Source organism: Pinus tabuliformis, chromosome 2_2, assembly GCF_031772625.1.
Source record: "Pinus tabuliformis cultivar Carrire ecotype Pingquan chromosome 2_2, CPIR1, whole genome shotgun sequence".
NCBI classification, from domain to species: Eukaryota; Viridiplantae; Streptophyta; class Pinopsida; order Pinales; family Pinaceae; genus Pinus; species Pinus tabuliformis.
In genome coordinates this window covers 820332734-820404822 of record NC_142300.1, presented here as the reverse complement: position 1 = coordinate 820404822, position 72089 = coordinate 820332734, and the positions used below count along the sequence as shown (strand labels likewise).

General features: G+C 36.7%; 3 protein-coding genes across 5 annotated transcripts; all 3 read right to left on the bottom strand.

Moving 5' to 3' along the window:
* Positions 1–43872: 43872 nt before the first annotated feature.
* On the bottom strand, positions 43873–50279 carry LOC149195499 (cytochrome P450 704C1-like). The gene is made up of 7 exons (XM_089405343.1): positions 50173–50279; positions 49778–50064; positions 49403–49618; positions 45677–45964; positions 45191–45535; positions 44541–44741; positions 43873–44453 (listed from the first exon to the last, which is right to left on the bottom strand). The coding sequence occupies exons 1-7, from the start codon at positions 50225–50227 to the stop codon at positions 44265–44267; spliced, it is 1581 nt and encodes a 526-aa protein (XP_089261469.1). The 5' UTR covers positions 50228–50279; the 3' UTR covers positions 43873–44264.
* Positions 50280–53980: 3701 nt separating this feature from the next.
* LOC149195498 (uncharacterized) lies at positions 53981–54908 on the bottom strand. Its single transcript, XM_089408422.1, has 3 exons — positions 54806–54908; positions 54343–54428; positions 53981–54238 (listed from the first exon to the last, which is right to left on the bottom strand). Exons 1-3 carry the CDS (start codon positions 54890–54892, stop codon positions 54100–54102), a joined length of 312 nt encoding a protein of 103 aa, XP_089264548.1. The 5' UTR covers positions 54893–54908; the 3' UTR covers positions 53981–54099.
* Positions 54909–57492: 2584 nt separating this feature from the next.
* LOC149195497 (polyadenylate-binding protein-interacting protein 10-like) lies at positions 57493–63575 on the bottom strand. Of its 3 annotated transcripts, none has more exons than XM_089405341.1 (4): positions 63088–63574; positions 61920–62030; positions 61132–61176; positions 57493–57528 (listed from the first exon to the last, which is right to left on the bottom strand). In XM_089405341.1, the coding sequence occupies exons 1-4, from the start codon at positions 63313–63315 to the stop codon at positions 57508–57510; spliced, it is 405 nt and encodes a 134-aa protein (XP_089261467.1). In that variant the 5' UTR covers positions 63316–63574; the 3' UTR covers positions 57493–57507. The 3 variants fall into 3 exon arrangements, with proteins under 3 accessions (XP_089261467.1, XP_089261466.1, XP_089261468.1); XM_089405340.1 differs by lacking the exon at positions 57493–57528 and adding an exon at positions 57882–57938 and having other exon boundaries at positions 63088–63575; XM_089405342.1 differs by lacking the exon at positions 57493–57528 and adding an exon at positions 60931–60951.
* Between the last annotated feature and the right edge of the window lie 8514 nt (positions 63576–72089).

The window sequence follows — 72089 nt, the reverse complement described above, 5'->3', positions numbered from 1 at the left end:
TACAATTTATACATACTATCAACTATGTATAATTATTTTAGTTTTTCCTTATTCAAAATTGTAAAAATCAATATATTAAAATATAAATTTATTTTATAAATTTTGCAAAAACTTATTTCCTCGGATCAAAATTTATAACACTCTCATCTACACCAATAATATTTACAATGCAATTCTATTCCACTTTTAAAAACATGTAGTAACTATTGCATTTTATAATATATTACTATATATTTAAAAAAAATAACTCTGCTTTTTAAATAATACAAATATTAAGTTAAAAATGTTTCAAACTTAAATATAAGCAATTTAATGGTTAATGAAAGAGGAAAGGTCGAGAAAATCCGAAAGTATATTTCAGTTAAAAAATTAACTCTGCTTTTTAAATAATACAAATATTAAGTTAAAAATGTTTAAAACTTCAAATATAAGCAATTTAACTTAGAGTGTGGAGTCTTGCACACTCTATTTAATCAAGCTAAGTCAGATTAGTTCTTCAATTTGTCCTGACGATGAATCACACTGGACACTGGTTGGTTCGAAACGCGTCGACATAAGATTGATTATGTGATTTTGCCGAAGATTACTAAACAATGTTATGGATCACAGAAGTCTAAATTCCTTAAGCAATTTAACTGTTAAGGAAAAAAGAAAGGTCGAAAAAATCCGGAAGTATATTTCAGTAATCAATAGGGGAGTCTATATTTTTAGAGGATTATTAATTCAAATATTTAGGATCATAGGATCATGTGAAATATTTTTTAATATATAAGATTTTCCCCTCAATTTTGTTGCAATTTGCATTAATGAGTAAAGTATATTTCAGGTAATCAATGGGGGAGTCTTTTTGTTGCAATTTGCATTAATGAGTAAAGTATATTTCCATTAATCAATGGGGAGTCTATATTTTTAGAGGATTATTAATTCAAATATTTAGGATAATAAGACTATGTGAAATATTTTTTAATATATAAGATTTTCTTATAGTAAGTTTTCCTCAATTCTGTTGTAATTTGCATTAATTAGTATGTCTCGAGAGTCACTATTTTAAGATCAAATTTTTTTTTTTTTTTGTAAGCTTGGTAGGACTTTCTCATTTTCAAGTTTACATGTCCATTATTCACCCCTACCAGGGGAGGGTAGCACAAGATTCGAACCCAAAATCTCTGGTTCGGTGAAACTTCATTCCACGGCCATCGCCACTTGAGCTACCCCAAAGAGACAAGATCAAATTCATTTTGAGTTTGAATTTTGAGTTTAATTTGTTTCTAGTATTCAATTTTAATTAATAAATATATATATTTTATTATTTTATTATTTTTCTAGATTTTAGTTTTATAATGAATAAATAATTTAAATTAGCCCACGGGGTTGTGGATTGATGGTGAATGGGTGTACTAAGGCACATGGTGAATGGGTGTACTGTTAAGGCACTTCTTACAATAGGTTTCCCGTAGGTGCTTACCTACCAAAAAAAATTTAAATTAATTTTGTTTTTTATGAAATTATTAAATAAAAATAATTTTAAATAAACTTAATCACTATCTCCTAATTATATATCAGTCTTCGGATTTCAAATTTACTTAATCTGACAATTGAAATTTTAGTGCCGGCGGTTTGTTTTTTAAAGTGTCATTTTCTATATTAAATTAATCGCAGAGTTGGTATATAGAAAAATTTTATTAAATTAATCATAGAGTTGGTATATAGAATGACGTGACACTTTTATTAAATTAATAGTAAAATTGGTATATAGAATGAAGTGAGTCGGTTATACTTTAATTATTGTTTTTTATTAATCACATTTGTACATAAATAATGATGACAAAATAAGAGATTTAAGAATTCAACACATTTTAAATAAATAGATTTAAATATTATGAAAAATAAATAAAATTTAACTATTAATGCTAAACTAAAAAAAAAACTTTGTAAATTTTTTTTTGATCAAACGCAATTAATAAATAATTTTACAGACATGGGTAAGTGATCTCTTGACATCAAACCAAAAAAAGGTATATGTCAACGTCAAACCCAGGCTGCGTGCGGTAGGTATAATAATTTTTCTAATTAGGAAAGGACATGGTTCGGTGATATATTAACAATGGAGTTGTCTATAATGCGACTTTTTGGAGATTCCGGTGACGGAATCCGGCAGAAGAAATTGAGGTTAAATCTTGATTTGTTGCAGTTAAAATGGTTTTTTAACTGCATATTTGGATTCAGCACCCTCGAAAACCCCTGGGACGCTTTCATTGTGCAGAAACTAGCTATCTAACTTGGGATTCCAATAAATTCCTGCCGGATTTTGACCGGAAAAACCGGCCGAAAAAACTTTCAAAAAATCGCGTTATAGACTATTTCTATTAACAACCAACAAAAAAAAATAGGTATATGTCAACGTCAAACCCAAACAGAATATTTTTTAAGAAGGGAATAAGTTTATTTCAACACCGCTTTATATAAATTAATTTTCCGTACGGGAAAAGGACATAAGTTAAAATTTGATGCTTTTCTTAATCAACCTAAAGTTGTGGGAAAGTATAGGAAGAGAAACCTAGTGAAAACTGAAAGCTACCATGTGGTTTAGTTACCAGAAATATGAAATCTAAAAAATAGATGTATATATATATGACCCAAAAAAATTTGGGTATTCACTTCACATTTAATTATAGTAAATTTTTGGAAGTCTATTTAAAGGGTTTGAACTTGGGTTACCAATTGAACTATCTCAAAATTTCACTAATATTATTATTTTAAATTTCACTAATATTATTATTTTTAATGTTTTAATGGATGATTTAATGTGAAAATTATTAATATTTCTAGAATTAAATTATTTAAAAAGTTAGTTTAATATAATAAAAATTTGTATTTAGAGATATTTTAATTTTTTATTTAGTATATTTAAAATTAAAATAAATATATATTATTTTTTAATAATAATATTTATATTATATATTAATTTTACATTTTTAATTATAATATTTTTTATTGATTTTAATTTTATTAATATCTTTGATAATATATATAATTATATACATATTTGTTTAGCAATTTTTTTAGATGTTTTATAATTTTTTAAATTTATTTTTTTAATGTGATAATATGGTATTGATTGATTTTATTTATATATATATATATATAGCAAATCATCTTTTCATCTATTGCCTTTTCACTATTTTGGTATGGAAGGAATTTAATCCCATGGTGTGTGTATATATGTATGTATGGAGTTAGTAGAGCATTTGCTTATCTATTTCCTTTTCACTGTTGCACTATGGAAGGAATTTAGTTGCATGGAAGAAGGTCCACCAATAAGTAATGTATTGGAAATATGGCTTTAGAACAGACATAAGAAACAATTACAAACCTTTCAATTTATTATTGTCTGGGGAATTTGGTTAGAAAGAAATCAATCTATTTTTGAGAGGAAAGTCCAGTCATATTTAAAAGTTGTAGAAATCAAGCTATTTTTTAGGGGAAAGTCGGCTCATATTTAAAAGTTGTAGAGATCAAGCTATTTTTTAGGGGAAAGTCCACTCATATTTAAAATTTGTCATTCAAAGCCTTGCTATAACAAGATTAGTAAAAAGGGCTACATCTTAGAGACTTCATCCTACTCTTTCTGAAATTGTCATACAAATAGATTCACCATGTGCTTTCTTTGATAGAGCAACACAAGGTGGGTGGGGCAGGTGGCATCATACATTTTTCTCCCACTTTCACTTTAGTTTTCTGAGGAAACATAAGGCTTGCAACCAATAAAAATGGTGGACTTTTCTCTCTCAAAATAATTCTTCAAATTGCACAAGCTCATGGTATCTCAAATTTACATGTCTTTGAGGACTCACAAGTGGCTATTAAATGGATGAAAAAAGCATCTCATATTAGAAAATATACTATACTATCTATTTTCCAAAAGACAAAACAAATGTTCTCTCATTTCTCTAAGATCACCTTTGATCATGTATATAAGAACAAGAATGCAAAATCTCATGCACTCTCCAAATTTTGATTCCAAAAGAAAAAACAAATGTTCTCTCATTTCTCTAAGATCACTTTTGATCATGTATATAAGAACACGAATGCAAAATCTCATTCACTCTCCAAATTTTGATTGGACATAGACAACCAACATACAAGGTCACTCAAAATAAAGAAAACTAGTTACAAGAATATCTTCTTGACCCTCGGATCTAATTAGCTCTTTCAAATATATACCACAGTCTCTTTGTGAAATTTTTAATATATGTCAGTTATTATCTTACAAGCTACAATAATACTACAACTCTTGTTGTTTTGGACCTTATAGAGCCTAAATAAGGTTGTAAGCTAAATGTAATTTGTTGAACTAAAAAAAGAAAAGTTGTATTTTAATGCTAATGGCTCCAATTCAGAGCACATGTCCTTGAAAACTAAGTTTTCTCTTTTTTATGCGGCTATCTTTTGCAAAAGAAATACCATCAAGCATATACAATGTGTAATTTTGATTATACCTTATAAATAAAATTGCATATATATATATATATATATATATATATATATATATATATATATATATATATATATATATAAAAGAGACATTATGATGCAGAGGCATTTGTAATTCTCATTTACTGAGAGGTCAAAATTCATTTAGTGGTTTGTTAGGTTAAGATTTATTCTAGATTGTCATGTAATTCTTTAAATCAGACTGTTGCAGTGGTTGAAAATTTGTTTAATTCCCTAAAATGGTCCTTAGATCCTATACTCATGGATTTGGATCGAATTCTCTTATTATCTTTATATTTCCTTTGATTTAATAAAACAAAGAGTAAGCGAGTGTGTGTATGAGAGCTCTTAATTTTATTCCTAGAACCAATCCTTTTGTAATCTCTTCTTTTTATACATATATTATGCATGCAGTCCTATCATTATCACCACACACGAGAGCAACCCACAATATATTTATATATTTTGTTGAGTTCCAGGAGGGTCGTGGAGAATGTAACTGAGAGGAGTGAGAAGAATCAAAGTACATATCCTCCTACCGATATAGTATAGTCGAATTCTCACAATACTTATTCGATTTCATTTTCCAACGAAATATGTCAAGTCACAAGACCCGGGACTAGCATGTTGACAAAATTCCATAACTAAATTTTTCTCGGAGGTTTCCACCCAGTGGTTCTTAGCAACCTCCCTTCCCATCGAGTCAGACTACTCTTACCAGGCTCACGTGGCGAAGTGGGCCAACCTAGAGGATAAAAGTGAAGGAATTCATTATAGTTGGATGTGGACAATGGGTCCTGCCTGGAGGGCTTACCCCAACGGTCTTTACTAGTGCCTTTTCACATTGCATCGGGATATCTAATAAGAGACCTGAAACTATTAATCGTGGGTCTTTCTCGGAGGGCTTACCCCGACGGTATTTGAAAGAACCCTTTTCTATTGAAATTGGATATATAAAGCGGGTTGGAGATATTAAGTGGAGGCTTGAGCGAGCCTTTGTTTATTGTAGTATTTACAAACGTTGCTAGGTAGGCCCGATCCTAAGCCATAAAAAGGGTCATGGAGATCTTGCTACTTAAGAAGGGAATCAAGAAATCTTTAGCTATACTCGCTTAGAGTTGGCCACCCTTTCGACTTCTCCCACTTTTAATAAGTCTGCCCACTATGATTATTTTTAACAGGATTTGAATCCTGAAGGGTTTGAAGGAAGCACCTATTTGGAGGAACTAACTCACGAGGGTCGATTTAGAGCATATCTAAGTTAGATTTACATCAAGTGGTATCATAGAAAACCTTGCGTCTGCTTTAGGAACAAAAGTAATCATGCCACCCAGGGTTGATCAAGGCATTGGATGAGGTGCAAGAGGAGGAGATATATAAAGGTCGGTTGCTAATAGGGAATTATTGTGGGTGATACAGTGATTGGAAGCAATAATGGCTGTGATGGAGATTGGTTTGCATAGAGAACCAAAAACAAGAGATGTAAGTCTAAAAGAGGAAGAATCTTCAGAAGAAGAAGTAGTGGAAGAACCAACATAAGCTAAGGTAGTGAAATCAGTTTTGGGATCTGTTATGAAACCCAAACCAGGTCTGTATTTTTATAACCAACATGAATCTAAAGGAGCTTATTGACTGGATCAAAAATATGTATAAATTCTTTGAGTATGAAGAGATGGATGAAGAGAGAAAAGTAAGTTTGTTGTAACTAAGCTAAAGGGTCTTAAAACTCTCTAGTGGGATAGTGTACAAGGAGAGAAGGAGAAAGAACAAGTAGAAGATTAAAAGTTGGGACAGGATGGTGGCGAAACTCATAAGTAAGTTTCTTCCAAAATATTACCCACTTACTTTGTTCAGGAGTATGTAGAACCTTAAGTAGAGAGCTATGACAATTAGAGAGTACACATAAGAGTTCTACACAGTGTATATCAAGGTAGGATATGTAGAGGAGTCTACAGAAAAGACAACAAGATATATAAATGAGCTTAGATTGGACATACATGATGAGATTAATGTACTGACACCTAAGACAGTAGAGGAGGCATATTAGTTGCCTTTGAAGGCTGAAGAAAAACTTGCAAGGAAGAAAGTTGGTAGAGGTAAGATTGTTGCCAAAGGAAGAGGGCAACAAAGTAACTGTTGTAGTGGCTGCAACACCCTCCAAAATTTTGGCCTGCATCCAAATTTCAGAGCCTTCCTTGGTTTTCCACTGATGCTTGGAAACACTCGAGCTCATTCATGAGCTCTTGTAGAGTCTTTACATCCTTTTGTTGGTTCGACCAACGGTCATCTTTTGGCATGTTGATTTCTTTATCATTCTTGCGATCTTGTTCTGGCGATTTTGAAGGTCGGTCTTTGTGTGCATGAGTTGTCTTCGCTCTGTGAACATCGGCCGTACTCACACACAAAGTTGTAAGCATTGTCGCGCAAGTGTCATCACAGTCACTCGAAGGTCTATCTCAAGTCTCACACTTATCGCTCTTAACCTTAAGATAGTCTCACTGAGGACATGTTTGTCTTGTTAGTTTTTGGTGTCTTATCGTCAAGTCATGCTAACTGTCTGATCAGAATGTCAGGTCTATACAAGTTCACTTTCTCTTGCACTTAGCCATTTTTCCTTAAAATCTGTTGACTGGACAAACCCCTTCAACCGGACCCTAACTGAGATGCACTGTGTAGTCTCAGCTCTCAGTGATCCTGCTCCGCTGCTTAGAACTGCGCAATGCTTGAGGCTTTCCTCTGAGGTAGCTGCACTACGTAATTCTGGAAGTGAGCAGGCTGTCTGTCTCCTAGAATTGTGCAAAAATTGTCTCCAAGCCTGATCTAATATGCGCTTCTCATAAGATCAATTATCAAGCCTCCCTCTAGTCTATCGAAAAGTTGCATTGCACTATGACCTGAGGCTACATTGCTCTCTAAAATTGCATAGACATGCCCAAGTGCCTGCCCTGCACTGCCTGCAGAAACTGCGCAGTCATGCTGAGTCAGGCCTCTTGCTGGCTTGCTTTGCTCTGCTCCTGAAAATTGCGTAGTTTTGACCGGTACACCTTCGGTTGCCCCGCTCTGCACTGTTTCCAGAAACTGCACAGTGCTTCTTGTCTCGCATTGTCTCTTAGAAATGTGCAGTTATGACCAGCAACTCCCTACAACCTGATCATGCCTTGCTCTGGAAAATTGTGCATAATTTCCTGCCAATGTCCTCTGCTACCCCCCTCTGTCTCCCTACGAGAAATTGCACAGATTCCCAGCTAGACCTCTGATGGCCCACTTAGTCCTCATCCTGAAAATTGCAAAGAACTGTCCAGAAGCTCCCCCTGACACTCTACCTTGTATTCCTCCCAGGAATTGTGCAGTTCTGCCCAGCTGGGTTCCACCTTGTAGCTTTCACTGATGTTCCTAATTGCGCAATTTTCCCCCCCAATGACCTTTGCATAGTTTTTCCTGACAGTACTCTTGAGCCCCTCATCCCGACCTGAGTTGTTCTCTGCATAGTTTTAGTGTCTTGTCCTCCCTCTCGATCACTTGGACCCGAAACCAAAAACAATGCATCATGCTAGACTATGATATTTTTGATTTGATGTCGTCTCGTCATGAGTGAATTGCAGGAACATGTACATTAATGGAACATGGCGCGACAACGAATGGGATGAAGAAGGAGTGCATGCTAGGAGACTTGCTTGCAGCTGAATGGGAATTCAAAGCACATCGAGTAATAAGCGAAAGGGATACATGCACTAAACCATCAAGCAAATACCAACACCATCGAAGACCCCGCAAAACTTTTCCATGCAGAGGTGAAGACACAACACATCGAGAGCAAATCCATAACTCAATAGCATAACAGCTTGACATGGACACCATAGTCATCTAGTACATGTCATCAATGCCATTTCGAGTTTTGTCATGAGTTGTGTTGGCACAAAAGAGTCATCAGGGAAAAAGACATTGAGTTCAAGCACAGAGAGCCAACAATGGTCTGTTGTAGTCTAGGACAATGCAAACATTTTCACCTTACCCAAGGGGTAAGGAGTCTCAACCAAGGCGTGTCGTGACTAGAACTAAGAAGGGTCCATCATGGAGTCAAGGAAGCACCAACCAACATGAGAGATACAACATTCCACACATAATCAAGATAATAGCATACCATCCAATACACAGAAACTACTACATGCATGAATATTATAGGACATTTTAATTTTTAGGTCACCACATCATATACACTCATACACATTATGCTACCCAACCAGTCTGAGCTTTCCTTCATATTAATTCAACAGTAAAACATTACAAGACATCTCAGCATTCGCCGCAGGTGATTACAAGGAGTACCCATTTACAAACTCACGAGCTCATTCTTTAGTTCAAAGGTCCTACCCAGCTAAGTCTCTGCATTCTGGTACCAGCCTGCCACAACCAACTATCTTCTCCGCAATGCCAACCTCAGCATCCTAACCAACCAACCTCTCTTCCTTACGTGCCTTCTCCCTTTATATTTCTCCCTGCCGCTTGGACTACTAGTTCTCACTCGGTTGTTCTTCACCTCGGCTGCCCCTCCTCCTTCTTATCCGCTTAGATGCCTTTGTATTCCGCTGCCACCTTGCCACAACCCTTCCGCAGCTGCCTGTTCCTGCTTTACTATCCAGCTATCCTCCCCGCAAGCTAATCGTTGATGTTGCCCGTTTCCTCCTCGTTCTTTGGCTAGCCAAAATCATCGAAACCTTTGCAAAATCAAAACGAAGGCCCCAACAAGCCCCGATCACAATTCTTTGACTCGTCCTCGAGTCAATATATTTCGATCTCGGTCGGCCCTACTGGTATCTCCATGGGTTCTTCAGTTGGTGGCTACACTGTCAGTTGTGTTGGTTCTACTGACTGTTGGGTTGGTGCTTCTTTTGCTTCGACGAACGCTTGCAGGGTGGTATCTGCTCCTATTGCACTTTCATCCTTCTTAGGCTCCCTCGTTTCAAACTAAGGATCCAACTCTGGAACAACTATCGTGGTTTGCTGCCTGAATTCTGTTTACCTTTGGATGGCACCTTCCCATCCGGGGAGGATTGCGTTAGCACGTTGAGTGAAGTCCTCGACCGTATTAGACGGTAACTCCATTGGCCGTTGGCTTTGCAGGATGTCCCATTGTTTTCCTCTTGTTCCGCAAACCTCATTTAGAGTTAGAACCTACGTACGGACTGGTGGGCACAGGTCTCTAATCACCTTCTTCATTTTTGCTGACTCTTCCTCAATTTGATCAACTTGGGCCTGGATTGCGTCGATCTGGTCATTGATTTGCTATAGGTGGTAAAATTCTATGCAGTCCTTTGTGCTGGCGAATAATGCCTGTATCTGCTCTCTCATGGGGTATACTAGGTGATTTTTCAATGCTAGTCTTCTTGGCCAATCATGGACTCTGTTCATTAGGGCATAGCTGTCCGCGAGGGCATCAGTTAGTGCTTTCCTCTTTTCTTCCACTTCCATGATTTTTCTCTCAATAGTCTTCACGTATATCTCAACTGGGTCCAACAGTTTTGATATTACCATCTCCAGTTTATTTTTCAAGTTGGCATTAGTGTCTACTAGATTCGAGCATGCCACTTGGATATGGTCACAACAACTTACTAGTGTGCAGGTTTTGATGTCAGCTGATGCCTTCGTGTTTGCATCCACGATCGTTGGCCATACTGATCGGAATCTCTGCGTGACCTGGTCAACCTAGGCTTGTAAATCTGTGTTTGCCCGTCTTAGGTGATCTCGCTCTTCTGTCACCTCCTGCACTTGCTTTGTCTGCTGCTCATGCTCCTTGGCCAGATCCTCATGGATCTTTTCGGCTTGTGTACTGCTTGTTGTATGAATGTAGGTAGTTGTGCTGACGATCACTGATGTAGTGTGTCAGCTTGTATTGTGTTGGGCTCTGGGAAATGTTGTTGTATGGGTAGGCCACTGGCTATGGATTTTTCAGAGTGGGAGGCGGGCGAATGAACTTGTTGTTACTGTGGAGTGGGTGGAACAATGCTAGGGTTAGGGACCATTGTGAGATTTATAAGGAAAAGTGGCTGGTACAATTCAACCCTTTTTCCCTGCAGAACAGTGTTTGTGCTTCCCCCTTATGGTGGGTCTGACCCAAGAAGTAGTGATGCTGGCTATGTACCGCTGGCAAAAGTGGTGCCCTTATCCTGCCCTGCTGACTCAACTTCTGTTTCCGCAGTTGTTCATCGTCGGTCGGACAGGAGGGTTTCAGACAGGTTCGTGGAGGTGGAGGCTGTGTGCAGGGAGGATTCCCGTGACTGACATAAGGCGGTGGAGGTGGTGGGAGGAATTTCTTCGACTATAGGGGATGCAGAAATTGAGAGCTCTACCTCATCAGTAAGGTCGATAATTGGAGGTGGTGGAGCAGTTTTCAGCTTTTTAACGGCCGGACTATGAACAACTGTTTTCTTCTTTGCCTTGGGAACTGTTTGCTGAGATGGAGTGTGGGCTACTTCAGTGGGGAGTTTCATGGCCAATATGTTGTGATGATGGGTGAAAACATAGTGGAACCTTGAAATTGCAAGGGTTGGTTACTCTCACCTAATTGGCCTTCGAAACTTGCAATTGTTTGCCTTAGTGTGAACGTTTTCTCCTCCATCTGAAGCACCATTGGGCAGAGGACATCTTTGGCCGGTCTCTTTCTGCTACTTTCTGTTGCATCTCCCCCTTGCGCTTGTTACTTTAAGGCCCAAACAAATAGTTGTATTTCCCATCAATAATTTCACAGGCCACCCCCGACCATGATCCCACCTCGGTGTGTAGTGTCGTTGCAGTGAGAACGAATCTATGTGGCCTCATCTTAAATGTCTCCAGGTGGATGCACCTTGGTTTAAGATAGGGGTGCGCGTGTGAGGCTTCGAACCATATTTCTTTTGAAAATTCATCCAGCAAAGTCTTAGGTATCCTCTGCGTCAACCTTATTGTCATTAGCATCAGTTCATACCAATCTCAGAAAGTCATTTCATTTATATCTTTCGTGCTGGGATCCCCCGATGCTCTCCATGGTTTATAATGGAGTGTTATCGGTTGGCCTTCGCCAAAGTGCATCATTTCCCTCTCTCGTGTCGGCCTCCATTTCCACATTGCCAAAGACATTAGAATGTACCCAAACAAAAAATTGGTACTCTGCCTATACACATCTTCACATGCTTCAAAAAGTTCATTAAGAACGAAAGTAGACTAGTTAAGTATCTCCCCTTGGCAGCAATGTTCCGCAACCGAAATTGCGTCCATTGTGCATTCATTCCTTGAGAAGTGTCTCATGGTTTTGCCTGGTATGATGTAGCAGGAAAATCTGATGTTGACTTTGTTCATCATATCAAGCTTTGCTCCTCTTCCACCCCGTTCAGTCCCATATCTTGCATAGTAGTTATCTGCGCTTTGCTTCTTGGCTCTTTTAGCACCTACCTAGAATGTTGTGTTGATTGCGTTCCCTCCTGCTAACAACCTTGTTAGACGTTGAATATCATCTACATGAATGGCATACTCTTTATCAAGCCACATTGATCCCCCGTGCATTCTTCTTGCCAGGAGTCTAGTACATTGCTTTGCGGCGAATTGAGTGCCGAAAACAAGTAGGCTTCTCAAATTGATTAAGGTTGACCTTTGTAATCCTTTGAAGGCCTCCTTAACTCTGGAAGTCTTGGTGTCATCATCCTTCTGGATTTCCTCTGCGTAAACCTCCCTCTTCAGAGTTGGGAACTGGAACCAATCTGTAAGATCGTTGTCAACTACAATCGCCTTATCGTATTTCCCATACAAATTATCAACCGGCTCAATTCGTTCATCTAACAAATCTTGTGGAATTGAGACAATTCCCTTCGCCATCTCCCTTCGTCTCTGGTACACAATTGTTACCTGAGGGTTCTCGCTTCTGCGTTTCTGCAGCTGTTCTTAAGGGCAGGCCTGGAATTCTTCTGCTATCTACAATTGAAACTCTGTGATTTCCTTCGTTATCATGTGAGTTAAGTAGCCGAGCTTGACATGGCGTTTCCTGACTGGACATTAGCAACTAATTACTCTGACAACTTTCCCCATGTGTTCTAGCCATACTTTACCACCGTCGACTGACCTGGACCTGACAACTGTGACGTGGACTTGGAAAGGATAGAGTGGGCTGCATGGTGTATTAATTTTGCCATGATGGGGTTATTTATTAACGAAACTTGTGCTTAACGGGAAAATATTTTGCGGCTCCTACTTTGGTAGTTGCATTATTGGTTACTTATTATGGAAATCACTACTGGTACGATGGAAAGGATGGGTACAACGTGTGATCATAAAGACTGGAAAAAGCGCCCGCCTACGTGTAACTTGCAGACTATGACCTGTGACTCCAGGTGTGACTACTAATTCTACTCCCCCCTAGACCACAAATGGGTTGCGGCTTTGTGATATTGTTGCCGCAACCTTAATGAAATTTTTCTTATTTCTATGATAAAAAACACGACTCTAACTAGCTACTTTAAATGACTGACTAACTCTTAGTACCTACTACCTACTTGCGGGCTCATTTCAGAGACCCTCTTTATCTTGAATTTGTGGTTGATGAATTGTGGAAGGGATTTAGGCGTGCGCCATTTACCCATCCGTGCAGCATGATTCCATCCAGTTGCGCCAATCTTACTACCCCAGAATCTCTAATTTCTGTAACTATAAATGGGCCCAGCCAGTGCATCTGTAGTTTCCCTGGGAATTTCTAGAACTTATTGTCGTATAGTAGTACCTGATCCCCAACTCTGAATGTCTTATTGCGGATATGTGTATCATGCCAAGCTTTCTGCCTTCTCTGCTCCACTGACTGATGAAGCTCAGCCAAGAATCAGGATTCATCAAGTTCCATTAGCTAACTCAATATTTCTCTCAATGCCATATTGTCCGTCATTCTCGTTGCTTCAGATATGAACATGCTTGGTATTATGAACTCTGTTGGCACCACTGCTTCCCTTCCGTTTACTAGCTAAAACATAGTTTGTTTATGAAGTCTCTTCACTGTTTTTCTATACGCCCATAGAGTTGTTGTTATTCTCTCATCACAGTCATCTCTGTTGGTTGATATAATATTTGTTAGACCTTTCTCCAAGATTTTGTTGAATGCCTCAACAGTGTCGTTGGCCTGTGGATGATATGGACTACTTTTATTATGTTGAATCATAAAATTCTTTAGAAGAGCCTCATTATTTTCATTTATAAAATGCGTTCCTTGGTCGCTTGTGAGACTCTTCGGGCATCCAAACCTCGAGCTTATGTTCTCAAAAATAAACCTTGTGGCTATGTCTGTTGTACAGTCCTTAACGGGTGCTGCTTCTGCCCACCTGGTGAGGTATTCCGTTTCGGTTATTATGTATATTGCTCATGAATTCCTTGCTAGTGGTGTGATGGGTCCAATGAAATCTATTTACCATTTCTCAAATATTTGCACTGTGTGAATAGGATTTATAGGCATCTCATCCCGTCAGGAAGGCTTTCCAACCCTTTGACAGACATCGCAGCTCTTAGCATATTCTTTAGAATCTTTATGAATGGTTTGCCACCATAGTCCTGCTTGTAGTATCTTCCTTGCGGTGGATTTACCTCCCGGCCTCCTACGACTCCCACACGACATTCCCATAATACATCGTCTCTTTCATGTTGAAGGATGCACTGCCTCAATATTTTATCTAAGCCCATTTTATAGAGGCATTTCGCGATCAATTGGTAGTATGATTCCCTTGCCATTAAGTGTCGCTTTTGTGCTGCTGTATATCCTTCTGGGCAATGTTTTGTTGTTAATAATGCGGCGATCCCTTCTAGGTGATCCGGGACTACGTCTACTCTGAATAATTCGGCATCGGGCAGCCGATCATCCAATGCTCCCTCATTCTCTCTTGTCTCCAGTTGTGATAAGTGGTCTGGCCCCACATTCAGTTTGTTGGGTTTTATGACCACGTCAAAAGTAAATTCTTGGAACAACAATAACCATCGGCATATTCTACCTTCTAGTATTGGTTTGTTTACTAAGTATTTTAGTGCGGAATGGTCTGTGAATAATTTGAATGGCACCCCCAATAAGTAATGCCTGAACTTTTGGAGAGAATAAACCATGGCCAAGGCCTCCCTCTCAGTTGTCGTATAATTCCTTTCCACATTTTGACAGCTTTCTTCTGGCGTAGTACACCGGGTGGTCCATATTTCTCTCCCCTGGTTGCGCTAAGACCACTCCTAGTGCTATCCCTGATGCATCAATGTGTACATGAAACATTTTGTTCCAATCTAGATAGACAAGGATTGAGGCTCTTACCAGTTTTTCTTTCAATATATTCAATGTTGCTTGACAGTCCTCAATACAAATGAACTCTTCTGTCCTCTTCAATAATTTTCCCATCGAGGCTGTGATTTAGGCATAATTCTTGATGAAGTGCCGGTAATAACCCGTATGGCCTAGGGTTGACCTTAGTTGCTTCACATTGTGTGGTGGCTCCATGTTGATGATTTCTGCAACCTTCGTTGGTTCTAGGCATAGTCCATCCTTGCAGACGATATGGCATAACAATGTTCCAAATGGGACCGCAAAGATACATTTCTTGAGGTTTAAGGAAATTTTCAATTGTTGACACCTTTCAAACATAACCCTTAGTAAGCTGGTGTGTTCCTTCAACATGCTATATATTGTTCAGTCATCCATGTACACCTCCAAAAACCTATGAATGTAGTCTTGTAATGCAGCAATGACAATTCTTGAGAAGATCGTTGGTGCATTCTTCAATCCAAAGGGCATTACGTTGTATGCATATTACCCCCATTTGGTAGTGAATGTTGTTTCCCTTTTATCCTCCTCTGCTATTTGAACTTGATGGTAGCCCAAGAATCTATCTGTAAACGAATATGCTTCATTACCCGCTACATTATCCAGGACCTCATCACTAAAGGGTGTCGGGAATGGGTCATGCACACATGCATTGTTGAGACTTCTGTAATCAACACATACTCTGATTTCGTTCTCATACTTCTTGTTTTTTATGACTATTGGACTTATCCACTCTGCTTCATCTACCAGAAATATAATCCCCTACAATGAGTTATGAGGGACTATTTATAGAAAAGGGTGGGGTGAGCCTTGACATTCCCCTTTGTGACCGTTCATCTACCCTCATGACTCTTTAACTACTCTATGACTGTTACATTCAACTATTGACACTTGAACTTCCACTTGACAAGACCTTACATAAAATTTGCACATGTACCCATGTGAGACAAAATGGCTTGAACAAGCAATGCAAGACATCACTAACACTCAGAATGTTGTGGTAAGACCAACTCTTCAACATGCTAGTGATAGTCGATGGTGATGAATAGATGCCAAGCTTGGTCGTATTTGATGGTGTCCATGCACTCAATGGTGACATCATGTTGAAAGAGAACTCTTGCCTCCTTTGCATCCGCGTACACTGATATGGATCTTTTATCCAACTTGTCTAATAACATGTGCATGGTCTTCCTGGGTGCGGTCAGACTGACAACATATTGATGCATAGTGTCCGCGCTGATCTCCAAGCATGTGTTGGCGGTCGTGCGCATGAACTTGTCGGAATAAACGTTCAGCTCCAGTCGGACTTGCCTCTTGTCTTCGCCTTGGTGAGTGTGCCAAAAGGGTAGGATCACATACGTGCGCACAATGACATGCATGATGTTGAATTCCCTTGCATGCGATCAACAACACTGCTCACCTTGTCTGCTCTGTGCGAGCTGCTTGGATGGATCTATAACTTGTACCGTCATAGTTTCATTTGTTTGTGCATGTTGCGCCCCTACTGTACTTGTTCCTATTGTAACTCATTCTCTCATCTGTGTAGCTCTTGTTCTTCCTTGAGTTGTTGCTTTAGCACATTCAACTCCTTTTCTATTTTTCTCTCTACCTTTGCACGATCTTCGTGTCGTGCCATCACCTCATAGCCTCAATCTCCAAGGCTACTTTCGTCATGATTGGATCTGCTTTGAACTTGCAGCTTTGCTCTGCGTCTATGTTGTCAACAACCTTCCTCTTGCATTTGTCACATGCAGGTGCGCTACCTTTTGCTACTACTGATGGTGTTGCTCGTTGTGATGTCATTGCTATTTCATCTTGATATCCTTGTCCATGAACAACTTGATGTCTTCATAGATACGCAAGTTCACAGACACTTGATCAATTGCATCTCCAGTTGTGCTCTGAACGGTGTCTTCGACTCTACTCTCCTTAAAGCCATTGTACCTGTGTTGTAGAGAGGAAAATGAACACCTGTGATACCTGGAGACATAGAAACACTCATGGCAAGCAATTTGTCAGTTGAAAACCAAAAAAAACTGTAAGACTGACATGCAACATACCCGTGTGACTGTCCGTGAAGATTGCGCAATTTTCACTGAGAGGCTGGGAAACTAAATTCCAAGATTGCAGATGAAACAGTTTAGGTTGTCGAGAGGTTACTGATTGTTGGAACTGTGCAATGGATAGTCCAGCCTGGCCTGCTAATGACTGAAATTGCGCAATAAACAATTTCAGTTAGCAGTGACATGCAACCAACAAACTGCACTGCGCAATTTCTGGGGCCAGCAGGACACTGCCTCCAAGAATTGCGCAATGCAAGCCTGGAGGTCAATGCTAGGCCAAACTTGTGAAATTTCTAGAGGGAAGGCAGAGCCTTCACTTTCGCAAATGCATATTGCTAGCGAGACGAGGCACGGTCTGGGCCAAGGCAACCCAGACCGGCTGACGGGTCATTTAAAAACATGAAAAGTCTGAATGCATGATGAGATGAGTGCAAACAAGAGTGAATGATTATGCATGCAAACAGTAAGTGCAGGATTCAGAAAATGGGACGCATGCATGTGTGTGAAGCGGATCATCGTGATGACAACCATCGATGAAAAAGCAGTATCATGCATGCGACAACAGTGAGATGCGAACGAAAACTGAAACGATGCTTCTACAAGCTAACATGCATGCAATGGACAACGAGCATTCATAGAAATCAAACGACAACATTCACACAAGCCAAAACACAAAAAGCCACAGAAACACAGTGTAAGACATGCGAAGCGGGCTTACCCAGAAAGAACCGACCTAAATGCACTGAAGAATCCTAGATTTGATATGGGATATCAGAGCTGCAAGATGGATGCAAGGAATGAGCTCTGTAGCATCTGGTTCATAAGTTTTGATTTAATCAAGGTTATGATGCGCATGCCACAAATCTAGGAAAAGCGACACTTGGCGGGAGGTTTATGAAATGATCCTTTGACGTAACCTCCAGCTACTAAAAATAGATCCCTAAATCTAGGGATGCCTTTGCATGCTGCCTTGGGAAAAGTAGTCCATGCATGCAAATCAGTTTTGCTCGGTCCCGGAGGGAACCAGTCAACATGAAGGCACATGCATCGGTTTGTGAGCCTGGGATGAAAATCTGCATTGTTTCTGGGTTAGGCAGAGGTGGTTGTCCCAAAGGGATTGCACAATTTCTAAGAGAAACATGTGACTGCTGCCCAGAATTTTGCAATTTCTAGGCTTAGTAGTTGTCCTCGGAGGAATTCGCAATTTTTGAGAGGAATACTATCAAGAAGAATTACGCAATTATGAAGCCCAACTAGGTGTCCAATTGGGTTTGTGCAATTTCTGGAGGGAAGGATGGTTCCCCTCCAGAATTGTGCATTTCCTAGAGGGATTTGCGCAACCAGAAACTGACACTAAGTCTAGAAAGTCGCCTATGAAGGAGGTGGAACAAACTTGCATGCATAGGTTGACAAGACTCTATGAAACAGCTGAAGCCTATGTGCTTGACGATGCAAGACATTTTGCTGAGAATGGTTGGTAGGGAGGCTTCAAAACGAAGAGAAGGCAAAATTTTGGAGGGTGCTTGTAAACGCTACAACAGAGGGTTAAATTCCAACACATTTAATCAAGTCGAAGGTTCAAAGATATAGTTTTTCTTGGGCTGGGGTTGGTTCCTGTTGCACCTATTTTTTCAACATTTCAAGGAAGCAAGATCCAGAAACTCGAAGGAATTTTTTCAAAATTCAAAACATCAACCATCAACTTTCTTATGTCATTATAAACCCATTCGGTAAGTTTGTAATGTAAATGATGCTAGTAAGACTGTGTATTCATGTAACAACCTAGGTAAGCCTATTATTTTGGTGACAAATTTCATCATAGGATCGTTTTCATCTCACTGATTTGTTTGTGTTTCTAAACACGAATGATCAACATATTTTTTCCCTACAAGCTCACCCCAAATCTAGGGTGGAATTTATCATCAAAGTCTTAGGTGAGTCCAAGTGTTCTAGTCGAGTCTTTTGTAAAAGTGATTTGAGAATAATTTAAGCTATTTGGCTAAATTATTTTATTACAAATCACTTGGTCTACTAGATCATATTGTGTCGCAGAATTTGGTGTGTATTTTGACATCTATAACGAATTGGTATTCCCCCTTTGAGGGTTGAATTTGTAAAATCTTATGTAAAAAATATTTTATTTCATGGTCCCTCATACTTAGACACCATGACTAAAATATTTTAGGGTGGAAAAATGATTAAACCCCTCAAGTGTCAATTAATTAATTTTTCAGGCAAAATTAAAATAAAATCCAAAACGAAAAAAAATAATTAATTTGATTTAAAATTTAAAATGTTAGAGAAATTAAATTATCCAAGTGGAAAATTTTGCGGGTCTTAAGAAATTAATTTTTGGAGGTCCCCCACCACGAAAATATTGGATATTTCAAGAAAATTTGGACCCTTGGACCTTGGTGGTTAAGTCAAAGTCAAAATTGTGATGAAATTAGCTCAAAATAATTATTTTTTAAATAATAGAAAATGGTTTTGATGAGAAATTAAAGCATTCCTCAAAAATAAATATTTTTAACGGTAGAGATTAAAAGATCATTAAATAATTATCGACAGTCGAGATTATTTTGGCGGGTATCAAGCCAACTAGCTGTTATTTTCCACTTGGAGGAATTTCTCTATAAATAGAAGGCATTTTGCTTCTATTTTCATCTGGATCTTGAGCTCTACTTAGATGTAACTATGTAAAAGCTGGTGTAAAGCCACTATCCCATTGAGAACATTTTGATCATCATAATAAAAGACTTTGGAGTGTAATTCATGGTGTCATTGTCTCGTTGATTTGTGGTATGTGCATTCCTATGTTGTGCTTAAAATATTAATTAAATCGTTATTTCATTGTAGATAATAGAAACATTCTATTGGTAAGTTTTGGGCTTATCTTAGGTGATCTAATTCATTGTGTGTTCTAACGGTTTCTTCTTGAGAAAATATAAAGAGTTTATAGGTTCCCCAACACTTGGGCTCCAAGTTCACAAATTGTCGGCGAAAAATAACAATGTTTGGATTCTAAATATTTGATGTGATTTTCTAATTTCGCTAGGGCTATGGTTTAAAATTTATTTTTCGAAATACATCTAGCTGTTGTCAAGATATACAAAAAATTTACTCTTCAAAATATTTCTAAGCATTGTACATTTGTATATTTTGTATAGTAATTCTTGTAAATTAATTTATTTTATAATCCTTGTTTTGTAATTGGGTTTCTTTTGGGGTTTTGGGAATTTTTTATTTTTTTATACACTGGGGTTTTGGGCATGTTGTCCTCTGAGATGATTCTAGGTTAATTAATCATGCCAGAGCATCTAAAATGTTTTGTTTGTTTTTAAATTTTTTGGATGACCGATGTTATGAACAGTTTCAAAACAGGTGCTTAAACCTTAACAGTTGCTAAATAAGATAAAAGGGTTGTCTATTTGTCTAAAATAGTTAATTGATTTAAAGTGGGTGAATAGAAGAGTCTTAATGAAATATAACTTGCTAAATATTCAGACAGAATATTTGATTGGTTGTAAGAAAAGAATACAGGCAACAACGTTTTCCTGTACAACAAAATATATTTAATCTAATGCAGATGGGTGTGACAATTAATTGATATAGAGGAGTTTATACTAACATATAGTTTTATAAACTATTCCATAATTATTATTTATAACTTCACAAGGGATTTAAGACTGACTGAAACTTAGTATGATCTTACCCAGATTTCTGCATAAAGGCTTAAATACATAACAAAAACATAATGAAATAAGCACATAAGAAAAACTCACTGGAATAAAAACTATAGGAGGCAAATTCAAAATCCTTTGATTAACTTGAAGCAAATCTCCAACTTAATTACAATTTTGCTTTGAAAGCTCATCCAAGGGTTCAACCATTAATAACTCGAAGGAGGAGTTATTTATACAAAAATAAAAGTTCTTCTAGATACTTTTAAACAAAAATACAAAAATAGTACAAAACTATAGGAACCTTAAAACTGCTAAGTGCTTGCACTATCTTTCAGGAATTTATTGATGATCTGGTCCCTAAAAAGTGTTGCTCAGCTGTCTGTCAATTGATGATGAAAGTTACTTGATAGTTTCACATAAGTGATCCCATATATCTTCAGCTGGTATAGAAAGATTTGCCAATTTCCTGTAAACTTCATCAACCTCGGTGTACTTTTCAAAAATGGGCTTATTTACAAAAATGTGTTTAATCTCATGCTTAATTTTCAAATCAAAATCTAAGGCCTCTAACATTTGTTTCCTTGTGAGATGACCCTTTATACCTGCAATATTACCCTTATCAGTTGTAATTGAATAAATCTTTTGACAATATTCCTCCAAACCGATCAACCTGTCATCTGGTGCCACTAATCCAGGTAGTCCTCTCTGATTAAGTTAAATTTAAAATGAAACCTTTCAAAAACAGTCTTCAAGGCTTGGCACTTGGTCTCCAACTGAGTCATGAGGTTCTTTTCCATCCATAATGGTTTATTTGTGTGAATCTGCTCCAACTCAGCCTTGGTTTTTAAATTAAGAAATTTGATCATGTCAGTGGCTTCACTTGGTTTGTCTTTAAGAAGTTCTTTAACTTCTTCAATAGTTATCTAAAATTTGTTTATAATTTCTTCCTGCTCAAAAATGATTTGTATGGAGGGCCATACACCAGTTATGGCTTGACTAATATCTTCCCAAATGTTTTCCTTAGCTTGGGCCAAGGTCTAAGCCATTAATGACTCACTTTCCAATTCTTCTATTCTTCAGGTCAATCTGTGGGTCTTCTGCATCTCTTCAACATAAAGAGTGTCATTTTTAATCTTTCGAGTCTCCAGATTCTTAAATTTCTTATGAAGCCTTTCATTCTCTTGTTTCTGGTGAGTCAGCTCCTGTAAGACTTTGTTTAAATCTCATGTTGTTGATGTAGATTCTATCGTTGTTGATGTAGATTATGTTGTTGTTGATGTCGATTCCCCTGCCATTCTTGACACTGTAATAGGTATAGTTGTAATGGGAGTTATAGTTAGTTGAGTAGATTGCTATTTTTCTTTAAGCAATTTCTCAATTTTCTCTTCCATGGTCTTTATCTGTACATTCTTCTCAATGACCAACTTGAGCATTTCTTCCTTGTGTTGTTCACTTTCTGTTATCTCCTTGGTTTGAGGATCCTCTGTAGAAGGTAGTTTGAGCTGATTCCTTAATGATGTTATGTATACATTCTTATTTTTGATAATTTCCTCTGCAACTTTAACATCAAACAGGTCATACCAAATTTTAATCACGAAATCTTCTAATGATTTGACCCTGTTATCCTTTTCCAAAGAGGATATCTTTTCTATCTTTAATTGTGAGTGAACATTTGAAAGAGTTGTTTTGAGTTTTAATAATGCCATAGCAATGTTTGTCATGGTAGAGAAAAGCATCTCACCAGACTACTTATGCATATCCATCTGATCAATTGGATGTATCTGGTTGGCATCAAAACAAAATACAATCTTCTTCTAATCTGAAGAAGCCTTTGGAAAAGGCACTTGGGATTGAAGGAATGCCATTTGGATCCTGCCTTTCTCACTATCAAAAGCTGTCAATAACTTGTGCTGCGCAGTTGATGTCTGTTTCCAAAACTGAGCATATACATTTGCCTTTAAAGATTCATTCTTCTGTTTAATTTCAAGGAAATTAGTGAAGATGTTTGGTTCCTCTTGCTGACTTGCTCCTGCAGACTGGGTGATCTCCAAAAAAATTTGTGAAACTGAAGAGGAAGATGGAGGAGTGATTACAGTTTCTTTTATCCCTCTAGAAACCCATGAATCATCCAAATTGATGATTATAGGCTCCTTCTGTCCTTGAGTAGTAGTAGTGCCTTTGGAGTCAGCCCTTGATTTCTTCTGATAATGAATGAATTCTTTTTCACCTTTTGTTGATGATGAATATTCTTATTTGGGTCTCTTGCCCTGCTTGTTTTGAGAAGTGGGAGTCTAGAGAGTAAAATGAGGAAAAATATGTTCTTCTGCTTCTTGAAGTGTATTCTCCTCCCACCGTTCTTGATTTTTGTACTTCTCAATCTTTTGTCTTGGAGTATGATCGTAAGGTGTGGTTTTGAGTTCCACCCTTAAGTTGGAAATAACACTCAATGGGTCACAAGATCAGGTGAAACTTGGCTGGAATCCCATTTGTTTAAAGATTGAATCTGCTTCAATACTGACTGATATGGTATTACAAATGAATGATTCTACCTGTGACTTGATTGAATTGAGACTTCCTCTTCCCTGAGAAATGAAATTCATCCATATTAATCATCTGCCTAATATATTCCACAGAGAACATTTTCATTCGAACATATTTGGGCAATTTATATGGAGCTAATTCACAGCCATATACTCTAACTTATGTATAATTCTGGTAGAGATACCAGTTTCCTATTCTAGCTTGATCACTGAGGTGCAGGATCCTTTTAATTTCTGGATTGATCCTGGGCTCATTTTGGCTGTTGAGAAGTTGTGCAACTGAATGAATGAAACAGTCAATGAAGTCAGAAAAATTGAACATAGTTGAGTTCCTTCAAATCAATGAAGTCCATTGTGTGACTGCTTGATTCACTTGTTGATTATCCTACTTGTGTAGAACTATAGGTAACCTATCTCCCTATTGAAAAATAATCATATGTACTAGAATATAGGAGTATTTAAACACTCCTTCAGTAGTATTTTTCATCAATTTCTCATGCATAGTTTCAGCCAAGAATTCACTGTAATTGTACATGAAGGCATGTTTGTTTTATTTAGAGAAAATGGATAGATAACCTAAGATAGATTTATCTACCCATTAATCTTATTGGTAGCCTAATAATAAAAAAACTAGGGAAATGATGTGTTTATCTCTCTTAGGAAACATGGATGCTGGATAGGGAGGATTCTTTTTAGGAAGGTCAACATCTTCTAGGAGAAAGATCTCAAATATCTGAGCTATTTGAGGGAAAGTAAGCTTATGATGTAGGTCCAGTCCAAAAATGGAGAAAAATCTAAGTGAATTATTTTCAGGGACCAGAAGCATCTTGTTCATAACTTCTGGAGTGATAGATTTCAGAATGTATCCATTCTGAGCTACCACAGTTCTCTGCAAAGGGTTATATATATCTTGGCACCATATGACTAGATCAGGAAAAGAATGGGTTGGAGAAAACATATACAGGGGAAATAAGGATTCCCATAGGTTGATTTCATCTTCAGAGTCAATATAGGTCTGCTTTAGCCAATGGTGCAATTCAAACATGTCAAATTCACACTTTGTATCTATGATTTTGAAGAATTGATCAACCAATGGAATGTGATTAAGTTCTAAGGCATCAAAGGCTTTTGGGTTTTCCTGCGATGAAGATGAACTAACAGATGGCTGATATTTTCTCTTGGGATCCATGATTACATAATTGCAATGAAGGGATAACAAAAAATAGGAAGACAAATACCTCAAGGTGATGCATTCTGGTAGTAAGTTCAGTAGTGGCATAGAATAAAAATAGGCGCAGTGAACTTAAGAAACAGTAATCGAAATTAAAGAGCAGTTTAAGGAAAATGGCGTAACGGGGCGAGGGAATCACTTATAATCAGGATAAGTTAACGTTACGGGAAAGTCGTTACTGATCGAGAAGATTGGCATTAATACAGAGAAAATAACAGTAACGGGAGGAAACAGATAGCGGATAAGCGACAACAAATAGGGACACGTGGCACACAATGGTTGGAAATGGAGGGCGCAGGAAGGATATTACCATTGGCGCGGTATCGGAAGATGTGGGAAAAAGATAAGAAGATTTCGGAAGGGGGGGTGGTGGTAAGTGGTAATGAGCAAGGGGGTGCGAAGTGTGGAGGAGGTGACACGTAGCAAGGGGAATGAAACACTTTTTTGGACCCCCATTATCGTTATCGCATAACGTAGCGAGGATGTGTGAAATGGCTTCCCGTCGTTGATCTAGGTGAGGAAGCGGATATTCGTTTGATTGTGTTTGACCTTTAATGCTTCGCGACAAAACAATTTTGTCCTTTTCTGACTTTGACTAAAAATCTTTGCAATGTTTATTTACATAAAAATTAATCACCGATTAAAGGTAATTAAATCCTAATCAGATCTTAATCTTACTTTTTGGTGCATTTAGACTAGCAACCATTATTTTGTCTAATTTACTTGTAATCCTATTCTAATACATCTTTGGCCAAATTTTGAGCATATTAGACCAAATTTACTCTATTCTACCCTATCTAATAATGTTATACCAAGATTAAATAGTTTGGTGAACTTATTCTCTAATATAAAACATAAATTTAAATGATGTGATCATGATTAAATTGTATGATTCAAATCAGAAGAAAAGGTTGTGGCATTTAAACAAATTGCACAAAAAACCTTGATTTATTACAATGAAATTTATTTCTATGAAGTGGCATTTAAACAGGCAAACTTATACAAATTTCCATTTTCTTTCGATGGGGTTTTATTTCATCTCTTTTTTTATTTTCTATTTTTCATATTTTCATTTTTATTCTTTATTTTTTCATACCCTCTTTTATAAATAAAAACTAACTTATCAAAAATAAAGCATGTTACAATAGGGCACTTGTAAATCTATTTTTGCAAGTGACATCTAAGGAAGTTAGACAGATTAGAGTTAGATCTAGGCCCTTGAGGGTAAGATCTAGTCTCTAGAATTTTTGCAGGGCTAGTTATTGAAAAATTTGCAATGAAATCAAAGATCTGAAGTAGGATATTATTTTTGGTGACGGTTTTGAAAAATTTAGGGCATTGAGGCCCAACATCCTCCCTTTCCCTAGTCGTCTATCCTTCTAAGAATCAACATAAGCCTTTTCTTACTTCATAGGGCTAGCCGCAAGCCTCTAAGGGCCTCAGCCTACCCTGCAGCCTTTATCGTGGGTGTTTTAGGCCTGGTCGTAAGGCCTAGGGGCCTCGGCCTCCTCTCCAAGGCCTGTCGCAGGCCTCTCCTTCCCTCCTCTTCCCTCGACCAACCCTGTCCTCCATTTTTCGTGGGATTTCAGCTCCTCTTCTTCCCTTTATCCCCTAGGCCACAACCCCTCTAGGGCTTACATCAACCCCTTGGGCCTCCTCTCCCCTAATCTTGAGGCCTACTTGAATTCTTGGCCTTAGCCGCAGGCCTATTAGGTCGTTTGTTTCCTCTTTTAGCCTCCTTATAGCCCTCACTTGGCCCTCATTCATCTTTGGTTGTTCTCTTAACTTCTGAAGCTAATTCATTGGTGGGCTTTGCAAAGAAATTGACAAAAAAACTTGTGTTTTCAGGCGGCATACCCATTGGGAAAATTTGGGAGAATTTGCGAAAATTTTGTCTAGGCCTAGAGGCCAAGGTTTTTATCTCTAAATCCTATTTGTCTCAATGTTTGCTACAACTCTCCGAATATATTCATAATAATGGTAAAAATTGAATTTCAATGCCCTCAATTCATTTAAAAGCTACCTAGAATTCACTAGTTAATTTTTGAATAAATTGGGTAGCTTTTAATTGATTAATGAATCATTTAAGCAACGATTTTCCATCCAGTTACTTGACATTAAATTGGTAGTAAGCATGAAGTTGACTCCATAAGGCATTGGTCTTACAATTAAATTCAATATAACCTTTAAGTCTTGCTAAAATTAACTAAGTAGCTAGGCCACTCAATCGTGTCTCTCGTACTTGTTGGTTTCCAACTTGTCTTTCATCTTCACATTTCCATAAGGATTACCCCCCATATCCTATTGTTGGGAGACAACTAGAACGGAGTGGGTGGGGATCACAGTGACAACCCCTGGCTTGAGTCGTTGTCACAGTCCCTGTACAATATGAGCGACAACATTTTTTGGTGCCATTGTTGGGGACACGTTTTCTTTTGTTTTCAACGCTTCAACATCTTATCAATCTTTCATCTTTCATCATTTAGTTAGCCTATCAATCAGAACATTTTTTGGCGTCATTGATATCTCGTCATCTTTTCATCACTTTATATTTTTTCATCTCATTAATCCTTTCATATTGTTTATCCACACCTTTAGCACCTGAACATTTAGGTTGGTTTCCTATTTGATTGGCGACTCTCATCCATTCACAAGAGTTTACTGTAGAAGGAATCCTAGTAGCTTGGTTAACCCGACTGTCGATCCTGAAAAGGTTCTACGAGTTCGGTTAAACAAATTACATTCTAGAAAGCTTTTATTCTTGCTCGGATAGGAAGCTCTCCCTGATATCCATTTGTTATTCCCTAATCCTATAAATCAAGACTTAATGATTGATTACTTTAGTCCTTGCATCTTTGCCAACATCCACGGGTATCCTCTTGACCTTCTAGAAGATTCGATTATGCACAAGGTTTCGACTTTCCAGGGGAACATTGCAGTGAATGTTGTCGATCACATAAAGAAGTTCAAAACTTTTATACAAAGATATGCTCATGAAACTGCATACAATTATGAAGATGTTAGAATGAAGTTGTTTGTCTTTTCATTAGAAGAAGTCGCACTGGATTGGTTTCAGAACAAGTCAGATAATTCTTTTGATTCATTGCAAGCTATCACTGATGCATTCAAAGATAAATTTGGGGATACAAGAGAAGGCAAATACTTTGTCATAGAACTTAATACTATTAATAAAAGAGAGAATGAAATAATTGAGAAGTTCAATCAACAATTTAATGGTCTTCTAAAATATATGACTCAAGATTACAAGCCACCTGACAAAACAGTATTAGAACAATATCTTGAAGAATTTAATGTTGACACTCAATATGAGATAAGACGTGCCAAACCTATTAGTCTAGTTTTTGCTCAATATTGTTGAAGAATTAGACAATGATAAAAAAGATTCAAGTAAATCAGATATTCTTGGTTTCGACAGAGGTCCAGTTAAAGGTGTAGGAAAAGAAATTAAGGAGGTAGAACACGATCATATCAAAGAATGAACTCAAATAGTTAAGGAAATGAGACTTGACTATACTCAAGAAATGAGTGCCATGCAATCTAGGTTGGTTCAGATGGAAATAAATCAAACTTAGAATATGCAGCCTAGACATAATAATAACATAGGAAATAATAATCCATGGCCAAGATGGAATCCTCCTAATGATCAGAGACCTCCTACTCTGCTTGAGTCTCTCAATGTTTTTTATTAACCAATCCGATTTTGCAGACCATGTGAAAGTTTTCATGAAGAAAGTGAATGTGTCTTAGCTAGAAAAATCTTGGATGAAGCAGTGAATGGAAAGATAAATAATCTTGGTTAAAGCTCTTCAAAGGATAGTCATTGTGCAGACATGATTTCTTCAACCTTCACCATCAATAACTTTAGTGATGGAAAGGATCCTATCACAGAGATGTATGGTAAAATCCATCTCAGGAGAAGATTTTGGAAACTGCAAAAAATAAAGGTTATATTTATCAAAGAAAAGGAAAAGAGAAAAGTCAAAATAAATAGGTTGTGTTTGAAAGAGATAAGTCTGGATTAAAGGTACATTGGACCTCATGGATTAATAGCATTAAAATGTCTGTCCCAGTGCTCAAACTTATCAAAATTCTGTCTCAAAGGGCATCATTCTTCAAGGCTTTGGGTATGGTTCAACAAGGTAATATTGATAACGATCCAAAAGATGAAGAAATTAAGTTGAAAGATTTAAACTGCTACATGACCAATGAATATCATCATCTGTTCTTCTTGACTTTGGATATTAATAACCATTTGCTTCATAATTGCATGCTTGATTCTGGTGCCTCAACAAATGCTATTACTAAAAAGTTTATGATCAGCTAAACTTAAGAATTTCTAGGACTTATCATAACATTTGCTACAATGGATTCTAGAAAGGTTGAAGTCCTTGGTGTGGTCAAAGTATTACAGGTATCCTTAGCTAATTATCTGTACAAAATCATCACCACAGATATAGCTATCATTGATGTACCTGATGTATGGGGTATTTTCCTCTCACAGAAGTTTGCAGCTGATCTAAGGGGATGTGTTCATATGGATTTATCTTATCCCACTATTCCCACAGCAACATGTGGTATGGTCAAATTATACAAGGAAGTAGAAAGAAGATACCATATCGAAGTTCCAAAGAAACTGGAAAATCGTGAAAAAGTTGTACCACAAGATCATTCACCGCTATATGAGGCAGAATTCATTTAGCTAATTTATCACTTTTCCTCATCTCCTCTTCCATCTTGTTTTCCAAGAAGAAAAAGAAGAAGGATTTAGATTGACAGGGAGATGAAACACAATGATGAGCAATTACGCCAACCAAAGAGGGTCAAATTTAAGCAAGGAACATCAGATAAGAAACTTATTGACTTGCCTGTCAGCGAGAATATGTTCTAGATTGTATCACATACATGAAATCTGATGCCATGGGGCATTTTTTGTAAATTATCTCTAACCCTACTCCTTTTCATTTATGTCATTAGTTAGATTTATTTTATACAGTTATGTTTCGTATCCTTATAATTCAATTTGTTACTGTAGATTTTTTCTATTTCAGCATCTATATATGCATGATGATTTCGATTTTGGATCAATATCTATTTGATGGACTTATGTTTTCTTGGATACAAGATTATGGGGTTCTCACGTTACTTCATGCAAACAACATGTCTCCATATGGAGCCAAATGTTACACCCATTTTTTCAACATTCCAAGGAAGCAGGATCCAGAAATTTGTAGGAAAATTTTCAAAATTTAGAATCATCAACCATCAACTTTCTTATGTCATTGTAAACCCATTCTACAAGTTTGTAATGTAAATGATGCTAGTAAGATCGTGTATTTATGTAAAAACTTAGGTAAGCCTATTATTTTGGTGACAAATTTCATCCTAGGAGGTTTTTCGTCTCACTCATTCGTTTATGTTTCTAAACATGGATGATCGACATAATTTTTCCCTCTAACCTCACCCCAAAGCTAAGGTGAAATTTATCATCAAAGTCTTATCATTTTAGTTGAGTCTTTTATAAAAAGTGATTTGGGAATAATTTAAGTTATTTGACTAAATTTTTTTTATAGATCACTTGGTCTACTAGATCATATTGTGTCGCAAAATTGAGTATGTATTTTGAGGGTCTATCATACGAACAAGTATTCCCCTTTTGAGGGTTGAATTTGTAAAATCTTATGTAAAAAATATTTTAGTGCATAGTCCCTCATACTTAGACATCATGGTTAAAATATTTGATAGTGGAAAAATAATTAATCCTCTCAAGTGTCAATTAATTAATTTTTTTGGAAAAATTAAAATTAAATCATAAGCCAAAAAATTAACTAATTTGTGTAAAAAATTAAAATTTTAGAGAAATTAAATTCTCCAAGTGGAAAAATTCATGTGTTTAAAAAAAATAATTTTTTGAATTCCCCCACCAAGGGAATATTGGATATTTCAAGAAAATTTTAACCCTTGGACCATGGTGGTGAAGTTAGTCAAATTTTTGAGGAAATTAGTTCAAAATAATTATTTTTTAGCTAATAAAAAATAGTTTTAATGATAAATTTGAGAACTCCTCAAAAATAAATATTTTCGACAACAAAGATTAAAATATCATCAAATATTTATTGACGATCGAGATTATTTTGACGTGGACCAAATCAACTAGCTGTTATTTTCCACTTGGAGGAATTTCTCTATAAATAGAAGGCATTTTGCTTCTATTTTCATCTGAAGCTTGAGCTTTACTCAAATGTAACTTCCGAAAAAGCTGGTGTAAATTCATTGTTCCAATGGGAACTCTTTGATCATCATAATAAAAGACTTTGGGGTGCAGTTCATGGTGCTCTTTGTCTCGCTAGTTTATGATATGTGTTGGGTATGTGCATTCATATATTGTGCTTAAAATATCTATTAAATCGTTATTTCATTGTAGATGACATGAACATTCTAATGATAAGTTTTGGGATTATCTTAGGTGATCTGATTCATTGTGTGTTTAAACAATTTTTTCTTGAGAAAATATATAGAGTTTGCAAGTTCCCCATCCTTTGGGCTCCAAGTTCACAAACTATGGGCACACGCTGACTATGTTTGGATTCTAAATATTTTATGTGATTTTTTAATTTTACTAAGTCTATGGTTTAGCATTTATTTTTTGAAATACATCTAGCCATTGTCAAGATCTACAAAAATTACTCTTCAAAAATTTTCTGAGCATTGTACATTTGTATATTTTGTATAGTAATTCTTGTAAATTATTTTATTTTCTAATCCTTGTTTGGTAGGTGAGTTTTTTTTTGGGTTTTGGGAATTCTAAATTTTTATATATATTGGGGTTTTGGGCACTTGTAAATCTATTTGCGCAGGTTCAATCCAAGGAAGTTAGCTGGATTAGAGCTAGATCTAGGCCCTAGAGGGTAAGATCTAGTCTCTAGATTTTTTGCAGGGCTAGCTATTAAAGAATTTGTAGTGAAATCGAAGTTCTGAAGCAGGACAATTTTTTTGGCCTCAACATCAACATTTTCTTACTTCCTAGGGCTAGTTGTAGACCTCTATGGGCCTCGTCCTACCCTTGCAGCCCTTGTCGTAGGTGTTTAGGCCTTTTCAGGTATGGCCATAAGGCCTAGGGGCCTTAGCCTCCTCTCCAAGGCCTGTCGCAGGCCTCTCCTTGCCTCCTTTTTCCTCGTCCAACCCTATCCTCCTTTCTCGTGGGAATTCAATGCCTCTTCAGCCATCCGTCCCTAGGCCGCAACCCCTCTAAGGCTTGCGGCAGCCCCTTGGGCCTCCTCTCCCCTGGCCGTGAGGCCTACTTGGCCTCTTGGCCTTAGCCACAGGCCTATTAGGCCCCTCATTGCCTCTTTTAGCCTCCTTTTAGACCTCATTTGACCCTCATTCATCTTTGATTGGTCACTTAACCTCTGAAGCTAATTCATTGGTGGGTTTTGCAGAGAAATTGGCAAAAAGCTTGTGTTTTCAGGTGGCATACCCATTGGGAAAATTTGGGAGAAGTTGGGAAAATTTATTCTAGGCCAAGGGTTTGATCTCTAAACCCTATTTTCTCTCACTGTTTTCTACAACTCTCTGAATATATTCATAACAGTGGTAAAAATTGAATTTGAATGCCCTCAATTCATTTAAAATTTACGTAGAATTCACTAGCTAAGTATTGCATAAATTGGGTAGCTTTTAATTGACTAGTTCCCATTGATGTATTGATTGTCATGACATAATCGACTATGATCTTAACAGTGACATAAGTAAATATTCATGGTTTACGTCTAAGTGATTTAGGATTGTTTAATGCATTTGGCATAAGGAAAAAATCATTGGTAGCTCATTGTTTTCATGATTATCTCACTGTCATTATAATTGCTTATTTATGTCACTAAATATCATAAGAACATAAGTAACTTGAAGTGTTTTCAATAATTCATGCCTTATTGTGAGAAAGATTTGTTTTTTCATTATCTAATGTGCTTGTTGACATTGGTAATATTGGATAAGAAAAATAACACTTGTTTGTCCTTTGTGAGCTTACTCATAATCTTGTCAATTTTGCACTAATTGGCTTACTCTCTAAAGGCACATTAACATCATAATCTAATGATCTTGGTTGCCTAATTGAAATGAATCTAAAGATATAAGTGTTCTAGGTTTCAGCATCGGAGTATCTTATTTCAAATTTTCATTGAGCAATCTTTGCAATATTTTGGGCATCTAAATGATATTTACTTAAAGGATTTTAATCTAATTAAATAGCTCCGATAATTGGAGTTAGGAAACATTGGTATTTATCTTGGAGATTTCTAATTATTTCATGTGTCTTGAGTAATTGGCATATCTTGAGAAGTTCCAAATTGGTTGACATCTTGTATTGATCTAATTGATCTAATTATTGCAAGTAGATACCTATTTTGGTATCCCTATTTTGGTGAATTATTAAGCATTGTGGTATCGTGTTAAGCATTGATCAAGTTATTCTAAGTGCTCTAATTATCATTGAACAAGTTATTACGAGATTTGAGCACATCCCTAGTTGTTGAATAATTGTTGGCATTGTTGTATCTTGTTGACACATTCTTCTTTTGGTTAAAATATTGTCTCTTGATTTTTATTAATAAGTACTCATTGTCATAATTAAAGGCTAATCATATCTAAAGTACTTAAACATTAAGAAATCTGAACCTAAGAATCACTCATAACCTTTGCACAAACATTCTAAGTCTAGTTGCATTAATATCTTACCTCCAAGCATAAGCTTGGTTGATAGATATTTAAGTCCCCCGTTTCTCAATTTAGCTCGAGGAACTTAGAACCTCTTTAGTGGTTAACACAATGACCTCGCAGTCGTTAGAGCCAGAGTCTCTGCAGCGCCGGAGGTATCGAATGGTTGGAACATAGCGGGAGGTATCGTTAATCAAGCTTTTGTTTGTTTTTCGTTGGCTTCCATCCCACAACCTATTCTATAGACTAATTCCAAAATAGTTAAGACGAAGGTTAAACATAGAATAGACATATAATTAAAAATAACCAAAATTCTTACATCATACCTAAGTCTTAGGATTTGCATAGCACATAGGTTAGTGAAGCATTCAAGTATCAATTTTCCATCTAGATACTTGGCATTTAATTGATAATAAGCAAGAAGTTAACTCCATAAGGCATTGGTCTCACAATTCAATTCAATATAATCTTGAAGTCTTGCTAAAATTAACAAAGTAGCTATGCTACTCAATCGTGTCTCTCGGACTTGTTGGTTGCCAACTTGTCTTTCAACTTCACATTTCCATAGGGACTACCCCCCATAGCCTGTTGTTGGGAAATAACTAGAATGGAGTGGGCGAGGATCAGAGTGACAACCCATGCCCTGAGTCATTGTCGCAGTGCCTGTACAATCTGAGTGATAACAATTCCCAAGGACACTAGTTGTAGGATGGATTCAGACACATCTTTTGAATAGATTGGAGAAAATTGTTATTTTTAGCATGTCCCCTACTTTGTAGGAGACATAGTTCTAAGGATTTTATGGTGGTATTGATTACGTATTCAAAATCTTTATGAACGCAAGATTCCAATAAGGCTTCTCTGGCTGGCATGCATGGTACTTGCAAGATTCCAATAAGGCTTCTCTGGCTGGCATGCATGGTACTTATTATTTTCAATAGATTTGGTCTAGAGACTTGCATGTCAAAGATAATGGTATATTTAGAATCCTTGTGAAATTCTAAGTCCAATGAGCTACTTATGGGTGCTATGATTGCACTTTTTGTTTTTAGTAGTGATTGCATGCCATCTTATATCATGGATTTCAATTCCTTACTAAAAGATGAATCCAATGAGTATGGTTTCATAAGATTATGAACACTTCCATTTTTAGCATTAGTTGCATGTCAAGTTTGATTACATATTTGGAGTCCCCATTGCGTTCTAAATTTGATGAGAATGGTTTCATCAAAGTTTGCGGCATTTCTATTTTTAGTAGTATTGGCATGGCAGACAACATATTTGGGTTCCTTATCAAATTTTGAGTCTAATGAGTATAATATTGTGGGTATGCAACTAGATTTCTATTTTCAGTTGTGCTTATTTTTAGGCATTATATATATGGCAGGGTCCCCTTATTTGTTCTGGACAATTTCTATTTTTCCTCTTTTTGAGGGTGGCTACTATTTTTGGCATGCCTACTTATAACAGGGTGATGTGGTAGTTTTGATGTTACACATGGCTGCTCATGAATTGGACAAGTGGTGAAATTATAGATGAGTCATCAGTAATATAGCAAATTTCATGGGTGTGACATGGAAATAAAGGCAATTTATTTTCCCCCACCATATTTTTCTCTCTCGTGCATTTTGGTTTCCTCCTTTCCCTCCTTTCCCTCCTATCCCAATCCTATTTTCCCTTCCTCGACCTCAGTCTTTCCCCTCCCTACTCTCCCTCCTTGTGTCCCTCCACCCTTTCCTCATACAAAAAAGCATGTATATCACTCAATAACTCGAATTTTTAAAATTAGTCCAAGTCGAATTTACTAAAATTTGATTGAAGAAAATACCTTAACTCAAATTGCTTGGAGATAACAATAGCCCAATTGACCTTCGCTAAAATTACTTGGAAGATATTTTTATCATAGTGGAACTTAAATTAAATACTCCAAAAATCTTTTTACCCAAGTCGAAATAGCTAAAATTGTGTTCAAGGATATTTTTATCTCGCTACTCTACTTCAGTTAAACTGAAACAAGGGTCACAACCAGATTTTCATCTATAATTTGAGCTCAGTTGACTCAACCATGTGCACTAATAGCCAATTATGGATAATTCAACGTCCTCTTCTCATTGGTATGAAGGGAGGAAATGGGAGGGAAAAAACATTATAAATATAGGGGAAACCAAGCATACAATTTGAATTGTCTTGAGCAAGTAGCAACAGTACTTTCCTGTCTCGATATTCTTTCTTTCTTCCCTCTTCTAGATATTACTTGTGTCTAAATATCATTGTCTTCAATTCTCTAATAGTTGTCTTGGTGCAGCTAGCCTCTTGATCCTTGCAGAATAAAGCTCAGTTTGATCCACTCCATTTCTCTGGGTTTCTTTGATGTCTCAATGGTATCTTTTGCAATTTGATACAAGTTTTTAAGCTATTTCTTTTTGTAAAATCTGCCATAATTACACTTTCTATCTATGTTTTCCATACAAAACGCTGATTTGCTAGAAATTATTCCATACTCTAAGAATTTTACAAACATGTTTGGCCACTAACTATTATTTTGTTGTTTTTCTCATGTTATGTTGCAAATTTATAGGTCAAAACAACAAGTACTAAGACTAGACACACCCTCTTGGCATTCACCAACCCAAATGAAGAGGGAGATTTGTTAGTGACACTTAAGGCATATTTTGTTAGTTTGACAACGAATTAGTAACTTTGGGTAAAATGTAACTAGACAATTTTATACCGAAATATTAGTTATGTAACGACAGTCTATGATATAAAACTAACAAATTCCCATGAAATGTAATGAGCGGAGAATCATTGTTGAATAACAAATTCCAATCCATTCAGTTTCTTGTCTTGGTTATTCTTGTTGAGCTTTCTTGTTTTCTTCATTATTTCAGTTATTCATACAACAAGTGGTATCAGAGCTCCGAGGGCGGTGAGCATGGGCGTTGAAGAAAAGGCGTGGTGGCTGTATCAGCGTGAGTTGAGGTTGAAGCGTCCAGAGCCGACATTGAAGAAGAGGCAATGCAGCCTGCGTGAGGGTCCAGGCAATCCAGCCTGTGTGAGAGTCCAGAAAATCCAGCCTGCGTGAATCCAGAACCGATGGCTGCGTGAGGACCTGATCTGCGTGCGGTGAGAACCGGCGGCTGTGTGAGGACCTGATCTGCGTGAGGTGAAGACCAGAGCGCTGTGGAATGCTGTCCAGAATCTGCGTGCAAAGAAAACCCTGCGTGTTTGCACAAAGGTTCGTGAAGAGCGTGTGCTGTCTGTGTTCCGAGAGTCTGGTGGTTGCGTGTTTGCACAAAGGTGCGTGAAGGGCGGTGTGTTGTCCGCGTTCCGAGAGTCTGCTGCATGTGAAGACCAGAACGTGACTGTCTCCCCTGCGTGTGAAGACCAGAGCGTGTGCTGTCTGCAGAGATCGCAGAGCTTTGTGCTGATCAAAGCTGCGTGAAAGACCGGGTATCATTTTTCCTTTCAGCCATTGCTAAATAAATTCTGGGCTTGTTAAAGTTTTTTCTTTGAATAAAAAAAAAAGCAAAGAAAAAAATATTCAGCAATTGTTTCAGATATTTTTTAAATAAAAGAAAGTGTGAGTGAAATAGAAGGAAAAGAAGACAGATTTCTTTTTTATTGAAGGAAAGGAGAATTTTTTTTTTTTAAGGGTTCTTTCTATTTGGAGAAATAAGGAGATATACACCTTAGCTGAAGGAAATAAAAAAAAAAGGAAATATAAACCTCTGAAAAGACTGAAACCCTAGGAGAAGAATAAAATGGCCAAGATGTCGAATGCGAAATTCGAGGTGGAGAAATTCACCGGAAAAAGCAATTTTGCTCTTTGGAAACTAAAGGTTAAGGATTTGCTTGTGCAACAAGGGTTGCACAAGGCATTGGATGGGGCAACTAAGAAACCTGCAACCATGACTACTTCAGACTGGGAGGACTTAGATGCCCGAGCTCTCAATACCATCCGGTTATGCCTAGCGGATGAAGTTCTCTTCAATATTGTTGAAGAGACTACGGCGTCAGGATTATGGGAAAAACTTGAAAATCTCTATATGACAAAGTCATTAACCAATAGAATTTATCTGAAAAGACAGTTATACAATCTTCGAATGAAAGAAGGTTCAAACATTGCAGAACATTTGAATGTTTTTAATACACTAATATGTCAATTAACAGATATGGAAGTCAAAATACAGGAAGAAGATAAAGCCATAACCTTGCTGTGTTCTCTGCCTGAATCGTGGGATCACTTCGTAACTTCGATCAGCTTCAACACTGATGATTCTTTGAAGTTCGAATCAGTCGTGGGAGCTCTCTTGTCTGAAGAAGTATGAAGGAAATCCAGCACTGAAACCGCCGCATCAGAAGCCATGGTCGCTAGAGGACGCTCAAAGGAAAGAGGAGAAAAACCAAGGGGGTCTTCCAGATCGAAATCGAAGGGAAAGAAGTGTAATGCAAAATGTTGGAACTGCAGTAAATTTGGACACTTGAAGAAGGACTGTTGGAAACGAAAGGAATCCGAAAACCCGAAGAACGAAGCGAATCAGGTCAATTTAGGTATGATAGACGAAGTTTTATCTGTTTAAGAATTATGTATGATAGATGAAACTTCACCTGAATGTAATGTCTCTCAGGGTTTTGATAGCTGGCTCTTAGACTCTGGTGCTTCGCATCACATGTGCCCACATAGAAATTGGTTTACTTCATATAAAAATGTAAACGGTAGTTCTGTGTTTATGGGTAACAATGTGTCATGTCAGACTGTTGGGATGGGAGATATCAGGATTAAGATGTATGATAACACAGTTAAGACATTAACTAGTGTTAGAAATGTACCTGATTTGAAGAAAAATTTGATTTCTTTGGGAGTGTTGGATTCAGATGGTTATAAGTTTACAGGTCAGGATGGCGTCTTGAAAGTCTTTAAAGGAGCCCTTGTGGTTATGAAGGTAGAAAAGGTCGGAAATCTTTACAGGTTAAAAGGAAGTACTCAGGTCAGTGAAGCAGCGGTTGCGTCAGAAAAGGAAGAAGCAGGTACTCGTCTGTGGGATCAGTGATTGGGTCATATGAGCGAGAAAGGTCTTCAAACACTGATGAAACGTAAATCTCTTCCCGATTTGAAATCCTTGAAGTTAGATTCTGTAAAACATTGTGTGTATGGAAAACAGTGTAAACAGAGATTTAAAGTTGGAAATCATAATAGTAAAGATGTTTTAGACTATATTCACTCTGATCTGTGGGATCCATCCCCTGTTGTGTCATATGGAGGTGCATTGTATTTTTTAACGTTTATTGATGATTACTCCCGTAAAGTTTGGGTCTATATGCTAAAAAGGAAAGCTGATGTATTAAATGTCTTTAAACAATTTAAAGTAATGGTAGAGAAAAGAACAGGCAAATCTATTAAATGTCTAAGAACTGACAATGGTGGTGAGTTCACTTCAGTTGAATTTGAACAATATTGTAAGGATGAGGGAATTGTTAGACACAAAATTGTTGTTTATACTCCTCAGCAAAATGGTGTTGCTGAGCGTATGAATCGGACTCTTATGGAAAGAGCCAGAAGCATGATCAGCAATGCTAACTTGCAAAAGGAGTTGTGGGCAGAAGCAGTATCTACTGCTTCTTATTTAGTTAACAGATCACCTTCAGTAGCAATTGATTGTAAAATTCCTGAAGAAGTTTGGACAGGTCAGCCTTGTGACTATTTACATTTGAGGATATTTGGCTGTGATGCTTATTCTCTCATTCCGAAAAATCAGCATTCAAAATTAGATCCAAAATCGAAATGTTATGTCTTTGTTGGGTATGACTATGCAGTGAAAGGATATAGGTTGTGGGATCCTACATGGAGGAAGATAGTCATTAGTAGAGATGTAACATTTGATGAATCCTCTCTGTTAAAATCAAATGTTGAAAGAATTGAACAGGAACAGGTATTGCCGAATCAACGAGTTCAGTTGGAGGCTAGACCTTTCGGTGACAGTCGAAAGGAAGGAGAGACTTCTGGAGAAAAAGGTGTTGACGACACAAAGGAAGCCATTGAAGCTTTTGACCAGTGCAAGTTTCTGAACCAGTTCAGCAACCAATAGCTCTGAAAAGGTCTACAAGGGAACGGAAAACTCCCAAAAGGTATGAAGATTCTGCTTCATCTTTTGCTTTGATTACTGAAGATGGGGAACCTTCTTGTTATCATGAAGCAGTAGATGATACAGATAGCGAGAAATGGAAAATGGCTATGGAAGAAGAAATGGACTCCTTAGCCAAGAACAATACCCGGGATCTTGTAGAGCTTCCTGAAGGGAGAAGTGTTGTTGGATGTAAATGGGTCTTCAAGCTGAAATGGAAAGTTGATGGAAGTATCGAAAGGTATAAGGCGCGACTGGTAGCAAAAGGGTATTCTCAGGTTGAAGGTATAGACTTTCATGAGATTTTTTCTCCAGTTGTAAAACTTGTTTCTATACGTACTGTGTTGGCACTAACTGCGTTGCTTAATCTTGAGTTTGAACAGTTAGATGTTAAAACAGTTTTTCTACATGGTGATTTGAACGAAGAGATATATATGGAACAACCAGAAGGTTTTGTACGAGGTCGCAGCAGAAGATTAGTTTGCAAGCTCAGGAAATCATTGTATGGTCTAAGGCAGTCTCCCAGACAATGGTACAAGAAGTTTGATTCCTTCATGGTGAGCCAGAACTTTATAAGAAGTGAGTATGATCATTGTGTGTACTTCAAAAGTTTCAAAGGCATATCCATTATCTTAGCTTTGTATGTTGACGATATGCTTATTGCAAGCAAAAGCATGGAAGAGATCAACAGGTTAAAGGCTCAACTCTCTAAGACGTTTGATATGAAGGATCTTGGAGCAGCAAAACATATCCTGGGCATGGAGATACACAGAGATAGGAAAAATGGTAAGCTTTGGTTATCACAGCAGAAGTATGTAGAGAAGGTACTTGAAAAGTTCTTGTCTTTAATGGTAGTGAAGGATCAGTCTGCGGATATGTAGATGCTGACTATGCAGGTGATTTGGACAAAAGAAGATCTACTACAGGTTATGAATAATGTGAAACATGTTAATGTTCCACTAGCTTCCCATTTTAAGCTTTCTTCGGTTTTGAGTCCTAGAGTTGATGAAGAAAAGCAGTATATGTCTCATGTACCATATGCAAACGCTGCAGGCAACTTAATGTATGCGATGGTATCTACAAGACCTGACATTTCACATGCAGTTGGAGTTGTCAGCAGGTTCATGGCAAATCCAAGTAAAGAACATTGGCAAGCAGTGAAATGGGTGCTTCGATATCTAAAAGGCACAAGTGACCATTGCATCGTCTTTAATGGTATTGAAGGATCAGTCTGCGGATATGTAGATGCTGACTATGCAGGTGATTTGGACAAAAGAATATCTACTACAGGTTATGTCTTTACTCTTGCAAGTGGAGCAATTAGTTGGATGTCAAAGCTTCAAGAAACAGTTGCGTTGTCCACTACCGAAGCTGAATATATAGCTGCTTCAGATGCCAGTGAAGAAGCAATCTGGTTAAAGGGTCTGCTCGATGAGATTGGAAGGACGCAAGAGAAAGTGAATGTACTTTGTGACAGTCAAAGTGCTATTCACTTGGCTACAAATCCTGCTTATCACAGCAGAACCAAGCACATTGATGTAAGGTATCATTTTCTGATACATGTGATCGATGGCGGAAAAGTAGCTCTTCAAAAGGTCCATACGCAAGAGAATTGTGCAGACATGTTCACAAAGCCAGTGACAATAGAGAAGTTGTGGTGGTGTTTAGCTTCTCTTGGCTTGCCGAAAAGATGATGAATGGCATGGGCAAGAGATTAAGAAAATTGTTGTCAAAGTGGAGTTTGTTAGTTTGACAACGAATTAGTAACTTTGGGTAAAGTGTAACTAGACAGTTTTATACCGAAATATTAGTTATGTAACGATGGTCTATGATATAAAACTAACAAATGCCCATGAAATGTAATGAACGGAGAATCATTGTTGAATAAGAAATTCCAATCCATTCAGTTTCTTGTCTTGGTTATTCTTGTTGAGCTTTCTTGTTTTCTTCATTATTTCAGTTATTCATACAACATATTTTTCTATAGGTTACACTAATTTTTACTAGTGATTTTAAAGATCTTCTTATTTGTAAGCCATGTAAAAATTTGTGCTAACAAAACCAAGCTCTGAATACAATGTCAAAAAATATCTATCCAGACCCAAGGTGAATAACTACCTTATGATCTCAGGAAATAAAACTTTTATTGAATTTTTAAATTAAACAGAAAATGATTTCAGGAAATAAAACTTTTACTGAATTTTTAATTTAAACAGAAAATGATCTCAAGAAATAAAACTTACAGAATTTTTAAATTAAATAGAAAAATTCAGACGATAAATTAATCGCATAATAACTTCCTACCAATTATCATTACATTTTTAGTGGTGTCAGGGTGGATTCCAGAGTGGCGGTTAGTCCACGTGAATGATTCCCAATGAGACCAGTGTGAAAATCCAACACCTCTTTCAAACTCAAATCGGGGAATCAAACCTGGGCCAAGGCTCTGATATCATGTTGAGGTATTCCGTTGCACCAAAAACTGCAGGCATTAGTAAACTTCCTACCAATTATCATTACCTTTTTTAGTGGTCCCAGAGTGGATCCTAGAATGGCGATTAGTCCAGGATTACCAAAAATATATCAGTGAAAACAAAAATACACAAAAAAAAAATTGTACTGCCTTTCAAATCAATTTTTCATTATTTTTTTCAAAACCTACAAGGGTTTTAAAGAGAGAGTCCATACAGGTTGGTAGAATTTTAAAATATCTGTGGAAAAACCTGTTATCAGTTTTTTGGAAAACCAACGTTTCGGACTAGCTTAGTGAGTCCATCATCAGGGCAATGTGATCTGCATTTAGAGAAGAGAGAGCGTGAAAGCATGGAGCAAAATGCAGATCACATTGCCCTGATGATGGACTCACTAAGCTCGTCTGAAACGTTGGTTTTCCAAAAAAAACTGATAACAAGTTTTTCCACAGATATTTTAAAAATCTTAAAGGGTTCCTCAACTGAGAAAACTCTTCCCACCAGAAAAAGGAAATCAACAGCAAATCCCTAGCAGCTGTTCGGCCATGTATGATCACTAAAAAAAACTCGACCTACACTCTAAAAATCGATTGAGATCATATGGCCCTTTGCTAGGTTGAACTTCTCCTTCTACGACTAGATCATATGGCATCCTTATTCCTTGAAATTGTATGGCGTTCACAAATCTGGCTGAAGTCGATTTCGCTTTACTGCTTTGTTTCCCACTACTTGTCAGCGTGCACCCTGAGTGAATTCTTTTTTCTCTTTGCAACTAAGTTACTGTGCCACTTTTTCTTCTATCTTGCTCTGTCTTTAATTTTGAGTTAGATGACTTTTCTAAGTCTCCACAATTTTAATCTGTCATTAAGATCAACGATAGAGATTTAATCTCAATCTCAATAATCAAAAGTGGAGATTTATCTAAATCACTACTGGTATTAAATTACATTTTATTAGACTTTTTCGTAACTTAAAATTAAAGTCTCTTCGTCTCTTCCATCTAATAAAGTGAATTACAAATAGAAAGGACTCAAACGACTTCCCACACATTTGACACAAAACCTGTGCATTGCCATATTCTGTGCTGATCTAACTAGAGTTGTTCGCCTTACTGTTATTGTTGTTGTTGAGAGAGTTTTCCATTGTCACATCCCGACCCTCAACTCGATGGTGGAGTCTTTTAATTTCATATAGCTCGAGGAAAAATTGTCCCTCTGCAATTGGTCCCTTCTATGAGGAAAATTATCTCTCTGTTGAAACATATGTATTTGAGATTTACAACAAGAGATGATAGTACTGCTTATGGTTTCCTGAATTTTAAACTAAGCAAAAATTGTCCCTCTGCAATTGGTTCCTTCTATGAGGAAAATCATCTCTCTCTGTTGAAACATCTGTATTTGAAATTTACAACAAGAAATGATAGTACTGCTTATGGTTTCCTGAATTTTAAACTAAGGATTCTAAAGCAAATATTTCTGCCAGTTTCTAGCGATATATTTCCATCTCTGCTACCGTATTTTAAGGTTTCAATTTATAAGATTGTATTTGTGGTAGGAAAATACTGCTGCTTTGAGGACTACTCTTCATCTGCATAAGAAAAACACAACTGGTTAAGAGATAAAATTGGTATCCCATTCTTGAGGATAGGGATTGGGCACTTTAAAAATAAAAAATTTAAAAATCCCAGTAACAACAATACTGCAAGAAAATAAATTTAAATGGAATAATTCATTTGAAAAAAAACAGAACTTTCAATACACCACACGTGTGTTTCTTTATTTATCATTTAATTCATTGATACAAGATAGGCTATGTTGTATGTGATTCTAATATTGATATGCGAGTTCTGTACAGGCCCAAAGCCATCGTCTTCATGCTGACTAGTTACAATTTTTGAAAATTACATATATCATATAATACAGATAACTAAAATAGTCTGATAGGAAAGAGTCACTCCCACATATCTTTTAATTCCTCTCTTTTTTTCAATAGAATGCTTCCTTTGACTATCTATATAAACAGTAAATTATGGGCATTTTACATCAAAAATTAAAAAAAGCCATTTGGAAGTTGCCACTAGGGTAGACCAAAACAGATCACAGGAAAGACCTCACTACCAAAATCATCCAAGCACTTTCAACAAAATTGCCATTTCGGTAAATACAGTATGACTAATAAAAATTCATGTCGCATTAAAAATCATAAATCCAGCCTTTCAGCACACAGAAAGAATCACAAACATAATGACCCCTAAAGCAGGGATTCCTCATTCCAGTAATTCTTTATTATTTTATTAAACATTTATTCAAAAGAATATAATAAAGTTCTTATTAGAAAAACAGGGAATTGATGCCACAGATAGGCACCTATGAATACATAAGATGATATAACCTATATTATGAAGCACTATTCTGTGCCTAGTGTGTTCTACTTGTCTGGCTCCTTCAACATTTTCTATTCAAACAATGTTTTCATCACCCAAAGGGGTTTTGATATTGTGGTATGACTCAACATAACAGATGCCTTCAACTAGACAAAATCAGAATATCTTAAAATACTTATGTACAACGGATAAAAGCTTTCTGTGTATTGCTGTACCTTATTGTCAAGTAAAACTGTGATCAGCAATCTAATCTAGGCTTGACACGAAGATTTAATCCATCTTCAGTCATATGGAGGGTCAGTGAGGGACGATATTTCACTTCCTTACCTTCAACAGCTTCAAATTTGAAGAAACGTACAAGCACAGCAGCAAAAATCTTCATTTGCATGTATGCAAAGTCCTTGCCAAGACAAATGCGAGGTCCAGCCTGTAAGTCAAGCACACACCTTATCGATTTCAAGGCATTACCTTAGGTACTTTTGAAAAGATTAACTATCAGGGTTAGGAGACTTACCTGAAATGCAGTGAATTTGAATGGTGATTGAGGCGTAAAAACTCCATTCTGAAGCCACCTCTCTGGCCTAAACTCCTCTGCGTCACTGCCCCAGAGGTATGTCATTCTTCCCATTGAGTAAGGGACATAATTGATTATATCACCTTTCTTGACTTTGAATCCATCGGGAAGGATGTCATCAGAAACTACATATTTTCCATCCTGCAAATTGTGTTTTGTCAATTTATGATGAGCCATACTCTTTGATCTTTAAATCAATATTATATGTGTTTTGTCAATTTATGATGAGCCATACTCTTTGATCTTTAAATCAATATTAAATGGAGAACGATGATGAATATAGGAGGTATTCTATTCAAAAGGTACAACCATTTCTGCACTTCTAATTTAAGCATAGGAATCCAAAAATCAAATGAACTTATCCATACTTTTGAAGTCATAAAAGAAATTGGTTTGGGCAAACCCGCAAATGCAATGAAAATATTAATATAATATTACACTATATATCCTCTATCCTAACTAATGGAATTCCAGTGCATGCTAACAAGAGGAGAAACAAGACTAACAAGACACAATTATTGATGGGCAATGATCAGTCAAAAGAATGTTGGAGATATACTCAAATGACCGAACATTAATACGCGTCTTACCACAGGAACAGCTGGGTGTAGGCGCAAGACTTCTGATAAAGCTGCTTGAAGATAGTGCATGTTATCCAATACTGATTGTGTCAGACTTTGAGAAAACATACTTATAGATTCTTCAATTGACATACATTCATTTTCCTTGACCAGGCCACAAATTTCTTGCAGAATTTTTCCTTCAACATCTGGACTTTTGCAAAGCAAATGCAAAAACCAACAAAGGGTAACTGCTGTTGTGTCCCGGCCAGCTATCATGAAATTCAGAATAATATCTCGGAGATACTTGTCCGAGCAATTCTCTGGGTGTTTCTCACTCAATGCAATAAAGCGAGACAATATATCTGGTTTTACCTGTAAAAATATTTGAACCCAGTGACAAAGAAACAAGGTCATGAGTTCCAGCAATAAACTAGTCAGAGAAAATGTGAAAAGAACAATTAGATAGTCTGCTTGTGGCATAAGTTACTAAGACAGGTGTGAGGATTCTCTTACATAGTTATTTTGGACGGAAATCTCCTTTCTTCTCTTCTGAATGACCTTGTAGACAAAATCATCCACTGTTTTGATGCTTTCCTTCATGGTGACTTCTGACCCAATATTGAAGTATCGTTTTAATTTCCAAGAAAGATCAACATAACGCCACAAAAGCATAGCATTTGCAGCATCAAAAGCCTCTGCAAAAGATGCCTCTGCTCCAGAGTTGGCCTTTGATAAGCTGTTGATTTCCACCCCAAAGCCCAGTTTGCAGATTGCATCCATTGTTGATTTCAGTAAAAGACCCTATTGCCATTTATCGCTGTCAAATTGTGATTCTGCCCCATACTATTTTGCCAGAGTATTCACACAAGGATATATAAAGAAATACAGAGAGAAATTAATGTGATAAGAACTCCCATCTTAGGGATGCCCTCTAGCAATAGTTTGTAATCCATCACATGGATATCAACTGCCATCCCAAAAGGGCCCTGGGGGCTGATATGAGTAATCGTTTTCTCACAGGGCACATCGCCTTCTTCCTTGGAATTTCAAGAGGCAACCATTGGTCCATTAACACAAAAGTCATTGGTAACTTGTTAGTAAGTCTTGAAACTGCAATTTCATATATATAGTTTGAACTTTGAGGCCTCAGAGATCCTTTCTGAATATCTAAATGGAGAGTAGCTCAAGCATCAACTATTTTTAATTATCCAGGAAGTCATGGAATCCATTCCCACTTTCTGAATATCTAAATGGAGAGTAGCTCAACCATCAACTATTTTCAATTATCCAGGAAGTCATGGAATCCATTCTCACTAAGGCCTACAGGTTTACTAGCTGCTATTTTGGCTGGCAGTGAATACAGCCATCCCTCCAGAAAGCCATAGGGTGCTGGTAAGGTACTAGCTTCCTGGACAATGATCAGTCAAAAGAATGCTTGTGATACCTAAATGACCTTAGAAATATACGCGTTTTACACAGGAACAGCTGAGTGTAAGCGCAAGGCTTCTGATAAAGCAGCTTGAAGATAGTGCATGTTATCCAATACTGTGTGCGTCAGACTTTGAGAAAACATAATTAAAGATTCTTCAATTGACACTATATTCATTCTCCTTGACCAGGTCACGAATTTCTTACAGAGTTTTTCCTTCAACATCAGGATTATTGCAAAGAAAATGAAAAAACCAACAAAGGGTAACTGCAATGTGTCCCGGCCAGCTATCATGAAATTCAAAAATAATATCTCGGAGATACTTGTCCGAGTAATTCTCTGGGTATTTCTCACTTAATGCAGGAAAGCGAGACAGTATGTCTGGCTTTACTTGTAAAAATATTTGAAGCCAGTGACACAGAAACAAGTTATCGAGTACCATCAATTAACTAGGTCTCGAGTACCAGCAATTAACTAGTCCGAGAAAATGTGAAAAGAACGATTAACGTCTGACATAAGTTCCAAACCAAGACTAAGACTGGTGTGAGCATTCTCTTACATAGTTATTCTGATAGTTATTCTGGACGGAAATCCCCCTTTCCTCTTCCGAATACCTTGTAGACCAAATCTTCCACTGTTTTGATGCTTTCTTTCATGGCGACTTCTGACCCAATATTGAAGTGAAGTTTTAATTTCCATGCAAGATCAACATAACGCCACAAAAGCATAGCATTTGCAGTATCAAAAGCCTTTGCAAAAGATGTCTCTGCTCGAGAGTTGGTATTTGATAAGCTGTTGATCTCCAACCCAAAGCCCAGTTTGCAGATTGCATCCATTGTTGATTATAGTAAAAGACCCTACTGACATTTATCGCTGTCAATTTATGGTTCTGCACCATACTATTTTTTCCATAGAGTATTCACACAAGGATATATAGAGACATACAGAGATTAATGTGAAAAGAGATCTCCTCTGAGGGACATGATCTGTAGCAATAGCTTGTAATCCATCACATGGATAGCAACCGCCCAAGAGAGCCCTTAGGGACGATATGAGTACTTGTTTTCTCAAAGGGCACTTCCCATTGTTTCTTGGAATTTCAGGAGGCAAACATTAACACAAGAGTCAGTGGTTACCTCTTTGGCAATACGTTTTGAAACCATGACTTCAAACTTTTATATATATGGTTTAAAGAAAAGTCTTGGATCCTCTCATCTTCTATATATCACATATCACGATGGGATAATTCAACCATCAGCCATAATCTCCATGGGAGAATGTACTCAATTAGATTTGAACTTGTGACTTAAGAACTTTATGTGTCATCTGTGTTAGCAACATAAATGAGGTGAATGGTAGTGAATTGTTCTAATCCTCAAAGGTTAGCGCAATTAATTGTCATTCACCTCAAATATATTGGGGATGCAGGGTCTTATGTCACAAGTTCAAATCTAATTAAGTCCATTGGAGTTACCAATAGTGATTGTGGTTGATGATTGAACTACCCCATCTAAATATTTGGAAGATGAGGGGATCTCGAGGCTATATATAGGCCCTATGGATAGCTTGGTTAGTTCAACCCTTTCCACTATGGTGTAATTCTCAAGGCGGTCATAGAATCCATTCTCACTAAAGCCTACAAACTTACTAGTTGTTATTGAGGTCTACTAGCTGCTATTGTGGTTGGCAATGAATACAACCATCCCGGTGGAAAACCACAAGGTGGTGGTAAGGTAGTAGCTTACTCACTTTGAACACTTCATACAGCCAAAATTGATATAAAACTGCAAGGTGTTGATACGGTACTGCTTCCTCATTTTTAACACTTTGTAGACCAGAAATATGCGTGAGAGAGAGTAAGAGAGGGTAAGTTAATAAGTAAACAATACAACTTATTTTCAGTTGAATTTTTTTCTTATGGTTTTGACTCATATTAAGATGATATAAATCATTAAATTTCAAGGCTGGAACTTAACATTACTGAAAAAAGACAATCACCAAAAACTTGTAAAACAAAATCACCAAAACATTGTGAAAAAAGACAAAATCACCCAAAAAAAAATAGTAAAAGAAAATCACCAAAACATCTAGAGTGGAACTTTAATTTACTGAAGGCAAAAAAAACACTAGAAATTGAGCTTGTCCACTTATTAACTCACTCCATACACCAGAGGGGAAAAGAACAAATACAATTTTAAATATAAATTTTCAGCATGCACAAGTGTTAGGGTAGTTAGGTAAACTTGACTTGATCAAGTTACCAAAGGTTTTCAAGCTCCAGATTTATGGGAATCCATGGTTTTGCCCATAGAATTCATATAATGTATAATAGGCAGAAACACTTCATGTTAATTTATCGTTCACTTCATGTTAATTTATCGTTTGGGGCCACTGGGATCCAAAACAATGGTGTATTTAAACAATTCTTCCTATTTCATGATCTTAACAACTGGTATCAGAGCCTAGTGAATATGAGAGTTGTGGTTGAAGTTTAGTGTGTTGATTAGAGCCTGGAGTTGAGAGTGAAGTGTGAATGGACTGGTAAAGTAAGTGTGAGGACTAGTGAATTAGGTTTTAGAGATCCTGGAGAAGCTGCTAGGAAAATATTGTGCATTATAGTAAAAGGCTATAGTGGCCATGACAAAGGAGAATGATGACCACTAAATTGATTTTAGTTGTATTAATGAGAGATTGCACAGAGATTACTTCTTTTGGTTTCACGATCCTAACACAGAAATGAAATGAAGAAATGCAATTTTAACTATAATTTTTCAAAGAAAATGAGCAGATAGGCAAAGGATTTATCATGCCTGCATCTCTACTGCTTGCTTTGCTCCAGAAGCCTCCAAAAGAATTTTGGAAAGTTTCACTACATTCTCTCGGAAAGCAACACTGCTGGAGTCCTTCAACATTTTGGTGGAGAACTCAAAACTAGCTAATTTTCGCTGTTGTCGCCACTTCTCACCATCAACGCTGAAAATGCCATCCCCGAGAAGGTCTTCCATAATATCATGGGTGAACTTTCCCTATGAATTTTTCAAAATTACATTAATCACAACCACAAAGATAAAACCATGGTTGAACTTTCCCTATGAATTTTTCAAATTTACATTAATCACAACCACACATATAAAACTATGGCTAGATATATCTGAAGCAATCACTTCCATGTAACAGAAGCTGACCTTGACGTAGTTTGCAAAATTAAATCTAAGAATGTGCTCCACATTTGCAGGATCCGTTGTATAAACGTAGCTGAAAGTAGGATAAGTTATCCTGTAAGTTTTGTAGCGTCTGTGATGATCACAAAGATAGTCATGTAAGCGTTTGAAATTGATGATGTGAGAGACAACGGTTGCAGCCACAGGATGGCACAGGTCACCACTCCATTTCATTTTGAAATACAGTATCACCAACAAAGCCAGCGCTATTGACGCTGTCGCATATTCTACGCTCCAATCCATTGTTTCTTCTGGTAAGACAGACATGAATGTGATGAAATGAAATGGGTTCAGGGAATTGTCTGGATTATGCTACTTTAGGAAAAAAAAAAAAAGACTTTGGTGCAAGGAATTGTAACCCTCTGCATGCCAGACTTGCTTGGAAGAGGTAGAGTCTATGTGGGGAACTTCCATGCGCTGAACGGTGAACCAGGTGTCATGCCTGTGCTCAGCCCAAAATTATAGATCACTGTCAAATTGCATGTTACAGAATATCTTATTCGAATAAGTGTGGTCCAGCAGGGCTTGAAAGTGACTTACCCCGTTAAGTGTGTCTCCTACTAGTTGTCCGTATCATAAAATAAAGTTTAAGATGTTTAAATTTTATAGAAAGTGATATCATCAAATTTATCTTATTATATATTTTGCATTGCGAAAAATAAATTATTACATTTTGTTAAATTATAATTTTATTTTTATTTATTATGAAATTTTTTATATATATAGATATATTTTGGGCGATCAATATGATTTATTGAAAAAAAAAATATATGATTATTCTTAATATAAATTTTAATTTTTATTATTATTATTAAAATTATGGGATGAAAAATGAATTTTCAATATTTATCTTATAATAATTAAATTACATTTTTATCTTTCACATATAAATCAATAAAAAATTAATATTTTTTTTTAACATTAAAACTAATCTCAATATAAACGTAATTTAAAACTAATTCAACAAAATTAAATTCCTTTTAAACCTTTAAAAAAACAAAACGACCACTAATTTATGAGAAAGAAATGAGTCACCAATGCTAAATAAAACAAGCTACATAGTAGCTAAATAAAACAAACTACATAGTAGTTAAATAAAACAAGCTACATAGTTGTTAAATAAAACAAAGCTACATAGTAAGGAGTACATGCTGCCACATTTAAAAATAGTGAAATTAAAATATAATATTATAAAAAATTGGAAAAATAGAAGTCTATATAAATACATGTAGAAACGGAAAACAAAAACTAAGAAAAAAAGAAAGTAAAATTAGAATATTAGAAAAATATTTACAATAACATGTTTAATACAATATAAAACAAAATACCTTTAATATAGAAAATCTTAAATAAAATAACATAAAGTGTATATACATGTAGAAACTGAAAAAGAAAAATAAGAAAAAAAGGTAAAATTAGAATATTAGAAAAATATTTACAATAACATGTTTAATACAATATAAAACAAAATACATTTAATATAGAAAATCTTAAATAAAATAACATAAAGTGTTTATACATGTAGAAAGTGAAAACAAAAATAAGAAAAAAAAGGTAAAATTAGAATATTAAAAAAATATTTACAATAACATGTTTAATAAAATATAAAACAAAATTCCTTTAATATAGAAAATCTTAAATAAAACAAGGAGCCACTGTTGTGGCGCGAGTCCCTGCTGGTTAAGAGAACAGTTTGGTGAGTTATTATTATGAGATTTAATTTGTGTTTAATTTGCATTATCATCAAAGCTGGTTTGCATTACTAGTGTGTTGTAGGCATGCTTACTTGTATTAAGATTTAGTGAATTGGATAGCGAATTGTTGTATGGACTTTTTGACTTTATGCAAAGAGTGAAATATAATGAACTTTGCGTTTGTTAAGTAAGAATTGTGATAAATGTAAGATTAGTTTTAGATGTAATTTTCCAATGTGTCATGATTTAAAAAATGTTTAGATTAATAATTAAAATGTAATAAAATTTAAGAGTGAATCATGGAAAACTTGAGGGAAAAAAACTATAAAAGGTAATAATAATGCATTATAATGTATGAAGAATTAGAGAGTGTTAAAGTAAGTTATGTATTTTAATAAGCACAGGGTATAAAATATATTTAAATGCATAATAATGAATTCATGGTGCACAAAACATAGAATTTTGTTATTTTTTTACATTTGAATATTATGGAAATATTCATAAAATGATAATGAGCAAATAAACATTATTATGAATATAAATTTGTTAATTAAATTCGTGGTGGAGAGTGTTCAATATTTAGATAAATCATTCTCGAAAGTCAAAGAAGAACTTAAGCAGTTAAAAATTATGGAGTCTTGAACCCATGATTGAAAGATTAGATATCTAGTAACATGTTTGGACATAAGTGATACCATTCAGGTTAATGTCAATGATTGGGGAATTATTCCATGGTCAAAGAACAAAAGATATATTTATTTAAAAATATTGTTTATCATAACTTTAGTGTGAACTTTAAATTTGTCCAATTACTAATTAGCAAAGAAAATAAACCCTGCATCTAATTTCTAATTAGTAATTTGTTGTATTTAATTAATAATTTGTTGTGATGCAAAAGGACATGAGTTTTGGTGTTTTTTATAGTTTTGGGTTAGTAAATATAGCATCTAAGTACAATAGCAAAGTAATTTTGATAAGTTTATTTTATAAATTAAAAACTAAAATAAACAGATTAAAATTAAAAAAACATTTAAACTTTACGAGTTGAAATGTAAATTGATCATGATCTGCAAGAAAAAATTCATTATCTTTTGGTGTTGTATACTCTTGCTTTCTGCAATATCTGTGTTCCATTTAAGTAAGTTAGTTTTTTATTGAAATTTTTTTGAAGTATGATGAAAGGACTTACGTCACAGATAAACAGATGCCATTAAACATAGTTGTTTTTCTATTTTGTGATTATCTTAATTAGGGAGTATAGTTTAATATAATTCATTTATTTGGCATAACATAAGCATAGCAGGTATGATGACATATAGAATGACGAAAAATGCTATAATTGAAAATAATAAAAGAATGGAGATTGACTATACCACTTCAAATTACTCTATTTATTAGTTAGAAATAATGTTTTAACAGCTTGATTTTTTAAAACTTATTATGTTATTAAACTTTATACGTGGTGACAAAAAAGGCTTACCTTGGCATAAGCTAATTATTGCAGGTTAATACAACTGGGAGAAATGATATTACATGTTATAAATTATGAAAATCATATTCAATTAATATTGTTTTAAAAAATACATAAAAGTTCATTTCAATGTGGGAATCTTTTTATTCAAGGAATTTTATTTCTTTGTGATTGGAAGTGTAATCTTTCCATTATGAATACTGAATAATAAAAATATTATAGGAAATTTATACTTAGTTAAAACTATAAATAATTTAATACTTATAATTAAATATGAATAGATAACCAGTATTTAATATTATATGGGTAATTTAAATCATAAAATGCATTATTTATTTAAACATCAAAGATAGAGTGTGATATTATAATTAAATAAAAACAAATAATAATAATATTTTTATATTGGATCAGAGATATTTAAATTTAATTATAATTGGCATGTCTATCATGATTAATAATAGTAAAAAGTGTTTAATCACAATTAACATGGTTGTGATGCTAATGCATGGTCATCTCGCTAATCCATGGTCAAAATGGTCAATCATCATTAAAATGGTGAATGATGGTAAAGCGTGCCCAATGTAGTTAACAAATATTAAAAATAAACAAACCCAACTATTAAATAAATGAGTTCAAGTAACTAAATATAGTAGATAGAAAATGGTGAATGATGGTAAAGCATGACCAACATGGCTATCAAATATTAGAAACAAACAAACCCAAATATTAGATAAATGATTTCAAGTAACTAAATATAGTAGATAGTAATTTATATTTATGAAACTTGTTCAAATTGAATTATAACATTGATTTTCTACATAAAATCAAATATATAACACATAAAGAGTCTAATTTATTAAACATTAGCATAATGAATCAAGAGCCATAGAGACAAAATAAAAACTGCCAATGCCAATTTTTATCATCTAATAATTAATGCAACATTCCACTAGATGAATGTTCAAATACAAGATGATCATTTAAGAACATAGGATTTGTGTTGTAACATTTTGTCATTCTGTCAATACAATGTCATTTTGTCAGCAATGACAGCACTTCATTCCAAGTCTCCATGTTTCAAAAATTTCAGTTGAAGGGGATCCCATGGAATTTGCAGAAATTTATGCTTCTTTGTACCAGCTTAGCTGCTGAATTTTAACAAGATCATTTCCAGACTTTCCTAGAATGGCTGCAACTGTGCGTTCAGATGTTACAACTTCAACTGTAGTTTTTGTGATAAGCTCACCAGCTGCTGTCACACTGCCAAAGGTGATATACAATGCCAGGGACATTAGTACAGAAATAGTGATCAGCAAAACCACCATGATAGCAGCAATTGACAAAATTTTGCAAATGTTGTGTACCTTTCAAATGTGGCAGAAGTCCGTTGACGAAGAATTGGGTCCTCAAACTCAGAGAAATTGCCAATACTATTTATATTGCGATTTGACTGAATTTTGAAACAAAGCATATAGTTAGTACTACAGGGGTTGGTGTTTGCAGACAGATTTATGGTTAATTATCTTAAATAGAAATTTAATTGCAGCAAGGAATCTGCTTTTGTTCTAAGAAATCAAAATCAAAAAGTAGCAACAGAGGGACAGTAGACGAATTGTTGGCAAATGTTGGAAAATGTCGGAGGGAGATCAAGAACTGCATACAAAATGGGTGCACTTGTTTACTCCTAGAACGGAAGGTTGCTTTGTTGACTAAAGCTGTATAAGACTAAAACACATGCCTAAGATGGCTTGTTGCAGCTTTGCAATGTTGACGAGATCTCTTTTGATTTGCAAAAACAATTTATTAGAAAGTGAGTATTGTACATACCTGAACCAACTGATCAGTTACGAAAGCACACCGAGGAAGCTGTTCTCTTTGTAATATTCTAATATTGGCAGCTGTTGTGTGCCTCATATCAGAAGTCAGTGCAGCACCCCTGCCAATTAGACAACACAATTTCAAAATAAGATCAAGTTGCTGAAACATACTTTGTCATATGCAATCCTATTACTAGTTACAGAACTGTATCTGCGATCAAACTTCAGATTCACGCTAACTAGCTAAACATGAGAATGCAGAAGGAGAGATCAAAAGTGTGAGGCTACAAAGCCATAAACTTCTGGAACAAGGCTTGCAACACGTGCTTTTCAATGAGATCTAATAGAAACATTGGCTGAAAATATTGCACAATGCTGAGGATGTAGGCAATTATGAGATTGGCATTGTTTTAGTATAGAACAAAGGGGCAAAATGGTGCAACAAAATGCAAACAACCGACTAGAAATTTTAGGCACGGGTTTCATAAAAAGGTTTAAGTCCCCTTGCCGAAGTACTCCAAAGGTAGCTTTTGCATACACGACACTGTGTGTGAAGTGCAGTTCAAATCATATAAAAAATGAAATGGGTTGAGGTAAACTTACTGCTTGGACATTCTTTATCATGCTTATTTTAAAAGCTTGCATCATTTTATTTATTATTTCTAAATAACTATGTGTCATGATCTTTCTTTTTTTATTCTCAAGTCAAATGAATGCAATTAAACTAAAACAGAATGCACACAGAATCCAGACTAACACATAGGAAAGTTTTAGAGACATATATGAAAAACCAACTGAAGCACAAAATAAACGTACTTTCACGTTGAACTCTGACCGGTTCTGTTTTAGAAGATAAAGAATTGCAAAAAAGTCATTTGTATCTATATCCGAATCCAACAGAATTTGATGAGGTGCTCCATGTGATGGAAAAATTTGACAACTTAGGTAAGTTAACAGAAATATTTGGGAAAGAATAAAAACACGTGACATCATCATGATGCTCTCTCACGAGCTGCACTTTATATCATCAACTGCAGTTGCTCATGCAAATAAACTAGTTGAGTCAAAACAGTACTCAAATTATGCAAGACTGAAATAACATGGAAGTGTAACCTAAAACATCTCAATTCAATTTTGCATCTAATAATATCTTGATCCATAAATAAAACAAAGATGTCTGGATATGGTATTTGCAAAAAAACCTGAAATACTTGCAAACAGAAAGAAGCATCAAATACTTGCAGATTGTACTTGCCTTATGTGAGCAGGGAACAACACAATTTCAAAATAAGATCAAGCTGCTGAAAGGTATTTTATCATATGCAATGCTATTACTCGTTACAGAACTGTATCTGCGATCAAACTTCAGATTCACGCTAACTAGCTAAACATGACAATGCAGAACCATATTCATATTACTTTTGCATTTGTTCTGGATGTGAAGGGCAGCATGTTCCTGCATTTTGTAATCTGTAGAACAAATAGTTAGTTAGAATAAAATGATAGCATTGTAAATTGAAGAGAGGACATATTTGAGAGAAAACATGTTAAGGAGTTATGTGAACTAAGGTTTCTTGTGCAATCCTTATATCATGTACAATGTGTCAAAAGCTTGTTTAACATTAAAAAGAGTATTTGATTGACTAAAGCTGTATAAGAGTAAAACAGATCTCTAACATGGCTTGTTCCAGGTTTCCAATCTTGACAACATCTCTTTTAATTTGCAAAAACAATTTATTAGAAACTCAGTATTGTATATACCTGAACCAACTGATCAGTTTCGAAATCACACCGAGGAAGCTGTTCTCTTGGCAATATTCTAATATTGGCAGCTGTTGTATGCATCATTTCAGAAGTCACTGCAGCAGTGCTGCTAATTAGAGAACAAAATTTCAAAATAAGATCAAGCTATTCGAACGCACTTTATTTAAGATTAAAAGGAGTATTTGATTGACTAAAGCTGTATAAGACTAAAACACATGCCTAACATGGCTTGTTGCAGCTTTGCAATATTGACAAGATCTTTTTTGATTTGCAAAAACAATTTATTAGAAAGTGAGTATTGTATATACCTGAACCAAGTGATCAATTTCGAAAGCACACCGAGGAAGCTCTCCTCTTTGTAATACCCTAATATTGGTAGCTGTTGTGTGCCTCATATCAGAAGTCAGTGCAACACCCCTGCCAATTAGACAACACAATTTCAAAATAAGATCAAGCTGCTGAAAGGTATTTTATCATATGCAATGCTATTACTGGTTAGAGAACTGTATCTGCCATCAAACTTCAGATTCATGCTAACTAGCTAAACATGAAAATGCAGAACCATATTCATATTACTTTTGCATTTGTTCTGGACGTGAAGGCCAGCATGTTCCTGCATTTTGTAATCTGTAGAACAAACAATTAGTTAGAATAAAATGATAACATTGTAAATTGAAGAGAGGACATATTTGAGAGAAAACATGTTAAGGAGTTATGTGAACTAAGGCTTCTTCTGCAATACTTATAGCTGTATAAGAGTAAAACAGATCTCTAACATGGCTTGTTCCAGTTTTCCAATCTTGACGAGATCTGTTTTAATTTGCAAAAACAATTTATTAGAAACTCAATATTGTATATACCTGAACCAACTGATTAGTTTCGAAAGCACACTGAGCAAGGCGTTCTCTTGGTAATATTCTAATATTGGCAGCTGTTCTGTGCTTCATTTCAGAAGTCATTGCAGCAGTGCTGCTAATTAGACAACAAAATTTCAAAATAAGATCAAGCTATTCAAAGGTACTTTATCACATGCAATCCTATTACTGGTTACAGAACTGTATGTGTCATCAAACTTCATATTCACGCTAACTAGTTAAACATGGCAATGCACAAGGAGAGATCAAAACCATGAACCTACAAAGTCATAAACTTCTGAAATAAGGTTTGGACTTCAAATGATATAAAAAATGAAATGGGTTCAGATAAACTTACTGGTTTGAAATTCAGCATTGAGTCCGAGCAAGAATACCAATGGAATGAGTGGAAGCTACCGGAAATGTATATCAGTCATTGTGTACTTTGTGCTTTGTAGATTGGAAACCATGTGAGGCCAGAGGCTATTTAATGCATGCCACCATCATGAATGTAATTCTACATTCCTGTAATATACAGCACAAGTTTGGGGTCGTATATCTCTCCACTTCAATGCAGGGCTCATTGCAAAATAATGCCATATAAATGCATGTTACTGCCTAAATATGCATGATATATGCAGTAACTATGAAAGAGGGCACCCTCGTGATTAATGCCAAAAGACACTGTAAATGTACATGCGAAAGATCAAAATAAATGACAAAACAGAAATTGAGTAACAATGCAACATATATTATCTAAAGTGTTGGCTGAGCTGTGGTCCAAAGTTGACGGGTGGGAGTTTTCCACTGCTGGCCCAGGTTCAATTCCCAGTAAATGGAGCACTTGTATTTTACATAGGAATCCTTGGAGTAACATGCGCCCCAGAAGTGATAATCCATCGTGACCCAATCCCAGTATATACAGATAGATTCGGAAGTGGGCTGGGGGGGGGGAATGTATCCCTGATTCAAGCCAAAAAATAAAAGATGTTGTGTGATAAAAATATGGATATTATACATGCTACTTCCCTGTCCTAGGCACCCTCCTGCAAATATGTAACTATCTAAAAAGAGCACCCATGGGCTTGCTGACATGGAGCAATTTTAATTTTTAGCCAACACCCTCTGTGGGGCATCCATTTGAGAATTGTCTCTTAGCCTACTTTTGCATCATCTTAGCCTTAATCTATTCCAGTTATTTGTACCATTTTATTTTAAACCAGCATAGATTCATCTTAACCCTAGATCTATTAAGCACAAAGAGCGATATAAACAAACCCCCATGCAAATCTCTCAGCACTTAAAATATTTAGGGTTAAGAAGGATCTATGTTGGTTCTTTTCTTTCACTTTTTATACTGGCCCTTTTTTTTTAAACTAGATTTCGGATGTCATCAGGAATTTCATTTTAGTTGTATGCATGTTACACACATTACATGTCTCAGTAATGTAGAATGCACCTCACTTCTGTCTGTACAATCATAATTTGGAATCAAACTGTGGTTAATCAAGCTTGTAGCTAGCTCATTGCATGCTTATGAACCATCACACTCACCTGTTAGTGATTACTTCCAAGTTCCACCAGTGACTTCTACATGTAGTGATGGAAGTAAATAATGCAAATTCTTGGCCTCTAACCAAGCAAGAACGAGATTCTTAGTAATATGGACATCATCGTTGAAATCTAAAGTTCACTTGTATAAGTGGATGACCAAAGTATTGAGGTGCTCCAATGATTGTTTCTTTCTACATTGCGATCGATATGGATCATCGCAAAGTAACAAATCTCAAATAATTAAAGCATTGTGTTACACTAAAAAATGTCACCATGACTATTTACAGTTAGTATGGCTCTATCAACAGTCATGCTATCCTCTTAGGCAAGCCTTATGCCTCTGCTCTCCATGTCAAACTCCAAAAAGAGAGAAAGTCTTTATAAATGTATTTATCTCTGGGGACGCAGGTTCTCTCAACCTTACCTGCGGGTACGCACCCAATGTTCACAAAAGTTGCGTCTTTGGACGCTCTGTATGTAAAGGGGCAGGTGCGTCCCCCTGTAAAGGTTAAAATGCGCAAGTTTCATCTTTAAAAAGTTACTTGTGGTCATTTCTAGAGCATTCTAGAAGGTTGTTCGACGTGTATTGAGCGCCTCCAGATGGTTCATGCACTCCTACCAAAGAGGAACTTATCCCATCAATAAGGGAGCTATCCCATCCAAAGAGGGGATTATCCCATTGATGGTGGACCTGATTAACTTCCTCTTGAGCACTATAAATACAGGCATTGGGCCAGAAGGAGAAGAGGTTGAAAGCTATACATTTCTAAGGGTAAATGCTGCAAGAATTAGGACTCCCATTTAGAAGCTTGTGAGGAGAGATTGCCATCTTTGCTTGTTCTATTTGGAAGTGGGTGAGCTTTGTCAAAGTAAAGGAGAACTCTTGATGGACCCTGGGAGGGACTTGCACAACACCAAGGCTCAGGTTGTATTTGTTCCTTTTGTTACCTATTAATGCAAATGAGTCCATTCTTCTCAATAACTTGTTATTTATGAGTTATTTCATGTACTCCTTGGTCTATGTGTTAAATATGTTTTATTCTATGAGATTATCAAGTGCTATTTAATCATTTGATTGTTAGTGTATGCAGGTTTCAAAGTGAAGGAGGAGCTCATCCGGATCAGCGGAGCTGGACTGCTACAACAGCGTTGGATTACAGGTAGGATCTAAACACTTGATTTCCCGTATAGTAAATGCATGTTTAGAGAAGGATTGCTCTTGTTTGTCTTGTTTGTCACTAGAGAGTCTTAGGCTCCTAGGGAGGTTGGTTGTGTCCGCACAATCGACTCTTTCCGCCTGACACATTGACATAAAGAAGGAAATTTCTATGCCCCCACTATTGAAGGCTTTTCCAAAAAGGGGGATATTGTTATTGCAAATATTATTGTATAGATTCATAAAATTCAATCTTGGGTTCATTGTTAATAAAGAGTGCACAAGAATATTTGGTTCAAGATTCCTTATAGTCATATAGGGGAAATGTGAGAGAAGAATATTTGGTTCAAGATTCCTTATAGTCATATAGGGGAAATGTGAGAGAACAAATCAATTATGACATTACCTTCATCAACATGTGGTTGGAATTTGATTTCTAACTATACCACAACAACCCACTCATGGTTGGAAATGCAAACACTTTTATTATGAAACACTAGGGAGTCCATTATAGCCATGATCTAACCTTCCGACATGCAGAACATATAAGATTCTTCCACAGAACACATTATGATGTATGCATCCCTGTTACAAGATTAAAAGCCATAAGGACTACAGAACTTGAATCTTTGCTCAATTCACCAATGTTGAGCACATCTTGATGAATGTGCTTCATACATCTGAAGCTTATTCTTGTTTGATACAGGGCCAGAATTATAAGCACAAATGCAGATCGAAACCACACACCCCCAACAAGGCCCTCCAAACAAGACAGAATATTGACATCCAATTTTCTTAAGTGAAAAGCCAACCAAAATTATTCTAATTCTGCAACACAATATATTACAGAATATGATACAATCCCTACCACCTTAAGAGCACAAAACTATCAAGAAAAAAGAACCCATTAAATTTTAACTCCCTGGAAAATTTTCAGTCTGGTGCTTGAAGGAGAAAATGATTAAATAAACAAGGATAGTGATGTAAAGCATATAAATGGAGAATTACCTGTCCGCAATTGATAAACAGTGCTGCAAGCCGCTCTTCTGTCACCTAATTTGGCAGTATCCAGAAGAGTCATTAGTGTGACTTGATAACAATTGACAAAACTTCACTCGAAATTATCTATGATTTTGCAATCCCGCATATGTCGGTTGCCTATATATATACCAGTATTATTTTCAGTAAACATTGACAAGTCTAATTATAGGGCAATGAAAGGGAACCACTGGCACCAATAGTCCTACACTAAATTTTGAGTGTGTTTCTATCCATTGTCATGTTCAGATAACTCTCAAAACCAGGAATTAATCCCCCACTGCACCATAAATTAAATTCAATACAACAAAGCGCCTATGGTGCCATTGAAATCCCAAATTCTCTTATAACTTTCAAATGAAGACACTGTGTATGATTTGGGAGGTGACATTGAGGTGTATACGTGGCTTGAAAAACAAAAATAGCCTTCCAAGTGAGTGGCATACATATCCAAGAAGATAAGTTAAACATGGGCCTTGCATAACCAAGAAAACAAGTTAAACAATGCCCTTCGGCACCTAGACGGGCCAGCACATGCATGGGAGAAAGATGGATCACCAAACATCCCAGAGGATATTTAGTGCTCGGCATTCTGCTACTCAAATTCATCCTGACATAATACTCATACCAGTTTTAAAATTCCGGTTAAGAAAACGTCAATACGATAAAGGTGTTGTTACTGGAAGTTGTCTTGATACAACAGATGCAATGCTATTGAAAATTATTGTTTCCCTAATTTCTGCCATGAATTCACTTACCTGCTGATCAATATCACAAACATAAACTGTTCTTCTAACGCTGTCCTCCTGTTGAGCTCTGATGTTCCTACCGTTGAGCCTCCTTTTACCCTGATTGAAGCTGTTTTTCTTCTGATGCACCACCAAGTAAAACAGAACGTCAACAATGCAGCAGAAGATTCAAACTGAAGTGACAGATAGGAGAAGAATAAAAATAAAGTAACAGATAGAGGATAATCATAATGCCACAGTACGAAATCCTCGAAAGGATACGCCACTTTGATTTCTACTCAGCTTGCAAATTTAGGAGATAATCGTATTAATTTGTAATGAAATCCTTAACAAGTGTAAGGATATGCCACTTTGATTTTACTGAAAGCTTGAGAATTTAGGAGATAATCATATTAGCTTGGAATGAAATACTTTGATTTTTACAAAATGCTTGTGAATTTAGGAGATAATCATATTAGCCACATATGAAATCCTTAACAAGGGTTGTGCCATTTTGATCTTTACAAGTTTGAAAATGCAGGAGTTCGTTATGTTGGCGAGTAGTGAATCAAATCCTCAACCAGGAATATGTCATTTTGATTTTCAGCAATGTTGCAATGTAAGCTTGCAAATTTATGAGATATGCCATTTTGATTTTCAGTAAAATTACAGATCAAGCAGACATCATATAGACAACAAGGGAACACACGAAACACGCAAGCATGTTTAAGTAATATTAGTCCCAAAATGAGGACTATACCTCCCCATAGCCAACTTGGAGAAAGTTGAAGCTTTTGATACATGTAGCACTTTATAAGCCATTATTGTTTCACAATTATTGTGAATGTGAATTTCTTTTCTGAAAATTTTACTTCTAGAAAATTACAGCTACCCCTGACTTGTAAGGCATATAAATACCATCAAAATCACCCAGGAAATTTTACTTCTAGAAAATTACAGCTACCCCTGACTTGTAAGGCATATAAATACCATCAAAATCACCCAGGAAATACAATGAGAAGCGTTGTGAATGTGAAATTAAAACACCCTTTTTTAATTTTTCAGTATCTAGTATTAACTACCCTTGCACTTGTTTTTTTTTAACATTAAACATCACTCAGAAATTGCAATGCGATATCCCCCAGAAAAATGCAAAATTCCATGCAGATCAAAGAGGAAAATGATATACAAATCTTACCCTCCTGCCGTTATTAGCGAAGCTGCCATTGCCATTAAAAATAAAAGAAGGCGACCTGTGAGGCTGAGGAATGAACTCCTCGGCTAAAGGATTCAGTTTGGAGAGCAAATCTACAAGCCCCCGCATGTCGCCATTGAATCCGCCGTTCTTTTCAGCCCGGGAGAGATCAGGGGTTCGATTTCCGTAACTCGCCCCTTCGACGCTCACATTGTTCTCCACCAAAGCCATCGCGGTGTCTCAGATCCCACGAAATTCTCTGGTCTGCAACCTTTGAAGATATGCCGGGCGTGTCCTAAAATTAAAGGGTCAGATACACAGAAGCCCCTGTATAAAGGGCGATTGGGTCCATCCACAGAGGGGAATGTCCCTTATTGGGAAGGGCAGGCAGCAGGGCGTTTGTGGGTTTTTTCTTTGCCGAGGGTTTGAATTCAGCAGAGTTTTATTATTGATTCTTCTGCTTCCCAGGCTGCAGACATACAAGCCGGACCTGGAGCAGACATTTACCGAAATTTCCATAAAACCCATGCAGCTAAGACAAACCCTCAGTATTCAACCAGAATGCCATTAACTTATAATGCTCAAATAACCATGGACTCTTGCATGCAGGTAACAGAAACCCTCAGTATTTAACCAGAACGCCATACAGTAGCCGAACTTACCAAAGCCACACCGAGCAGGCAGGAACTCCACCGCAGACGAAAAATCGCACAGACTGCAGAGCTAAACAAGCAAGTAACAATACTCGAGCAGGCAGGAACTCCACCGCAGACAAAAAATCGCACAGACTGCAGAGCTAAACAAGCAAGTAACAATACCAATCCAAATGCCGCGAAGACAGTAAAACCCAAGCCGAACATTCCAGCATCTCGAGGAGGGACACCTGGCCGCCGATCAGACCACCAGAGCGCATGCAACCACGTGCCCCTCACGCGCGCCACGTGCCATTCGCCTCGATCCATGCGAAGTGCGTAATAAGACTCCCAATCCCTTCCGCCCCGTAAACCTTAGTTCGACTTAGGAAAAATCACAAATATTTGCAAAAATCGCGTCGGTCAACCCAAAGTTAGCGATCTATCGATCGCTTATAGTTCCCGGCAGGGACTAATAACATTAAGCTAGACATTTTAATAATGCAATATAAAAATTAATACTATAAACATAAGAAATATTAAATAAAGTAACATAAATATAGAAATAATGAATTTTACTGATTGGTTTCATTATTTTCATTATTTTATTTATGAAGTGATCTATATTTGTTTATAATTTCTTTTTTACATTTTAAAGTAATATATAGTAAAATTTAGAATTATTAGTTAATACATTTATTTTTGGATTTATATAAAGTATATAAAATATTTATTTGAAAATTATTTATGTAAATAAATTTATGTTACCTACTCATTCAATATTATAGGGTGCTTTTCTTAATTTGGTATCTTGGTTTGATAAAGATAGGTATTTCATATCTTTATAACATGAAATGGGTTAAATCTAAATATGACAATTCTGATTAATTTGTAAAGTGAATTTCTAATTATTGTGTAAATTGAAGAGTCTTTGAATTTTTACATAGTTAAAAGATTATTAAAATAATTTATTTATAATGTTCATTAATTTAATATATTTGTTATAATTTTTAATTTAAAATAATAAACTAAATTAAATTAAAGTATCAAGTTTATTATATTTTTCAATCCACAATATTGTTGTTTTGATTTTTTAAAGTGAGAGTAATTATAAGTATTTAAATAGTTCATAAAATTTATTTTATTTTTTTTATGTTTTAAATTTCCAGCGATTATTCTCATGGTATAATATACTCTCGAACACGCGGCTCTGCAACGGAAATTTTTTTGTTCGCTCTGCAACCCTTGGGCTCGGCTCTGCCCTGCCCTATCTGGGCATGGAGCTCTGCGTCTTCGGAGAGGCCTTCGGTGTGTGGGGCGTTTTGGACTGAAGAGGTTCAGGCTTTCGTGTTGCAATCGTGTTTTGATAGCTCTGGGGGTCGATCTAAGTTGGTGCATGGGGTCCCTGCTTTGACCCCCTCCCCTCACTCCCCGACCATGGCGAATGGAGGCGATTCCCTCCCGCCTTCAGATCTAGATGCATTCCGTTCCCTTGTTGCTGCAGCTGATAAGCGACCGATCTCGGTCTCGCAACAAAAGTTCGTTAAAAAGTTGGACAACATCCCTACGGTGTCTCTACCAGTAGATGATGCTTGTAGATCAGCGCTAAACCTTGTCGAAAGGGGCCTCATCGGCCAGTTCACAGGGCTATGGCCATCCCCGAAGGCAGTAGATGAATGGGTCAAACGAAACTGGATCCCACTGGTTAAGGAAGGAATAAAAAGCCATTTTGTAGGCAAAGGGTTCTTCGTCTTCGTGTTTGAAAGTGGGGAAGACCGAAGCTTGATCTTCAGAAATGGACCTTATTTCATGGGCCCTCAAGGGTTATATTTGAACAAATGGTCTCCAGATTTTGACCCTGCTCAAGATGTGCCCACAGCCGTCCCTGTTTGGGTGCGCCTCCCGCACCTCCCTCTCCACTGCTGGAGTCAGAGCTCGCTGCAATCCATTGGCAATGCCCTAGGCAGGTATATTGATTAGGCCCCGAGGAAGGATCAGTTCTCCTGCGCACGCATCTATGTGGAAGTTGATCTGGAGGTCGGGCTTCCTGAAGCCATCAAACTTTCAGTGGCATACTGGTCACATATTCAAGAGCTAGATTATGAACAACTGCCCTTTAAATTTCGACATTGCCATGAATATGGGCATTTTGCAAGATATTGCCAAAAAAAAAATGAGGAAATAGCAGAAAAAGAAAAAGGCGAGCAGTGGAAGCAAGCAAAGAGAACAGCAAGCAGCAGGCAGAACAACAAAAACAAAGAAAAAAAGACAGGGAATAAATCAAGGCAAGAATACGCAAGTAATCAAAACAGTGGAAGCAGGGAAGCTAACATTATTGCAGGAGATAAAAACCCCTTCGAATCTCTTACACCACCGGCAGATCCTCCAGAGGTCGAGCAGGAAGATCCACCACAGATGAATAATGCAGACAACCAAGAGCCAGGTAACATCCCAAATCCGAATTCTAGTAATACCCCTTCTCCTTCTTATGCTGACATCATAAGACAAAATAAGAAGAACCTAGAAAACACGGGCTCATCTGATGAGGAAACCTTTGAAAGGCCATCAAAAAAAGTGGGAAGAAGAACAAACAAGGAAACTAGGGAAGAAGAATTAGAACGGCAGAAAACCCTAGGCAGTCAAACTACCATTGAAATGACCATCGGGAGAAATACAAGACCAAGGGCGTCCAAGGGAGGAGGCCCCACCCCATCAAGTGGTAAATGATGCAGCTGGTCTCTTGGAACTGTAGGGGACTGGGTAATCCCAATAAGGCAAAGGCTATCAAAGACTTATTGAAGATGGAAACCGCGGACATCCTTATGCTCGAGGAGACTAAAATAGAAGGGGAAACCCTTCTAAACACTAGCATTATGAAATGGAAATATGACTCAGGAAAGGCTGTCAGTGCAAGGGGCTCGGCCGGAGGAATAGGCACATTTGGTCAAAAAACTCCTTCTCACTAGAACGATTCTCTGAGACCCAACATTGGATCTTCACAGAACTGCGCCACACTGTAAGCAATCTCCCCCTTGCTCTGTTTAACTTGTATGTCCCTGTTCATTATGAAGAAAAGAGAGAGTGCTGGAGGACACTCTTGGATTATAGAGCAGATCAACCCCACAAATATAGTCATAGGCGATGATCTGAATATAATTCTAGATCCCAAAGAAAAAAGAGGAGGGATTTACTCTAGGGATCCTTTCATCAATACAGTGGGAAATCTGATACTGCAGTGGGACTTAGTTGACTTCAAACCCGTGAAAGGCAAATACACCTGGACTAACAATAGAACAAGAGAAAATCAAATCTCAGCTAGGTTGGATAGATTTCTCATCAGCAGCTCATTAATGATGGACAACAGAATAGTTTTTTCCAAGATTCTCCCAAAGCTCACATCGGACCATAAGCCAATCCTTTTATGCCTAAAATAAGAAGAAGATCTTGGCCCCCTCCCATTTCGTTTCAGCCCTCTCTGGGCAGGTAAAGAAGGGTTCTTTGAAACAGTCCAAACAACATGGAGGATAGATGTATTCGGATCCCCAAGCTTTGTGTGGGAACAAAAAATGAAAAACACAAAAAAAGCTCTTAAAGATTGGATAAAGAAATCTATGCAAACCCCCACTAGGCAGAGGAAGGAGGCAGTTCTTCAGTTGGAAAGAATACAATTCGAAATGGAGGAGAAAGATCCCTCTCCCACAGACTTAGCCAATGAAAAATCTGCCCAAAGGAATGCATACTGCTCTTTTAGAATTGAAGCCTGTGGCTCAAATCTGGGGACAGAAATACCACATACTTCCATAGACAGTGCAGGGCTCGCCTCTCACGCAATCATATAGCAGAAATTACCAGCACTAGCGGTCAGGTGTATAAAGGATTCTCTCAAATCAAAGAAGCAGTTGTAAACCATTTTCAGAACCTCCTTAGTGCGGAAAGAAATGGGAATGAGGAGGATGCATAAGAGTTTCTCACAACCATTCCAAAACTAGTCAGCGTGGAAGATAATGATTCTCTGTTGAGCCCAGTCACGGAAGAAGAGATAACTAATATAGTCTGGTCCATGGAACCAGACAAAGCTCCAGGACCTGACGGATTCTCAGTTCATTTTTATAGAATTTGTTGGGAGATAATCAAAACTGATCTCTTCATAATGATAAGAGGAATCCTGAGGAAGGCAAAAGTGGGTGGAGGAATAAACTCCACCTTCCTCGCTTTAATCCCCAAGGAAACAAACCCAGGCTCCTTTGACAGATACAGGCCGATCTCACTCTGCAATTCATCCTACAAGATCGTGGCCAAACTGCTGGCTAACAGAATTAAGCCCCTTCTCCAAAAGCTCATCTCTCCGGCCCAAGGAGGATTTGTGAAAGGCAGACAAATCCTGGACAATGTCATTCAGATCCAAGAAGCCCTCCACTCCAGTCAAACACGGAAAGAACAAGGTATGATTATCAAATTGGATATGTGTAATGCTTTTGATCGAGTTAATCATTCTTTCCTGTTCAGGGTTCTTGCAGCCTTTGGATTCAACCAGGATTTCATAAACCTCATCAAAGCTTGCATTGAAAACATCTGGATCGCTCCAATGGTGAATGGTAGACCAGCAGAGTTCTTTTTAGCCGCCAGGGGACTGAAGCAGGGCTGCCCTCTTTCTCCCTCTCTCTACATTCTGATGGCTTATTCACTAAGCAGAAAGCTGACTCAGGAGAGACAAATCGGTTCCATACCTGGGATAAGAATTGTGCAAGGCATAGCCCCAGTGAATCACGCGCTCTTTGCTGATGATTCACTCCTACTTGAGGGTGCTTCCATGAGAATTGCTAACTCCTTCAAAAACATTCTCCAAAAGTATTGCAGCATCTCCGGAGCATTAGTCAGCGAGAGGAAAAGTGTTGTTTATGGATGGAATACAGATCAACAAACAATTGAAAGGATTGCCAACGAATTGGGGTTCAAAGGCTATGCAGCGTGGGATAAAATAAAGTATCTTGGTCTCCCTCTGACGATGGGATCCAACCGCAATCACTTGTGGGAGGAGGTGATTTCAAAGTTCAAAAAAAAGATTGCAGCGTGGGGTGGCGTTTGGCTCACCACAGGCGGCAAGCTCACTCTAATTCGTTCTGTGCTTTCAGCCTTGCCTACATTCCAAGCCTCTCTGTTGATGGCTCCAAGACAAATCGCAGATCAAATCTCCTGTCTAATGCGGAATTTTCTGTGGAACGGTGGGAAGGGAAACAGCAACCGATTTCATCTAATTAACTGGGAAACAGTGAAGCGTCCCATTGCCGAAGGCGGACTCCAAATTCGTGACCCCCAGCAAGAAAATCTAGCCTTGGGTTGTAAACTTCTGTGGCAGTTATTAACCGAGCCTACACACCCTATCAGCCAGCTCTTAAAACTCAAGTACATCAAAAATCAGTCGATCACCTCCTTCAATCTAGCGCTTTCTCCTAGAGGAACGCATGCTTGGAGGCTCTGCTGTAAAGGGATCGAATTCTTTAGATCTCATCTGTATAAAATTCCAGGGAACGACAAAAATATATTGTTGTGGAGAGATCGAATCATGGGTCACCCTCCACTTTCAGCCATTAATGAAATTGCAGATTTAAGAGCTTGGTTAAGTTCAAAAGGAATCCAGAAAATCAAAGATATAGCAGAGTGGGATAACAAAGGCAATTGGCAGTGCTGGTCATTGCCTAACATTCCAGCGCATTTAAAAAATCAGTTAAATACTTTCACAGATGCAATTACAGACTTTACACCAGTGCATAAGGATGAGGAAGATTCATGGGGATGGGGAAAAACTGGGGTGTACACAGCCAAACAAGGATACCTACAGATGCAAGGTAGAAAGGATTCTCCGCACCCGGAAACAGTGTGGAATCAGATCTGGGAAAACTTCAACATCCCCAAGATCAACTTCTTCTGTTGGACTTTATTCCACAACAAAATCCTGACTGGAGATAATCTGTGCAGAAGAAACATTGCTGGCCCTCATCGATGTGCGTTCTGCAAAAATGCATTGGAAACCTCAGTTCACATGTTCATCGAATGTGAGTATGCACAGAAGGCCTGGACTAGCTCCTTGATAGGGTTGAATGTGAGACCCCCAGCACATTGTTCGATCACAGACATGTTCTCGTCTTGGAAAGCTCGATACCCCTACAACATCATTGATAAATCTCTTTGGCATAAGGTGTGGATTGCAGCTCCAAAATATGTCTGCTGGAAGTTGTGGCTTTCCCGGAACGAAACTGTCTTCAACCAAAAAGAAATCACTGCAGAAACTGTAGCGGAGCAGGCCAAGAAACTCCTAATAGAAACTCTGAGACAATCCAATGTCAAAGATAGCTCCCTTCGAAATGAAGAAAGGGCTTGGTTGGATGGCTTCTCCCCCATGCCGAGACCTTCAGCAATCATTCGCCCAATTCATAAGGAAAATTGGCAGATTAGAGACACCTTGGATAGTTTCCAGAAGTGGTGGAAATCACAAGGAAAATGCACTATCTTCTTTGACGGAGCCTCGAAAGGCAATCCAGGAAGGTCAGGAGTAGGGGGGGTCATCTACCTCCCGAATGGGAGAAAAGAGGACTTCAGCTGGGGACTTGGGCTTAAACCAACAATCAGGCAGAAGTTCTCAGTCTTTTAAAGCTTGTCAACTGGCCAGAAAAGGAAACCCAAGGGAAATCATAGTCTTTGGAGACTCAGAATTGCTGATAAAATCTCTAATAAACAAGAAAAGGCTCAAGGACCCAGTTTAAACAAACAACTTACAAGAGTGAACAGACTCCTGAAGGACTTTTCCTCAATACAACTCTTCCATATCCTCAGAGAATTAAACACAGAAGTAGACAGACTAGCAAACATAGGATGTAAAGAGCATGATCAGCATAAATGCAGGAGCACCGAATATGGCAACTATTCCCTAAAAGGGCAAGGCGTTCTTGTAAAAGCAGAGAAATGTATTGTTTGAAACAGTGAATTGTAATGCTTGATCTGGCTTCGGCCACCCATAAATAAAAATACCCGTTTCAGTTTAAAAAAAAAAAAAAAAATCCAGCTATTATTATTTTTTTAAGCTTTATCTTTATGTCATTATAATATTTTAAACAATTTAATAACAAAACTATTAATATCTTAATTATATTTATTCTTACTATGCATATAAGGTATTCCATAAACTTGTTGACCATGAATTATTTCTAGTTAGACCAAAAATTAAATTGCATTTTACAAAATTTACATTATAAAAAAATTTATTTATTTTTTAAATTATTTTTAATTTTAATTTTCTTTCATTTAATTAGCTGAAATAGTTGGGTTCTTCTTATGTAATCATGAGATTTAAGTACTACCATAATATATATATATATGGGGTTTGGGTCTCGTGTTTTGTGCTAGAGGCTAAATTATGAACTAAAAGATGCTTTAGACGCTTTTATAAATACAAATTTTATGTTCATGTACAACCTCATAAATCTCTTCTAAAGTAGTTTTTCACATTTGTTATGGTGGATTGATGTCAACACAGAGGTAGCTTCATTGTTTTGCCATGATGACTCGGTCTAAGTCCAATGAAGTTATTAAACTACAATTTATAGATACTATCAACTATGTATAATTATTTTAGTTTTTCCTTATTCAAAATTGTAAAAATCAATATATTAAAATATAAGTTTATCTTATAAATTTTGCAAAAATTTATTTCTCTATTAACTTAATAAAAATTATAACCTCCTTTGTTATATAAACACATCAAAATTTATAACACTTTCATCTACACCAATAATATTTACAATGCAATTCTATTCGACTTTTAAATATTTACAATGCAATTCTATTCGACTTTTAAAAACATGTAGTGAATAATATTTTTGCATTTTATAATATATTATTATATATTAAAAAAAATAACTCTCATTTTTAAATAATACAAATATTAATTTAAAAATGTTTAAAACTTAAATATAAGTAATTAGGCCGATAGGCCTTCCTTTGGAACAGAATTTCGTCGTTCCTTTGTCTCCCGTGCTGACACATGGACAGTTCTGCAATCGCGTTATGTGCTGACACGTGGAGAGTTCTGCACCGCCTCTAACAACCTCCACTGCGGCTAACTACCCGACTGTATCGGCTAAGTTTGATCGGTTTTGTAGGTTCTTTGTTTCTCTGGTAGCGGTTTGTTTCTCTGGTAACGGTTTGTTTCTTTGGTCACAAGAGCTCCGCTGGGGCAGCAAGCTGGTCATGATTCTCGTCTCAGTGATGGATCGGCCAACGGGGTATGAGGTTTTCCGGGCTTGGTTTAGATATGTTTTTGCTATATTTGTTCACTCGGGCACTAATTCCAGTATTGAATAGATCAGTAACCTGATC

Bases quoted from the DNA above. Each gene is read 5' to 3' on its own strand.
- LOC149195499 (XM_089405343.1), bottom strand. From the start codon at position 50,227: ATGGAAGTTCCCCACATAGACTCTACCTCTTCCAAGCAAGTCTGGCAT. The intron at 45,965-49,402 runs GCATGATAAATC...AAATGGCAATAG, and splicing joins AGCAAGCAGTAGAGATGCAG to GGTCTTTTACTGAAATCAAC. The intron at 45,536-45,676 runs GTAAGAGAATCC...ATATTTTTACAG, and splicing joins TTTCCGTCCAAAATAACTAT to GTAAAACCAGATATATTGTC.
- LOC149195498 (XM_089408422.1), bottom strand. From the start codon at position 54,892: ATGAGGCACACAACAGCTGCCAATATTAGAATATTACAAAGAGAACAG. The intron at 54,429-54,805 runs GTATGTACAATA...TTCAAAATTCAG, and splicing joins TAACTGATCAGTTGGTTCAG to TCAAATCGCAATATAAATAG. The intron at 54,239-54,342 runs GTACACAACATT...CACCTTTGGCAG, and splicing joins ACTTCTGCCACATTTGAAAG to TGTGACAGCAGCTGGTGAGC.
- LOC149195497 (XM_089405340.1), bottom strand. From the start codon at position 63,315: ATGGCTTTGGTGGAGAACAATGTGAGCGTCGAAGGGGCGAGTTACGGA. The intron at 61,177-61,919 runs GTAAGTGAATTC...CTGCCAAATTAG, and splicing joins TTTGTGATATTGATCAGCAG to GTGACAGAAGAGCGGCTTGC. The intron at 57,939-61,131 runs GTAATTCTCCAT...TGTATATTACAG, and splicing joins TGTTTATCAATTGCGGACAG to GAATGTAGAATTACATTCAT.